This window comes from Aedes albopictus, chromosome 2 (genome assembly GCF_035046485.1).
Source record: "Aedes albopictus strain Foshan chromosome 2, AalbF5, whole genome shotgun sequence".
NCBI classification, from domain to species: Eukaryota; Metazoa; Arthropoda; class Insecta; order Diptera; family Culicidae; genus Aedes; species Aedes albopictus.
Genome location: NC_085137.1, coordinates 393,799,372 through 393,871,460, shown reverse-complemented (window position 1 = coordinate 393,871,460; position 72,089 = coordinate 393,799,372). Strand labels below are relative to the sequence as shown.

At 41.4% G+C, this 72,089-nt stretch overlaps 4 protein-coding genes across 4 annotated transcripts; all 4 read left to right on the top strand.

Moving 5' to 3' along the window:
- The first annotated feature begins 15,115 nt into the window (after positions 1-15,115).
- On the top strand, positions 15,116-51,786 carry LOC109410769 (protein lin-28 homolog). The gene is made up of 5 exons (XM_019684294.3): positions 15,116-16,000; positions 45,906-46,012; positions 46,081-46,253; positions 46,310-46,436; positions 50,356-51,786. The coding sequence occupies exons 1-5, from the start codon at positions 15,913-15,915 to the stop codon at positions 50,359-50,361; spliced, it is 501 nt and encodes a 166-aa protein (XP_019539839.2). The 5' UTR covers positions 15,116-15,912; the 3' UTR covers positions 50,362-51,786.
- A 1,411-nt stretch (positions 51,787-53,197) lies between these two features.
- Positions 53,198-55,270, top strand: LOC115256725 (uncharacterized). Its single transcript, XM_062848510.1, has one exon. It carries the CDS (start codon positions 53,198-53,200, stop codon positions 55,268-55,270), a length of 2,073 nt encoding a protein of 690 aa, XP_062704494.1.
- Positions 55,271-55,288: 18 nt separating this feature from the next.
- Positions 55,289-57,178, top strand: LOC134286827 (uncharacterized). Its single transcript, XM_062848509.1, has one exon. The coding sequence runs from the start codon at positions 55,289-55,291 to the stop codon at positions 57,176-57,178; it is 1,890 nt and encodes a 629-aa protein (XP_062704493.1).
- Positions 57,179-57,182: 4 nt separating this feature from the next.
- LOC134286826 (uncharacterized) lies at positions 57,183-57,887 on the top strand. The gene has a single exon (XM_062848508.1). It carries the CDS (start codon positions 57,183-57,185, stop codon positions 57,885-57,887), a length of 705 nt encoding a protein of 234 aa, XP_062704492.1.
- The last annotated feature ends 14,202 nt before the right edge of the window (positions 57,888-72,089 follow it).

The following is a 72,089-nucleotide window of genomic DNA, read 5'->3' as shown; positions in this document are numbered from 1 at the left end:
AGCATTTGGAACGGTGACAGAGCTGTACACCCGCCTGAAACGTGAAGCAGCAGAAATCGAATTAGGAAGCGAATTCGTCATAAACAAAGTACATGTTCGTAGGTAGAACTGAGCCAGACAGATCAAGCCCTGGCAGCCTTGGCGAGCAGTGTTCTTAAAGACTGAAATACCTTCGAAGTAGTTGAAGTCAACCTCGGAGCCTTACTGACAGCTGGCAATAATATGAGTAGTGGAATACGAAGGTGCATCATCAGTAGAAGTCGTGCCTTCTACGGGCTCCAGAAGATACTGCGGTCTAAGAAAATTTCCCCTTTGCATCAAATGCACCATGTCTTCTTCTTCTTCTTGGCGTAACGTCCTCACTGGGACAAAGCCTGCTTCTCAGCTTAGTGTTCTATGAGCACTTCCACAGTTATTAACTGAGAGCTTCCTCTGCCAATGACCATTTTGCATGTGTATATCGTGTGGCAGGCACGAAGATACTCTATGCCCAAGGAAGTCAAGGAAATTTCCTTTACGAAAAGATCCTGGACCGACCGGGAATCGAACCCGTCACCCTCAGCATGGTCATGCTGAATACCCGTGCGTTTACCGCCTCGGCTATATGGGCCCAATGCACCATGTAAAGGACGCTAATAAAACCGGTGGCCCACCTCAACGGACATAAGCCTTACACTTGATCATGGAGGACTTGAAAACCACTTGGAGTGTTTGAGCGACAAGTACTAAGGACGATCTTCGGCGCTGTGCAGAAGAACTTTATGTGGTGGCGAACGATGAACCACGAGCTCGTTGCGCTCAGCGGTGAACTCAGCATCCAGAAGGTTGCCAAAGCCGGAAGGATCGGGTGGGCAGGGCATGTTGCAAAATGCCGGATTACTACCCTGTAATGTTGGTAGCCGCTACAGAGGTGGTAACTATGCGAAGCAGAGCGAACAAAGTAGGCTGTCGAGTTTGAGAATAATCAAGCATAAATAGGACCTAAATATGTAGGACGTTCTCGACGTTAGGAAGAAGCAGCTGCAAACTGAACAATGTTATGTATAATAGTTAACTCAATATTGGTACAGATGTTGAAGTTAGTAATGAAGTACATATAAATAAATATTACGGAACTTGTTACCTGAAATAGTTATTTATGTAAGGAGTTGCAAAAAGTTGATTTTTTCAGCAAGAGTCGTACATTTATCCAACGAGGCTTGCCGTAAATCGAGTTTTACAACGAGTTCCATACAAAATTTTATGCAATGATTTTTTTCATTATATGTACAACTCATTTGAGTTGCATGATACTCATAATGCAACTCAAATCAGTTGCATTATGAACATTATGCAACTTTTTTTATTATGCAACTCATTTCAGTTGCATTATGAACCAGTTCGTAAAAGTTGGCCATTATGATACCAAAATGAGTTAAATAAAATAGAAATTATGATACTGAAATGCATAAAAAAATATCGAAGGTATATTTAAAACGTGATAAGAATGATCGTAAACACCGAGATACGAAGAGCTCTTTAACAAAATGTTCCTACGCCCATACGCAAAGAAGAGACCACGTGTACCTACATTCCCACTCACAACAAATTCAAATAAGAATCCAACCAAGACAGTTAGTTTATGAATGCTTCCTACTACCATAAGATGCGTCAGAAATCTACAAAGAGGGTCCCACTGCTCTGACTGCCAGCCACCGCGATAACAACATTTTTTGTAAATACGAGCTTGCATTCTCAGTCAGGGCACTCGAACAGTGGCATTCCTCCGAAAACTCTTGGTCTACCGACCGACGTTTGAACGAACATAGTAGGAAATGTTGTTTACCAAAAACGCTAGACTCGATAGTTAGATGTAGATATCCACAGCACACTAGCGCAACCGAATGAATGGGGAGTCGCCTCTGCCCCATATAGCTGCCAATCAATGCGTTCATGCGTGCGTCGTCGTCGTTGTTGATGGTGTGAGATTCTCCCGCGCTCGGTTGTTGGACTTTCAGCGTGCTAACAACGGGGACGACGACGATGATGATGTTGTTTTTTTGGAAACGCATCTATGAATCGTAGCACGCTGTCGTCCTTGACGACGACGGTGACGGGGTGGTATGGTTGGTAAGGGGAGGCGAACGAAAGGGAGATATTGTTGATGGAACGCACTAAATACCAAATGATGGTGTCTCGTTTCAGCATGGTATTTAGAGTATGGATCGATGATGTGTGCGTGATAGTGCGTATGAACTCTAAGCGAGGGGTAAACCGATTTTTCGAAGTTTGAAATTTGTTTCTCCTTGCGCAGTAATTTTGCCTTGAATTTTGCCCTTATTCTATAAATTAAAACAAATGTAAAATTTTAAAAGGACATTTGTATAAAAAACACAATACCTATTAATGAAACAGGTTGCAAAAAGTTGATTTTTTCAGCCCGAGTCGTGCATTTATCCATCGATGCTTGCCAAGTTTTTAAATACAAAGAGTGCCGAAAAAATCCAGCTTTGCAATGAGTTGCATACTAAATTTCATGCAATGATTTTTGCATTATACAACTCATTTGGGTTGCAAAATGTTCATAAAGCAACTCAAATGAACTGCATAATGAACATTAAGTAACTATGTTTCATTATGTAACTCATTTCAGTAGTATAATGAAACAATACCGAAAAGTAGGCCATTTTGATACCTAAAAAAGTATAAAACAGAAGTGAACTGTACTAAACTGCATAAAATTTATATTTTGCCTTGTATTGAACAATGCTACGAGATAATATCGATGACGCCTACAAAAATATAGATCGCACATGAAATACTTCACTTGCTACTAGTATAGAATTAGCGTTAAATCAAAATTCACATTAAAAAATCGCAATAATTCGTAGAGTAGAGCTATAATTCGCTATGTTGAATCCGCTGTAGATAAACAATACTTCAGGGTTCGGTATTGAAGCAATCACCCCACCTGACTTTTTCAGGGAAAATTGCCGGATTAGACTGAAGAAACTTTCAACGTATTGTAATTTCAGATGAAATTGATCAAATTAGTTCTAAGCGTCACACCGGTTTGAACGAAAAATTCATTCAATAATCCAATACATTTGCAATACCAGGATCTTGTACCATTTGGGCAGGAGTACCTATTTTTCGCACTTGGCGCTATGACTAAGTCAATTTCAATCCAATTGATTTGATTTTTTTATAGAATTAGATACTGTACGAGGGTATTACGTGCGTTACATGGGATCCTAGTGGGTCTTAAGGGGGTTTCGGAAGCAGTACTGGAAGTCTCAGACCATTTTATGCTGATTCTAGAGACTACGCGGAGGCGTTTTTGGGGGTTTCAGAGGGTCCTACATGCGTTACATAGGATCGGACGGGGTTTTATGGATGTTTCATTGCATTTTAAGGACTGTTCAATTTATAAAACGGACAACTTGCTTGTGCGATATCTTTTTTATTTTTCAATAAAATCATTATCAGTTTTTTGCATTACTTTCTATAGCTATTCTCAAATGTAGGAAAAATATAATATTGAGCAAAATGTTCTTTATTGTGTAACTGAATCGGTTTTCGTAAAACATCAATAAAAACCCATTTCTCAAAATTCGACATAACTTTCCACATACTTAATATGCACATTTTCATGAAGTTTTCAATGTATTGGAATCTTATACTATTCTACTAAAGGTAAAGCTTAATAGTTGGTCAGTAATAATGCACCAAGCAGTCTCCGGCTTGATATGGTGAGTTGCCTTATTTTCATAGAAATTATGAAAAATGTTCATTTAAGTCCTGTGCTGCAATAACATCAAGGATTCGGCTAAAAATTTATCCAGAGTATTAGAGTATTGCTCTCTGAATGATACAGAAGAAAAACTTACTTATAATTGCATTTTTCATCAAAAATTTAATTTCTAAAGATGGCCATATTAAAAAAATCATACTTTTTGCTCCATTGATGCAGATTTTCGACTCTAGCGAATCTTGTTACCATTTTTTTTTCAGCAAAGTTGATCCTATGTTATAGTACACCTTATTTAATAATAATTGGATGCAAAGTTTTCATTTCCAACATTATTGTTATGCAAAATTTGCATTAGGTTGCATTGTTATTTGTAAGAACCTTCAAAGAACGAAACCGTTTTGATTACTGTGTCTGCAATAGCGCTCAGTAACCAAACCAGCAATGCTATTAAGAAACAGTTTTCTGCATTTAAAACCACATTATTCCCACTTTCGACTGAATGCATAAAAAAATTGATTATTTAATATTTTCATGCCCTTTTTGCTTTACAATTGAAATTTATTGAAAAAATCGAATCTCACTTGAGACTTTAATATCTCAACACTTAATTTTCCAATTGAGTTTAAATTTAGCCAGAATGTTTATTACTCATGCTGCTGCAGCATGGCACATACTTTTCTGGTATTGAAAACGGTATACCATATGTGAACAGTAATTTTATATATATTTTCAATTTTCAGCAAACGAAAAATTCACCTTATTTAACACTTGGCCGATTTTCTATAAAATAAAACTATTTTTATTCGATTCAAAAATGATCACTATAATGACAGATGATGTACTGAACAACGAAGCAAGGGTGGTTAAATTTGAACTACGCGCCTTCTTTTTATAGCTTTGTAAAGTTGTCCGTTTTATAAATTGAACAGTCCTTAGGCGGGATTCATAAGCATTACGCAGGTGTTTTCTGTGTTTTCGGAAGGTCTTACATGCGTTAGACGAGGTCCGAGGGGGTTTTAGGAGGATTTGAGGAGGATTTGATGCATTTTATGAAGTTTTAAGGCATTTTCGGCGGGATTCACAGGCATTACGTCGGGGATATCGGAGAGTCTCAGGTGCGTTATATGGGGTCCAACGGGGTTTCAGGGGGAGCATTCCAGGAAGTTTCAAAGGATTATCAGAGACCCCATCACAATATTTTTTGAAACGCCCTTTGATTTAAAGGTGTTGTTGGAATTCCCTGGTTCCGGGTCATTTGGCCGAACGCCATTTGGCCGAACGCCATTTGGCCGAACGCCATTTGGCCGAATGCCATTTGGCCGAAAAAGGATGATGAACTTAAGTGATCTTGCCACTGTTGCCTATATCAGTATAGCCCGAAAGAACAGCCTTTGATTCAAAGAAGGAAAAATCTCTGACAAAAATAGTCCCAGTTTCAACGCCAACTAATCCCTTGATGGTAAAACTTGAAGGAATAGCCTATGATTAAAAGAAGGAAATATTTCTGATGATCATATTGGCAGCTAGAATGTTATCCAGAGTTTGCCCACGCCTCCAAATCCATTTGATAATAATTCGGCCAAACGACTCTTTTGGCCAAATGGCATTCGGCCAAATGGCGTTCGGCCAAACGACATTCGGCCAAACGGCATTCGGCCAAATGGCCGGACACCGAATTCCCTGATACAACCCTGACCTGAAATTCTATCAAACGCCCCTAAAACCTCTGGGAACGTCCTTAAAAAGTTCCTGAAATTACTCTGAAATGCCTTGACACGTCCCTAAAACCCCTTGTAACGGACTCTAAAGGATCCTGATATCCTCTGAGTTGCCCAAACCCCTTGAAACATTTCTGAAACCCCCTTAATACTATTGAAATGCCCGTGAATTTCCCGTAATCTCATTATGGATCAAACAGGCATGCGTCCTATAAGGTTAAGAAGGGAGGAAAATTATTATCATTAAATTAAAAAATGTGGATTTTTTGGATTTTTTTAGTACAATATCTTGCATGGAATGTTGAACACGCCTTTATTGGCTTTAAAATGTTGAATTCTCGAATTGTGCACATTGAGAATGATAAGCTAGTCCCAAGCTTTCACAACTACGATGTGTACGGTTATCTTCGCTTTTGCTTTGCTTTTGCTTTAGCTGATAGGGCAGCCTGGCCACAGTTGTCCTTCTGACTTCAGCTAGATTGAGGAGGTGAAGGTGAATCCCCGAGTGTCTGTTCACCAAGGAGGTGCGGCTCAATCAGCGTCTGCTCTGGAATCCAGCGGCTGAGTATGGAATGCTGCACCACCTGAAGCTATACCTAAGGTGACAGCCCCACAACTGTGGATAGGGAACCTAAGGTCAACTACCGCGAAATCCAAAAAACATTACAGAAACCTAATGAAAGATTACTAACTGATTCAACTGCATCGACACTTTTAGCGCAAAACAACGGACAAGAATTTGAACTATGAATGTATTAATCCTAGCCCAGCAGGTTAAACTGGCACAACTAGCCAATTAGGAATGCCTTATGAAGCTTTAGATCCTAGTACTGAACGAAGTTCGTTAGCCGAACTTTGGACAACACAGATTGGCGTCTTGTCAAATTCTGCTATACTCTGGTCTACGAGGTGAACACGCTCCCCGCCACCGTGGAGTTGGTTTGCTGCTGCGGCTGCAAGCAGGACTCCGTAGCGGACGATCCTGTGTGGACCATATTGTCACGCTTCGTATCACGTTGGAGCAAATAAAGGAATTCCAAGAATCTCTCTACCTGGTGTTCGCTGATTACGAAAAAGCTTTCGACCGTCTCAATCATGAAAACATGGCCCTCAGGCGTCCCTGAGAAAATCATCGGCCTCATTGAAGCACAGTACAGGGCATTTTCGTGCAAAGTATCGTAATCCGGGGTCAAATTGATCACATTAAAACAACTTTTGCGGATAACATTAGTGGCAATCATAATATTGCCAAAAGAATTTCTGTTAAATTAGTACCCAGTGGATCTCCATGAAACCATGTGACAGAATTTTGTTCAACAAATTTTAACTTTTAGTTAAATTACTTCAAAAATCAAAAAATTTAAGATGCCACTTGGGGCGAAATTGATCAGTGTACAATTAAGCATCGGTTAAAAAGAAAAAAATCCTTATCCACTAAATTTTGCTCTTCTAAACCCGAATAGCGCGTCAAAACTCTTACAAATAGTGGATTTGACACTTGAAATTTCAAATAAATTTTAACATTTCCCCCTTAACGCCTAAAAGTAGGCAATTTCCTTTGAAATTAGTGATTTATGTTACAATAAATGACTTTTTCGTCAAAAAAGAACTTTTTTTAAACTTATTTATATTCAGAATAGCTTCATAACTTTCCAACCAAGGCTCCACAAAAATGTTGGAACAAAAAAATTACGGGAAGTCCTAGTGGTAATCGATTGTTTAGAAGCAATGATTTCAGCTAAGTGGCAAAACTATTTTTTTTTTAAATTAAGAGATTAAACTCATCGCTAGACATCTATGAACTAGGTAAAGTAAGAAGTTTGAAATCATTGCGACGCTTAGAGGTTCCTGGTATGTAATTACAATGTAGTATCCAAGTGATCAATTTCACCCCGCTGATCAATTTGACCCCGGTTCACGGCACTGCACAACGTTGTCTTGTCCGATCCCATCTGTGTCGTTGCTGGAGTGAGGCAAGGATGTATCCTATCATCGCTACTGTTCTTCATCGTAATCGACGAGATCCTAGTAGGTACGATTGACCGTGAACCAATTCGTGGGTTGCTTTGGCAGCTCATTACCATGGAGCACCTAAATGACTTCAAACAGGCTGATGACGTTGCTCTCCTAGCACAACGGTGCTCTGATATGCAGAGCAAGCTCGATGATCTTGACTCAGCGGTAGGTCTTACCATCAACGTTGTAACCGTCAAGTGTTACAATTGCTCTCGCGAATTAGTTTGACGATTTTCACCACCATGCCAGTTTCTAAAGAAAGGTTGAGAAATTTAGAACCCTATTCGGCGCTGCAGGGTACGGATGCTTTTGGTAGTGGTGCAAAATGATAGGCATATGGCGGTCTAGCGAGCTACCAATCGGCCAAGATGCAAAGTGTACTGAAGACGCTGCAAATGGAACTGGTGGAAATTAGAATACCGTGGATGGAGCGATAGGGGTCGAGCAAGGAAAAATGTGAAGATAGGCTCTCTTAAGTTGTGACCGTGGTCGTGAACAGTTCGATTCTTTATTCCAAAAAGTTTCTTCAAAAGCTCGTTTCCCTCCAAGTTCAAAGGCGATTTGGGGCGGTCCAACTGGCCTTAGAGCCCCGATCACCAGTAACGCCATTGGTGACTGGTTAACCGCCAAGGATCGGTCAGAGCTAACCGGTCTCGCCCTGCACGATTTTTAATCGTCACGGCTAACCGTAAAAAGAGAAACCCGGTTCTCGTCGCGGATCCCCCCCGGAAGTTTCGACGATCCGACACGGCATCCGCTAACCGCCAAAAACGACGAGGTCTGTGGCCCTCAATTTCCGGGACGAACTCCCACAAACCACCGACGCCACAGCGACAACGGTCGCCGACAAATCTCGTGACGAACCTCGTCGAAACCACCTGTGCACTTCCGCCTCCACCAGCCACCTTCGATGCTCGCAGTTTTCAAGCTACCGTCATTGCTATCTCCGTCAAAGCGCACCACGTTCCACCAACCAGCAAGCCTAAGCCATCCACGATTTAGCCGTCCATCTTGTTTGAGTGCACCACAAACCCCACTAACTACAACCCTGTTACCCTCGCAAGCAATCGAAGCGCAGCTCAAGTAAACCCAGCATTTATCACACTTCCAATGGTCAACGGTGGTGATACGATCGGCTACCTACCTGCTCTCAGCCGTACGAAACTGCAAGTCAAGCGCCATCGGTGGTCATCGTCATCATCATCACCATCATCGGAGGCTCCTGTGCAACGGGAGTGATAAGGAGGCAACATAAGCCTGTTAAGAGCGGTAAGAGTTCTCTTGCCAGCGATAACATAGCATCACATCTCCGGAGGGCAGACTGGCTGAACGAGACGGACCGAACATCAGTGCAGATCAACCAGACAACCGGACAGCATGGGCGGTAGACCCACGGTCATTTTAATTCGTTAGTTTTTAAATTGGGATAGTGCGTAATGTTAAGTCCAAATTAAAGTAGTGTCTAAGTCAAATAAACCGGGTTTTGCAGTTTTTTAAAACCAATAGCCGCGAATTATAGTGCAAATGCTAAAACCTACCAATTCGAAGAAACCACCCAATTGAGGACATTATGGTGCACGGACTTTCTGTGTGATTGGAGAAAATTTCATCATCCGATGTTGGGGGCTGGAATCAACCCAACTATCCACTGCTGAGCTAAACCCAAGGTATGTAATTGGCCCCTCCCGCTTCACATCCAGTGATTAATTAAAGCGTATCTAAACTAACATCCAATCTTTAGTGATTCGCAAGGCCCGAAAACCTTCCCATAACCTCAAACGACCCTGGGACTCGAGGACCAAAAGAGGTCTTGTGTACCCACCCCGTAGGCTGCCGAGGCTCTAGACCAGCGGCCTGGGGCATAGGACGCTTCCCCTTCTGGGTGCGTCAAAATTATCCTCGAGGGCTCAGAGGCCGTACCAGAAAGGGTAACAACGTCAACAAGACCAAATCGTTGGATGTAAACATGGTCGACCCTTCCAGCTTTACGGTAACTGGGCAATCAGTGGAGAATGGTGAAAGCTTCCAATATCTTGGTAGCCAAATGTCGGCCGATGGCGGCATCAAGATCGACATAGGTGCGCGGATCAAGAAAGCGAGGGCTGCTTTTGCGAGTTTAAGAAATGTATGGAAAAACAACCAGTTCAGTCGACGCACCAAAATCCGAATTTTTATCTCGAACGTGAAACCAGTGCTGCTATACGCCACTAAAACCTGGTCCTCATCAATAGATGCCTGCGGTATATTGGATCTCCAACGTGGGACTTCATAGTAGATGTCATCAAAAGCCGATAGCAACAGAAACACGGGAGCGAAAGTGGAGGTGGGTTGGCCACACTCTACCCAGGGGTGGAAACGAAATCTGCAAGCAAGCGTTAGGTTGGAACCCAGCAGGACATCGCAGCAGAGGTAGACCTAGAGGCTCATGGCTGCGCAGCCTCAACAACGAAATCAAGCAAGTCGACAGAAATTTGACCTGGTCAAGGCGATGGATGGCAATCGCCCAGGATGGAAATCTTTAAAGTCGGCCCGCTGCCCCACCGTGAGTGCCCAGGACTGAAAGTAAGTAAGTAAGTAGTTTTAAAACTATGGCATCACATTTATCTAATTCCGTTTGTTTCGAGTTGAAAGACACTCAATGATGAGCAATGTAGAGCAAAAATCGGAAGTAAGGATTTGAATGGCATTGCAATACAAATGGACATTCACGTCATAAAAAGGGCAATATTATTTAAGTTTTGAAAAAATATTCCGAATACTTTCTGTTTCAGCGATAAAGGTAAATTATTGTATTGACGTATTTTTCGTGTTTTGTTTTTTTACATCTCATCAAAATTCCAGCATAACTTAATCATACTATTTCCTTTCTATTTACGACAGCGTCGGTGAATCGCTTACTTGCCGATCAGGCTAAGGTCATTTTAGTCGGATTGCTATCCAACATCCTGATGACGTGACCAGCCCACCGTAGCCTCCCGATTTTCGCGGTATGGACGATGGTTGGTTCTCTCAGCAGCTGATGCAGCTCGTGGTTCATTCGCCTTCTCCAAGTCACGTCTTCCATCTGCACTCTGCCGTAGATGGTACGCAACATCTTCCGTTCGAAAACTCCAAGGGCGCGTTGGTCCTCTGCCAGTAGGGTCCATGTTTCGTGCCCATAGAGGACGACCGGTCGAATCAGCGTTTTGTAGATAGTTAACTACGTGTTACCGCGAACTTTATTCGATCGTAGAGTTCTGCGGAGTCCAAAGTAAACACGATTTCCTGCCATAATGTGCCTCTGAATTTCTCTGCTGGTGTCGTTGTCGGGCGTCACCAGCGAGCCCAAGTACACGAATTCTTCAACCGCCTCGATTTCATCAACGTCGATATAAATTCGGGGTGGCGGGCGCGGTGATTTCTCCCTGAAGCCCTTTGCCATCATGTACTTTGTCTTCGACACATTAATGACTTATCCAGTTCGCATGGCTTCACCTTTTAGTCGGATGTACGTTTCCGCCATCGTCTCAAATTTGCGACTTATAATATCAATATTATCAGTGAAAACAAGCAGCTGAACGAACTTCGTGCAAATCGTTCCACTCGTGTTTATCCCCGCTCTCCTAATTACACCCTCTAAAGCAATTTTGAACAGCAAACACGAAAGACCATCACCTTGCCGTAATCCTCTGCGAGATTCGAAGGGACTCGAGAGTGTCTCTGATACTCGAACTACGCATATCACTCGATCCATCGTCGCCTTGATCAATCGTATCAGTTTATCCGGGAGCCCGTATTCGTGCATAATCTGCCATAGCTGTTCTCGATCGATTTTATCATATGCCGATTTGAATTCAATAAACAAGTGATGTGTGGGCACGTTGTATTCGCGGCATTTCTGCAACATCTGGCGGATGGCGAACATCTGGCCCGTTGGTTGTAGCGCTCCTCCTCCTCTCCTCTTCTTGGCGTTACGTCCTCACTGGGACAAAGCCTGCTTCTCAGCTTCTATGAGCACTTCCACAGTTATTAACTGAGAGCTTCCTCTGCCAATGACCATTTTTTGCATGTGTATATCGTGTGGCAGGCACGAAGATACTCTATGCCCAAGGAAGTCAAGGAAATTTCCTTTACGAAAAGATCCTGGACCGACTGGGAATCGAACCCGTCACCCTCAGCATGGTCATGCTGAATACCCGTGCGTTTACCGCCTCGGCTATATGGGCCCTATGCACGTTGTAGCGCGTTCACCCATAAATTCAGCCTGATATTGCCCCACGAACTCTCTTTTTTTCCTTCTAAACCATAGGGGGATAATCTGCAAACAGACTCTCTAATATAAAGGATAGGGTAGTGTGGGGCTGAGGCCGTCTTCTACAACAATAGTAAAAGCCAGGACTACTCTCTCCTCGTACCCACTAAACACATTCCTATGGTTGCCAAACCCTACATCTCTCCGGAACCACCAAGAAGGTATTGCTTCAGAGAGGGGCTAGTGCACATCGCACCCTCAAGCATAGCTGCGTAGCCTAGCAGCAACGAACATCCATGACTTGCTCTGGAGAGTCCATCACGGTAACATGCTGGCGCTTAGCCAATTTCCCGAGTGGTCCTCGCCACTCCCTTTGTTCTCGGAAGGCGGGCAGGGTCAACCCCGCCCGCGTCCAACTGCTTGGCAGACATCAAGAACTGATGCCCACGTGCAACCCGATCTGACCTGCCCGTAAGGAAGGGTATCACTACCCTTCAGGCCCTATCAGATGCACTCGAATGTTGCAGACAGCAGGGTCTCACCTACCCCGACCCTTGCCGGAGACTCCTTTCCAACCGCGGGCCCGGATCCAGCCCAGTAGACCGACGCCACGACAGTACCACTACCGGGACTTCCTCTCCGCGGCCACTTAATCGCTGTAAGGGTCGATCTCGACCGCAGGGCACCGGTATGACCTACGAAGCCGACTCCGAACCCCTGGACCACCTCTTGTACTGCATCTGGACTAGCCATTCTCCGAGTCCACGCGCCACCTCCGCCTGTAGCTCCCAGACGATATGGGTGATAGCCGTTGAAACGGCGTTCCAGTCAAAATCATCCCTACACATCCTCTGGACCAAATTGTTCGGAGTTGTGTCCTCCCCGCATGTGATAAGCAAAAACTAGAAAAAATAGCCTATGTTGAAATGAAGGAAATATTTCTGATGATAATAGTGGTACATAGCAAGAATGTCATAAACTTCCTCTGAATTGTTTTGATCATAATTCGGCCAAACAATCCATTCGGCTAGATGGCATTTGCCCAAATGGCGAGACACCCCCAAAACAAGACGTAGAAATAGTCATCGGAGATGCAAATGCGTAGATTGGCAGAGAAAGTTTCTTCCGATCTGTCTGTAAAAGAACAACAGGGTAGTCAGACCATGGTGAGTTCCGTATCACCCGTGCCTATCCCTGCGGATGACAAGAGATTTGATGGATTGGATCTCACAAAAAGGAACGAAGGATGACGTTTCACATCGGAGTTGCGAGAGCAAAGGTGCAACGTAATTGTGCTAACGAAAGCAAGTGCTAGCTAATTTTCAATTTACTTTCTTATTTGAGCCTATTAATCGCAAGGCAGTTAAACCAAAACGTATGAAAGTTATCTTTCCTGAAGTTGAGCAATTATTATTAATGGAGAATTTTTAAATTTATAGATCCTAAGCCTTAATAGTACGGAGTGGGTAAACGTATGCATTTATTGATCATTGAGTGAATTTCTCTTTAAGTCATGCAAAATTGAATTGATTCCTATTATAAATAACTTATCTACTAAATTTGTTCAACCTAGATAAAACTCATGCAAATTCATGCATACTGATATTAGAAGTGTTTCGGGATAATATACTAAGGACACGAAATGTAAGTCTGAAACTATGTACACCTTGATGAAACTTAACCTAAAACAAATACAATTACAGCTTGAAGCTGCATTCGCTGCTGAAAAGACGTGGCCACTTAATACCCATCCGAAACACTGTCGTTGGAACGGAAATCCTTCTTTCCGTTACCAGCGATAATGATCTGCGTCTTGTGACATTCTCTGCTTCGGGAGGGATGGCAATCAGCAGTACCTACTTCGCACATTAGAATTAACCAAAAACACACCTGGCAACTATGCATTTCAATATCCAACACTTGTCAGCCAAAGAGGTTGCTGTACAGTACCATCAGAAGCTTGACGGGAGGATAGAAGAGACCAACGGATCTGCACATGTCAATAATTTATGAGGCTTTATCCTACAACTGACTACAACAGCACAAGATCTGATAGATACCGCTCAGCAACATCAACATAATGGCTGAATCGACGAGCAGTACCAACGAATAATGAACGAAAAGAATGCCGCCAGAAGTCGAATGCTAGTAGCCGGAACCCGGCTCAACAGGGAGCGGTACAGGATGGCAAGAGCAGAAGAGATTCAAAAGAAACGAACCACTGTAATAAAAAAACGACAGCACATGTGATTGCAAAAGCGCAGGGAAATATAGACAGGAACGATATGCGGAGTTTTTATGCAACTGTCAATGACGCGCAGCAAAAGACTGCGCCAGTGCCTGCCATGTGAATGAGCGGGAATGAAATTTACCGACAAACAAAATGCACAATGCATGGTGGCAGCCAGGTGGAAGAAGCACTTCGAAGATTTAGTGAATGGTAGCAGTGAAGGAGTAGAATTAACATAATGTATGACGATCAAGCAGTGGAACCGCCAACACTGCTGTTGCTAGGTAGGACGAGACCCTGGTCGAACTTTTTAAGCACGCAAGCAAGCAGTTACATCAATTAATCCACCAGATCATTGTAAAGATTTGGCAGGATGAAGAATCGCCCACCAGTTGGCAAAAAAAGTCGGACTATGGTTTTCCGGCGAAATTGTCTAGTGACGGGCGCAACGCTGGGTGGTTCAAAATCAAGTATTTGGTATCTTCGAGTGAATTGAAGCAGGGTAATGCTCTTTCAAATTTACTGTTTAACATCGCATGCGAAGGTCAGGGTGTGAATGGCGCTATTATCACCCGGTCGTGAATGCTCATCGACTTTGCGGACGATATTGATCTCATCGCCACCTATCGTAGGGACAGTGCTGCTCTGAAGAGAGAGGCAGCGAGAATAGCCTTGAAGATTATCTCTTCCATGCCAAAGTACATGACAGCGGGTAGAGACAGAGGCAGGCGTAGTGTTTTTGGTGCTGAAGTAGACATTGATGGAAATGTGTTTAAAGTTGTTGAAGAATTTGTTTATCGTGTAATAAAAAGGCATATTGCAGCTGCGAATAGGGCCCTTTACGGATTGCGTAACTAGCTTAGGTCCCATAGCTTGCAAACGCGCTGGCTACACGCTGTTTAAGAACATCTTCGATTCGTACACGTTCCAGGAAACTGCAGGGACATTGCCCAAGACTGACGAAGATGATGCTCTACTATACGCTCGACGTTGCATCAATGTATCAACACTTACTTTGCTATTAGAAGGAATTATCAAAAATTATTGGAAATAAAGAAATAGAATTTATTAATCTTTCTAAGCATGATTTCAGCGTTCGTCGCAGAAAACTTGCTGTATAATTTCTCCAAGCATAACAACACATATTTCCCAACCACAACCATGGGAGAAAGGCATGCAGCAGGAAGGCCTGCCGTGTACCAAGTTCAAACAAACTAAATACGCACTAAAATTCCACCAAATTTGGCCGGGACCAGTGGTTGTCTCGCTCGCTCTCGAGGCGACCTTCTCGGTGTGTTGCGTTTCTGGTGCGTAGACGCACGTTGCCGAAAAACACAACCGTACAAAACACATCTATGAGCTCGTGCTGCCTCGTAGTGCTAGAGCAGAACAACCACCAACGTCCCGTCCCGCTCGCACCACCCTACACCCTGGGTTGATGTTGTTTTTCGGATAGTGGAGCATAAACATTAGAAACGGAACGCAGCATAGACCAGTCAGTCCTTCGGAAGTACGGAAAACGTGAAAACGCGGGGCAGCCAGTGCGTGAGCGCGTGCGTTCTTCGAAATACTCTAATCGAGTTCAACTCCACACTGACTGCGTTGGTTGGTCGGTTCACTGAACGGGCAGGCAGAAGACCCTCATTTGTATCGGTTCGGTAGTGCAATGCGAGAAATTTGACCGAGAGGGGATCGCTCCACAACCGAATATAATCAAAATTGGAAGCCCACTTTAAGATACACGGTTTTTGGGTGCATTCGTTTTGAGCGCGATGGATTTTCTATGGCTGCAGCACCCGTATTGCGTTGTTGTTGTTGCTGCTGTGACTTTTGGAAGTGATTCGTTTGGTGGAATTTGAAATTGTCGCGATGGATGTGAAACTTGGTTTTTGAAACGGTGAAATGCTGAAATAAGATACACACAATCAGTGCTTGACGTGACAAAGGTGAAGAAATCAACATTAGATAACAAGGCATAGCAGCAATGGCCAAGGATTCGACGTCGATCCCAAGTGAGGATTTCAACCCACCCATTCCGAGTGGTTCCAGTGGCGGTGCTTTTGAGACTGAAGGTACTTATGCAAGTCCTGTGCATCGCATTGTATCCTTATTTTGTTTCTTTTGGCTGAGGGCGGGGGTTAAGGAAGAGTGCGCGCTCTAAATCATCACATCTTAATCACGGGTCAACTTTCCGCTCGAGAGCAGGTACCAAAAAGGGAACCAGGTGTGCGTGTGTCTGCTGTGCGCAGTGTGTTAGGCAAGCATTCAACTTTCGCTACATATTTCTGTTGCCCCTTGTCATCTTTTGTCGAGGGCCAAAAAGGTAAGCCTGAGATAGAGAGAAGCCTGCTGACGAAGGGAAATGTCTTAGATGACTCGGATGTGTGGATGCTGCCGAATAAAGAGTACAAATGACAAATGTGGAAATGCCGAGGCAAAGTTGAGAGCATCAATAGGAAATGTGTTGTTTTGCTATGGGTGGTTTTATTGTTCGAGGAAAAAGAATGAGGGAACAGGTGCTGTGGCTTGTTCTGCTTAGAATCTCACAAGAATCCAATTGAAGATGCACAATATGTATTGCTGGTAAGGCAAAATATATCAATTCCGATATTTTTTTTATCTGTATCAACGAAATGTTCAACCCTAGGCTAGTTCGTCTCGAGACCCACGCTTTACTTCCCTTTCGAAGGAAGAACTCACATTTTCGTGAGTTTGTCGGGAGTGGGATTCGATCACAGGTCCTCAGCGTGATAGTCAAGTATTCTAACCATCACACCAGATCCACTCCACGAGTCCGATAAACTGTGCTGCAGTGTAGTGGTATGTTTCATGGTATCCGTTCAACTTAATGAAATTTTAAAGAACAAATAAATATTATATCATAAACCATTTGCATTTTAACCACCGAATGCATAGTTCACTCTTCGTTTTTTAGCTCATGAAAATCATGAAGTTGGAAGGATAAGTATCTACACCGTGTCCAATAAGTTCTCATACAAAATCAAATTGAATTAATTTCACATCTGTCATTAGGATTTTCAAAGTAAATTTATTTATTCAAAGGCCAACTAACACTGACCTAATACAGCATATGTTTTGGAATTAACTGTCCTTTATCTTTCTCTGCTGATCGCTTATGTGTCGTAAGTCCATTTCAGCTGCTTCGGACACGAATGCCACATAAGTGGTAAAGTGTCTTTAATAAATAATAATAATAATAATAATAATAATAATAATAATTTCAGCTGGCACACACGGCATGTCTTTGGTGTATCGCCACATTTTAATGAGTAATGGTTTTAAGTTGAAATAAATTAGGTTTCTGTCCTCACCATTGCTAGTAGCAACTATGACTAGATGAAAACATATATGAGATTCTGTATTAATGAAGCACGAAGCCGTTTTATGTTATACAAAATAAAACGTAAATTGAACAAAAATACAAATTGTTTTTCAATTTACCTGTTTTAATGAGATTGGTTGTGTTAAAGAAGCATGGCTGCATCTTATTTTTTATGATTCACACCATTCTTACTTCTAAAACATGGTTGTATCCCTGTTGTGATAAATTTTGTCCAAAATATACGCTTTTCTTTTTGTTTATTTTTAAAATAACGGTCGTTTTCAAGAAAATCAGCCCAAGTCGAGCTTACTTGTGAATTTCTTGCCATACCATCACTAAAATTGTATTGCTTTGGCGTTAGTATATCTCTTTGGTACAATACTTAGAATAAAAACTCAAAATATAACCTTATGGACCCTACTTTGCAAACGTAGAAAGAAAAAGTTGTCGAACATTTTTCTTGCTTGCCGGAGCACACGAATATCAGAAAACGGAAACGTACTGCAAGGCTTATAAAAACAAATAGAAAGTAACGTAATTCAAGCCTTACTTTACCAAACACCGTATCTAAGGGGAAGTTCGTTGTTCCCATAGCAACTCATACATAGAGGACTTTAGAAACGTGAAAAATCCGGATATTTTTACAAATCACCCCCAAAGGTGAGTGATACAAGTAGTCCTTAACGAAATTCAGCGCCTCATGTAAAAATCTCTTGTTTGTTTACATATGTTACATACGGTGTTTGGTAAAGTTGGGCTTGAATTCTAAACCGTATGCTTTATTTAATAAGTATTATGTAGCCCTCCAATACATGCATTCATTTTGAAAATATGAATCCCAGCTTTTAAATAAAATTATATTTTCTAAATTTGTATTTTGTATGAGAACTTATTTGACACGGTGTAAGCTCAATTCGCTGTGTGCCCAGAAAACTAACATTGTTTGACATCCCTGGGTATTTTAGGTATTAAATTAAACCCAGCGCTTCTATTGGTCGTAACCTGCCCATAATAGTAAATAAATAGGCCCTGAAAATCTGCCACCCTACACTGATCGATGCCGCTTGCTGAATCTTGATACTTTGGAAGACCGACGAAAACTTGCACAAGTAACTACCACTGCTTAAATCATAATGGTTCTACCCCGTTAGGCCGAAAGCCGTTAGGTCGAATGCCGTTAGGCTGAATGCCGTAAGGCCGAATGCCGTTAGGCCGAAAAGGTCGTTAGGCCGAATGGGTCATTAGGCCGAATGGGTCGTTAGGCCGAACAGGTCACTAGGACAAATGGGTTGTTAGGTTGACCGATTTGCTAGGGCAACTGGATGGTAAGAAACGGTTTAAAGTTTGAGGGAAATGGTCTTCGACTTTAAAATTTGGGTGACCACTGACCATTTAAGTTAATTGAATAACACAGTAATATTTTCTTCATGTTTCAAAGTCTCAATAGTGCTTATACCGAGCACAAGTTCAGAATTCCAGTACGCACATGATTTGCATGATTAAAATCAAATCAATCGAGTCCTCCAAAACGTAGAAAGAATAACCTATGTTTAAAAGAAGGAAAAAACTCCGATGAAAAAATTATTAGCTGTAATGCTTAAACTTGCTATAACATAACAGGTAAACTAGAAAAAAGGCTATGTTTAGAAGAAGGAAAAATCGCCGATGAAAGATTTGATGACTGTAATGAGAAAAAACAGTTAAATTAGTAAAAAAACAGTCTATGTTCAGAAGGAAAAACTCTTATGGAAAATTTTGTGGCTGTAATACTAGTCTGTACTACTTATGAATGAACTGCTAAACTAGAAAGAACAGCCAATGTTTAAAAGAAGGAAAAATCCCGAGTGAAAAAGGTAATAGCTATAATTATTTTAGTTAGTATAACAGTTTAACTTGAAAGAACAGCCTGTGTTTACAAGAAGGAAAAATCTCCAATGAAAAATTCAATTGCTGTAATGCTTATAAAGAGTATAACAGTGAATCAGAGGCGAATGAACCAGAAGGTTTAAAACCTCTATAATAAAAATAAACAAAAAATAACAGTTTAGCTAGAAAGAAGAACCTATGTTTTAAAGGAAGGAAAATATCCTATGTGAAACATAACAACTCTAATGCTTTTTTATTCTCAAAAACTGAAGCTTATTTAGAACCAAATACTAGAAAAAACAGCCAATGTTCAGAAGAAGGAAAAACCTCCGATAAAAAATGATAGTTGTAATGCTTATATGAGTAAAATAGAAAAAAAAGCCTATGTTCAGAAAATGTTCATGTTCATGTAAAATTTTGATGAAAAATTTAATGGTTGTAATACATAAACTAAGTAGATCAGTTAAACTAGAAAGAATAGCCTATGTTTTGAAGAAGGAAAAATTTCCGATGAAAAATTTAACAGCAGTTATGCTTGTTAATATTCTTAATCACTTAAACTAATTAAACACTCTTTTGTCCACTAGGACTCTACGTAAGCGATTCCAATTGACAGCTGTACTTTGTACAGCACTCAAATGTATTCTATTCTACTATATCGAACTAGTTGTGCCCTTGTGATGCTTTTACTTTTCTTTTACTTTTCTACCCTGCTTAGGTTAGGTAGAATAGGAATGTTTCTGAATGGAATATCTTTATACTGTAGTGAAGAAAGACGTGTAGTTGAAGATACCGAATCTTTCATTCTGTCATAACTTGCATGCTACATAAATCACAGCCTGCTATAGCCCGGCCATCTTGACGTAACACATCCTCCTCGATGTGATTCACCAGCTAATGTCAATTTCCATATTGCTTTTTCAAAAAATTCTAACTCCTCTCGTACACATTGAAGCTCGAGAGTAATGAGCGGTAATGATGGTATGACACATGATGGTAATGACACTAATAGAGCTCCTTTCCAAACATCAACTTTTGTCTTCGACAATCAGTTTAGGTTTTGTATATTTTGTTCCTTCATCAATCTTCTCTAAGTTGTAACTTCATTTTGCAATTATCTCCTCTCACGATTTCTTTAATTGACTCCATAGCTCCCCTTATATGATGATTAGTTTGAAAGTAATATGCTACCCCCACCTCGCTACCAGATATTCTTGTCGACTATTCGACCTAACGACCCTTTCGGCCTAACGACCCTTTCGGCCTAACGACCCTTTCGGCCTAACGACCCTTTCGGCCTAACGGCATTCGGCCTCATGGCATTCGGCCTAACGGCATTCGGCCTAACGGCCTGCTCCCGATGTCGCTTGCTGAATCTTGATACTTTGGAAGACCGACGAAAACTTGCACAAGTAACTACCACTGCTTAAATCATAATAATAGATTTTGACGAAATTCCGTGGAATTCCGCGGAATGTCTTATTTTCGAAAATAAGTTCATACTCTTAAAGTGCATATCATCTATCGGAGATCTTGCTAATCTCAAGTTACCGAGTTATCGAGAGACAAACCAGTCCTAGGTTGAAAGTCTCTGTTATTAAGGACTGTTCATTAAAGAAAGTGGACATCTGTTTTTCAATAGAAAATATGTATTTTCGAACAAATTCATATGTTTATTTTTTTATAAATGACAATCAACATACATGTGGCCGAATTCACGTGAGTTTGAACATTTACTTCGCATTTCTGAAGAACGCACGGACTTTCCTTTTGATACCTCCCATTAGATTCTGCACAACTTTCTCCGTAGCTTTTCTTTGTGCCGTTTGTGGAACACCTATATGGCCATAACTCCGGAACGGCTGGACAGATCCTAACCAATTTCAATAGGAAATAATGGGACCAGATTCCACCTCGAATGAGCTGTCGATCGTTGAAATCGGTTGATATTTACTATCTAAAAGTGAGGTGACCTTTTTGTACACATACACACACACACACACATACATACACACACAGACACGCACATACACACATACAGACATCATCTCAACTCGTCCAGCTGAGTCGATTGGTAAACGAAACTAGCCCCTCCTGCTCTATCAAAATTTCGTTTTTGGAGTGAACATATAGCCTTTCGGTACACCTTGGTGTACGAGAAAGGCAAAAACAGGAAACCGTAAAATTGAGATCTGTTGCGGAATCTGATCAGAAATGTTGCAGATCTCAAGAAGCAAAATCTACAAACAGCCAATCAAACAGAAGATGATCAGAAAATGCACACAACCGTGAAGCAGTAACATTTTAAACGTCAACGAAGCAAGGATATTACACCAAAAAAGTTACGCAACTATGGTAGGAACTCTCCGCCCATTAAGAAACCGTCAGGTAAAAATCGGAACGCTCACTGACCAACCACATCAACCAAGCAACAATCTACGGATATACAACCTCGGAAGACAGCATACACAATGCATTATCGTTCTGCATCTCTTCGACTCACAATGGAAGGGAATCTGAGCAGAAGGAGCTTAATCGTTAACTTCGCTGGGTGAGTTTGCCTGATATAACTTGCTAGTAGAGTTCAATCAATCAATCAATTGCAATCTTAACAACGATTTAAGAATTCTTCAATATCTAACAACGCTTATAGTACTCACACAGGCTGGCCACATTCAACACCTAACTCATAACAATCGTCCAATACTTCAGTTCAAAGGAATTTATGTAGCTATCGTGCAAGACAGAATTTCAAATTTTTTTAAAATCTCACCAGCCCGAAATAGTTTGTCTCCAAGAAACACTTTGCCAGCCAAAGTGCCTATATTTTTTGACCGATTACACTTTCTACTGTTTATTTCCAACAGAAATTACCAGTTGGGGAGGAGTAGGACTTCCTAAATAGTTTTTTTTTCCGATTTTTCCAACCGATTTTTTACAACTGTGAAAAACTTTGTGGAAAACAATTTTCATACTATATATTTTTTTTTCAATTACTGAGAAGATTTGCTTATGATTTCACAAAAAAAAATGTGTCTACGATGCATCGTTCTTGAGATTGATTTTTCAAAGTGGGATTTCTTCTGGAGTTTTCCGGAAAATTAGGTGACCCTGATTTTTTTCAATTAAGTTTTTGTTCATATATATGTAGGGTTAACATGTGAAAAAATGTAATTAAATTCTGAGATCTTTCGTACCAATTTGTACGATAATGAAAAAATAATCCTTATTTAATGATTTTAGCATGAAAAGCGACACTGGTCAATATAGAAGCTGAGCGTCGGTTTTGGACATATTCTCAACTATAATTTCTATTTTGACCAATCTCGTGTAACTGCCGCAATTCTGCAAAGTGACGTAAGCGACATTGATAGTGTTCGCTCATTTTTTGGTTATAATGCATACAACTCTTGCTCATCCTTTAAGTTTATTTCCACAGATGATAGATTATGACTAGATCTTGCATTCTAATACAGCAGGAATACTACAGTGTTATTTTTACACCAGATATTATATATAATATACCAAAAAATATCGAAATTTTGAATGGCGCTTACGTCACTTTGCAGAATTGCGGCAGTGTATTTCTTATGGGAGTGGCCAAAATAGAAGCACCCTGGCCAAAATAAATATATGAGAGCTTATTTCTTGAGGAAAATTCTTTCTTTTTTTCTTCCATTTCGTAATCAAAATCTATGTGAAAATCAGCTGTAATTATCATATTGTATTGGGATCTACTCGTAAGAAAAAAACAAATATTCCGGATCACAGCAGTCTGAATAACGCACTATGGTCAAAACACCTGACTGGTCAAAACTAATGCTTCTGCTCTAAATTTAAAGATTCGCAAATGGAAAACATCGAAAAAAATTATCAATGAATACGAAACAACGAGTAATTGACTTGAATAAATTTCTAGCTAACGGAAACGGATGAGCCATGCGGTGAAGAGGATTGAAGAACAAAGGCGCAATTTTCGAATTATTCGTGCATTTTTTTAAATTTATTATGGGGTATTTAATGGACTGCCATTTCTAATTATGGGAACATGTTCGACACCGGGTCAAAATGAAACAATAACTTTATTCAAGCCTCAAAACTTAACGCACGCTATTTGATCATCCTCAGCGTGATTAAGTACAATCAGCAATTCGAGTATCCAAGGATCAACTTTTGTTGAAATTAGCAAAACAAAATGACCGGTATAGTACAGGGGATGGCCAAAATGTTTGGGATAGGCAACTTTTTTTTCTCTCACAAAAATGTTCAACATGCTGTAACTTTTCATAGAGTGCATCAAAAATTCTCAAATTTTGACTGTTTGTTCACCTATTATATGTGCATGATTGGTACAAATTTGAGCTCGATTGGTTAATCTTTCGCGAAGTTAGAACCGTTCTCGTAAAACACTATTGTTTAGATTACTTATTTTTGAACTGCCATATCTCGGAAACCAGTGAACCGAATTGAATGAACTTTTGAATGTTTATCAACAATACATTAATGCTTCTTAAGCCATTAAAACATAGGTACTTTTTGAACGTTGAAAAAAGTTATCATGGATTGAAAATTTTTGGATCGTTCTCGAAAAAAAAAAATATTTTTTTACATCAATGTAATTTTTAGTGATGATATCCAAAGATTTTCTGCTTCTGTTCTCAAGTATCTCTGATAAGATGTATTAGAGCCTGTTTGGATTGAAAGAACAACACATTTCGTAACTATTGTGTGATAGTGTAAATATGACTTATTTTCCTCTATGTGGGCCAGAATGTCAAACCGTTATAACTTTATTCATCGTGAGAAAATATTACATTTTATAGCGTCGTATATATCAATATATTGTTGATAAACGTATAAAATTTTATTCAATTCGGTTCACTGGTTTCCGAGATATGATAGTTCAAAAATTGGTTGTCTAAAAAATAGTGTTTTACCCGAACGGTTCTAACTTCGCGAAAGATTAACCAATCGAGCTCCAATTTGTACCAATCATGCACATATAATAGGTGAACAAATAGTCAAAATTTGAGAATTTTTGATGCACTCTATAAAAAGTTAAAGCAAGTTGAACATATTTGTGAGAGAAGAAATAGTTGCCTATCCCAAACATTTTTGCCATCCCCTGTATATCAGAATGAACCCAAAAAAATGGCTCCAAGCGGGAGAAATGAGAAGCTAAACTTTTGATTTTTTTTTTTGGCAATCTGAGGGATGTTATCATATGGTGATGGCCGGTCGAATTGAGAAACGGCTGGGTTTGCAAATTTTGCCTCGGAAAGTGCTTATAAATTGATCTCCGGATAATTCGCGATTGTTATGAGAGTTTCTCATATTCCCATCAGGGTGCCGGAATAGGTTTTCATTTTCGCGTGATTCGACTGTAGTTTTCGGTGATATTGCTGCTGGACAGTGCTGAAAATGTCATTTCGACATATGTTAGGAAGTCAGTCGCGCTCGGAACCAGAACACCATACCGACAGCAGCATTATTTCACGCAGCTTTAATACTGCAAATTTATGAGTTTTATTATATTATATTAAATAACATTTCATTCAAACTTACAATCTAGTATTCCTTCACGAGACAGATAGGCCACCTAACCACAGTGCAGTTCCTACCGGGCTCACTGATTGAACAACGCTGCCTAATCGATTGTTTCTAGGTTGCACCGGCGCTTGTAGTTCGCAACCTTGCTTCAGTGTTGCCGGTTTCACTGAGCACCAAACGTACCACTACCTGTCCGCAACAACATATCTAAATTCAACCACATCTAGCTCATATTAGAAGCTCAACCTGAGAATATGGTATATGAAAAACCTGTGCGGCTATACTACTTCTTCTTTTTCTTTACGACTCTACGTCCCCACTGGGACTTGGCCTGCCTCGCTTCAACTTAGTGTTCTTGGAGCACTTCCACAGTTATTAATTGAAGGGCTTTCTTTGCCTGCCATTGCATAAATTTGTATATTGTGAGGCAAGGAAAATGATAAACTATGCCCAGGGAGTCGAGAAAATTTTCCCGACCGGAGCGGGAATCGAGCCCGCCGTCTCCGGATTGGCGATCCATAGCCTTAACCACTAAGCTAACTGGAACCCCGTACGGATATACTAGTTCTACAAAATTGTCAATTGATATTCACCATGAAAGTCATTGACATTTTTTGAAGGTAGTCCGTGACATAAATATAGATCGGGTTTTCCGTGACTTTCTTGTGGAGCTGGTCTAGCCACACAAGTTTTTAATACACCATATTCTCAGGTTGAGCTTCTAAAATAAGTTGGATGTGGTTGAATTCAGATATGTCAAAATGACACTTTCAGCAGTGCTGCTATAGGGTGTCCCAGAAAGTATGGGCACAACTTTGCAGCTCTGCCATTTGGAAATGGATGCATAAACAAACTTTATTTTCACACATATCCTGCCTTAATATATTAACATCAAAAACCAATTATTAAAATTTGCATTTCACACTTCGTTTGAATGCGGTAGAACATTCTCTAGAAGACCTTTTAAAGCTTCTGCACAAATTGCTATATTTTTCAAAAACATCGCTTAACAAATTGTTTTCTACGCATGAAATTAAAATCGATAAAAATTTCAAAAAATATATACGTGTATTTCTACATGCGTATCTATTATACAACCCTTTGTTTGAATTGAAAACTTATACTTTTGGATCTGAAAAATGAATTTAAACACCAAAACCGATATTTTTGAAAACCCGTTTTTCTTATAGTTGAAAACAAGCTCCTGAATATATATAACATGCCGAAAATTACATTTTTATTTTACTATAAGTAAAATAAATGCTTCAGCTTTATAAAGTGTAGATTGAATTATTTTTATTCTCGTCAAAACATGTTTCAAAACTCGAACGTCTGTTGGCATGTTGTTGGGAAGGAGTATACGAATATCTTTTGAGCACGCTGTGTAGATCTCACAAACAATGGAACGCTAAAAGCTACACTCCCGTTCAAAAGTTTGGGGTCACCCCCTCAAAAATATGTCATTTTTTTAGGCCCATATCTCCGCCAATTTGCGTCCGATTTCAAAACCCTAGGTTTCATTCAAAAGATAATAAGTTAAAGAAACTTTGAACATGATTTAAAAGAATTTTTTTCAAAAAAATTTGTATGTAAACTTAGCCCAAAGTTGCCAAATTTTCTAAAAAATGAATATAAACTTACGGCAGTGTCGCTGGAAGTTGGGTCGACCAAATTTTAAGATGAGAGCGGTAATATGACCCATTTTCTATTAGCTTTCAACTGCTTTTTACAGAACTTAGCTAAAAAATCTAGAAAAAAAGTAATTAAGTAAATTAATCCTTGATGTCATCGCCCAAAAGTTTGGGGTCACCCCTCAATATGATGTATCGGCCAAAAGTTTGGGGTCACTATCGTAAAACATGGAAAAGTGATTTGTTGATATCTTTGTCATCTTTTATTCAATTTTAATTCTTCTTGGCTTGTTTGAAACAAAATGAATGATACTTACTGCATAGACATTGAACCACACATATTTGTTGAAATTTACATACTAAAACTTATTGTAAAGTTGCCTCATTTTTTGAAGCGTGGTAAAATGTGCTAACTTAACATAACATTTTTATATACAAAAATCGTTAAATACGTTAAGTTGAAGACATCAAACGTAAGTTTAGTTAATTATCTTTGAAATGAGAAAAAATAAATAAAATTGAATTATAGATGACGAAGATATCACCAAATCACTTTTCCATGTTTTACGAAAGTGACCCCAAACTTTTGGCCGATACATCATATTGAGGGGTGACCCCAAACTTTTGGGCGATGACATCAAGGATTAATTTACTTAATAATTTTTTTTCTAGATTTTTTAGCTAAGTTTTGTAAAAAGCAGTTGAAAGCTAATAGAAAATGGGTCATATTACTTCTCTCATCTTAAAATTTGGTCGACCCAACTTCCACAGACACTGCCGTAAATTTATATTCATTTTTTAGAAAATTTGGCAACTTTGGGTTAAGTTTACATACAAAATTGTTTGAAAAAGTTTTTTTTAAATCATGTTCAAAGTTTCTTTGACTTATTATCTTTTGAATGAAACCTAGGGTTTTGAAATCGGACGCAAATTGGCGGAGATATGGGCCTAAAAAAATGACATGTTTTTGAGGGGGTGACCCCAAACTTTTGAACGGGAGTGTATATTTATCATTTTAGTACAAGTCATTGGAACTTACATTGATTGCGCTTACATTGGTCTATCCTCACTCCAAATTAATTCCTTATTTCCCAACAATAACTCAACAATAGGCTCGATCTGACTGTAATAAACTATACATTAGTTCAAACAATTTCAAGGGTTTCTCATATTTACTTGTAGGTGTCAACTATCGATTCAAGTACCCTACGAATGTACGATTATCAGCGACCACCGCGAGCTGTAATTCAATATCGACAAAAATAAGTACAATTCCATTTTCTTATTTAGCTCTAGCGGTACTCACTCAGAATAATATTGTATAATGAAGAGAAATTATAACTTTAACGAACTGGTTTATAAACTTATCCTCGTGGAACCAATATGATATTCATCACATTCATCGAACAATAGTCCCTGATTCTCTTTCCTCTTTCATTCGGCTTATGTCAACGCAAATCATTTATTGATATCGCCGGGTTCGGCCGTTATGTCGACCAAACGGGGTTCAGTCGGTTACATCAACACATGTCTTATCCAGAAATAGAAAAGGCGAATTTTTCAGTTTTCTCAAAATTCTGAAATACCCGTACGCACAGGCAAAACATATTTTTATAAAAAAAATTTCAATCAACCATCTGAGGAAACATGTTTTCGAATGTATCATGTGAAAAAAAAATCAAAAAAAAAAATGTTTCGAATTTGGATATTTGGCAAAACCGTAAAAAAGTAGTTTGTGCAGAAGTTTTAAGAGATGTTTTTTCATTCTAAACATTCTGCATACAAAAACCCTTTTTAATGTATAAACTCTTTACAGAAATCAATTAAAACACTCTGAATAAAAATAAAAAAAATATAAAAATTGTTGTTTTATAAGAAAATTATTGTACTTTCGCTATACAAAGTTGTGTCCATACTTTCTGGGACACCCTATAGATGCCCGCTAAATGCTGCTAAATGTTGCTAAATTAAACTTAACAATTTCTTCTCAAGAGTACTGGAGTTCGTAGAATTTGGTGAGTCTGATCCTGTTCATCGTTGTGGTGCCTAAAGGATGACCAAACGTATCTTTTGGACTTAACTCTCCCACTAACAATAATCAAATTTTTGTGGCACCTAGGCTTGAGAGGACGTAGAGGTGTCTACATAAGGACTGTTCAATTTATAAAACGGACATCTTGCTTGTGCGATACCTTTTTTTATTTTTCAATAAAAAGATTATCAGTTTTTTGCATAACTTCCTATAGCTATTCTCAAGTGTAGGAAAAATATAACATTGAGCAAAATGTTGTTTATTGTGTAACTGAAGCGGTTTTCGTGAAACGTCAATAAAACCCCATTTCTCAAAATTCGACATAACTTTCCACATACTTAACATGCACATTTTTACGAAGTTTTTAATGTATTGGAATCTTATACTATTCTACTAAAGGTAAAGCTCAATAGTTGATCAGTAATAATGCACAAAGTAGCCTCCAGCTTGATATAGTGAGTTGCCTTGTTTCCATAGAAATTATTAAAAAATATTAATTTAAGTCCTGTGTTGCAATAGAGCAACGAATTCGACTGAAAATTTGTCCAGAGTAGTGGAATATTTCTTTTTGAATGATACAGAAGAAAAATTAACTTTCAATTGCATTCTTCATCAAAAATTTAATTCATGAAGATGGTCATAGTAAATATATGCATAGTTTTTGCTCCATTGATGCAGATTTTCGACTCTAGCGAATCTTGTTATTATTTATTTCCAACAAAGTTGGTCCTACGTCATTGTACACCTTATTTATTAAGGATAAGGATGTAAAGTTTTTATTTCCAACATCATTGTTATGCAAAGTTTGCATTAGGTAGCATTGTTATTTGGAAGAACCTTCAAAGAACGAAACTGTTTTGATTACTGTACCTGTGATGACGCACAGTAACCAAACCAGCAATGTTGTTAAAAAGCAGTTTTCTGCATTTCAAACCACATTATTCCTTCTTTCGAATGGACGCATAAAAATAATGTTTTGTCGATATTGTCATACCCTTTTCGCTTGACAATTGAATTTTATTCAAAAAATCGAATCTCATTTGAGACTTTAATATCTCGAAAACTAATTTTCTAATTGAGTTTAAATTCTGCCAGAATGTTTATTACTCATGCTGCTACAGCATGACACATACTTTTTTGATATTAAAAACGATATATCATATGTGAACAGTAATTTTGTATATACTTTCAATTTTCGGTAATCGAAAAATTCACCAGATTCAACACCTGGCCGATTTTCTAAAAAATAAAACTATTTTTATTCGATTCAAAAATGATTACTATAATGAAAAATGATGTACTGAACAACGAAGCAAGGGTGGTTAAAATTGAACTACGCATCTTCTTTTTATAGCCTTGTAAAGTTGTCCGTTTTATAAATTGAACAGTCCTTACCTTTCTTAGGTGTCCAACTAATCTTCCTTTCCCATCACTCAGCTGTCGTACAGCTCTCAGCCGTTGGAGGATTGTATCAAACTTGTCTTAGAGTCAGAGATTAGCCCCGAATATCTGTTCTTTGGTAACATACGGGAAGGAGGCAAATCTCTTAATAGCGATTTGGGACTGTATCACCTGCGAATTTGTGCGACATGTTTGATGCTAATGCTATTGACAATCTGAGGGTTGTTATCGTATGGTTGATTAAATGCATATGCCACAAAAACTCAGTTTAATGAACACCGTGACTTAATTTCCCTCAACAGAGGAAAGGAAAAAACAGATGTTGCGTTGCGTTGCGTTGCGTTGCGTGGTAACGGAGTAATTCGTAGATTGCATACTGAAAGTTGTCATGTTTAACTTTGATACTCCTATTCTAATTGCTTATGGAATGCTATTTGGGAAGGAACAGCTATCCAATTTCTCCGTTACGAGGAAAGGAAAGGATGTGATGATATGACACCTACTTTATGAAAGGCCAGCGACTCACCGGCGCCCCATAGGTGTCAAGGAGTTGGATATTTGGAATTGGTTGATTTGGGAATCACTATAAGCGAGTGATGCAACAAGATTCAGAGTGTGTAAGTGTAGATCATGTAAATGTGTTGATGTGAGTATAAGTGTTTAGTATACTTGAACACAAACGTTGAGAGTGACGTAGCTAAGAGATTTTGACACTCCATGCGCCTCGTTGCTTCAGGGATGGGACACAGGCATTTTCACTGTGTCCTGGCTATCAAGCCTAGGCTTAAGCGCCATTGGTCGCTCTCTGAAACGAAAAGAAACACGTTTTGTGGATGGGAAGGGATAGTAGGGTATGGATGATATCTATTTATCGAGGTGCCAGCGACTCACCGACGCCCTCGTAAATAGAAAGGAGTTGGGAGGTTGATACAGGAATGGTCTGGAATTAAGTATGAGTTATGCCACTGGATTATTATAAATTTATATATGTAGTTTGATATATTAAAAAAGTCTCTTTAAATGCTTGCATTTATGTATGGTAACAAAGCGCTTACTGAATGAAGCAGAACAATTCGCAATAGGCATGTTAGCGTCACATACAGACCGCGCCCTCCTAACCCAAGCAACACACATGTTATAATAGAGTTACCACAGCGCAAGTTTTGGTTGTATAGAAGTTTATTTTACGTAATTCTAACATTGTGTTGAAATAACGTTAAATAAACTTCTATACAACCAAAACCTGCGCTGTCGTAACTTTTATATAACATGTGTGTTACTTGGGAAGCCACTTCAACAACACATTTACACACACACACACACACACACACTGGCTACTTATCTGACTTCTGGCGCGGAATGAAGCTGCTCCAGGGGGAACAGGATGACGATAAAAAGCATCCATGGATCCAATGATAGGTAATCGTCCACCATGTGAACGTCGGTCGCAGCTGCTCGCAGGAGGATCGGGTCCTCACAGCTCCTAGACCTCATACAGATAATTCAGACGCCTATTTTTTGCTGCCACAAGTCGGAAACATCACTTTACACACGCGCGCGGATGAAAGCTACAATCAAAAGTTCATCGAGCACAGAATGCACCGAAGCCGAAAATATTACGGATACAACTTTTCTACTGGCCTGATGAAACACCCACGGTTTACTCGCGGAACACACACTGGCCATTTTCTATAACGCAAGCACACACAAAAACTTGATTCCGATTTTCCGAAATTTGAAAAAAAAAACAAAACCAGCACAAAAGAAACGTGACAGCGGCGAAAATTTGCGACCGCTTACAATCACAGATTACTGTGATCTTTAGAGGGAAGGAAAAAACAGATGTTAAGGGGCTGTCCATAAACCACGTGGACAAGAGGGGGGGGGGGGGGAGGGGGTTCGGCCAATGACCATTTTGTATGGACGAATAAAAAAATGTGTATGGACTAATGACCACGCGGGGGGGGGGAGGGGCCTGGGTTGAGAAGTCCCAAAAAAATGACCACGTGGTTTATGGACAGCCCCTAAGCCAAAATCTGCATTTAAGCAGCATTTAAGGCGCACATTGTGGTACATAATTGATCGGACAAACGTCGATTTTCATATAAAATGACCAACTTTGAGATGCTGTAATTGTGGTTTGCTGTGATGGATTGAGCTCAATTTTTTACACCAATATGCTGAATTCTGATTAACACGCGTTCTGATGTTTGGAAATGTTTTGTAGCTCATTCTGGTGGAATAGATAAATAATTTTTGCCAGATTTAGAAATTTAAGACAATACTTGAAAATCAAAAAAATCTTGAAAATGATCTCGATACAATTTTTCGAAGCCCTTCTTGATTGATCCAGGTGTTCTATAGGCTTCGTTTATTACTAAAATATGGCTGCATTTAATAACGAATTGTTGTAGCCTTTTCATTCAAACTTCCTGTTGAAGTTTTCAACGTGATATCTAGAGGAGCATTGTTGTAATTCTTGTAAAAACTCTTGTTATGACGAACATGCTAGAAATGTTTTGGAGGTATTTTTAAAGTAACTCGAATGAACTTCTGAATAATTCAGAATTTCAGAGTATTTGGATGTTATTCCTGAAGGATTTTCTGATGTAAATATCCAAAGGGATGCCAACTTCAGAAACAACGTGTAATAATTTGTATGAAAACTGTCGATTTTGCCAACATTAGAGCTCAACATAAAAAAAGACTTTTCCCAGCAAACGAGCAACATGAACGATGGAGCTACCACCCGTCAGGCTTGTTGTTGAACATGTAAAATTTAATCCGCTTGCGTTTCTTCCTGTATGCCTACATCGCGCGCGCAGGAGAGAGCTCATCAAAAGGAAGGCGCGAGGGAAACCAGTATCATCCTTTCCTAACCGTAGCTTATTAGTTTAATTTTTCCTTCCTATTGTTCGCGATTGAAATTTCTTCCTCGGTTTTCTTCTTTTCATTCTTTTCGGCAACCCTTTTTTCCCCGAAGTTCGGATTCACAGATCTTACAAGCATGTGAATAAATTATGATTAGAAATACATTAGAGACATTAGAACGTCTTTTATTCGTCTGCCAAGCGTCAAATTCCCGCTAAGGGTTGAAGGGAAACCGGGTCCCGCTCCCGGTGGTAGTGACGGAAGACGTATTCCATCAAAATGTAGCAAAATTTGATTGAAGCGGTTGTGTTCGGACCTCGTAGGGTCCGTGGTTCCGAGGCAGCGGAATAGGAAGCGCGAGGGCATCCTAGTTTGACCCCTGTGTTTGGCGTCCTTTTGGGTGTGTTCTGCTTTATTCTGATGAGAATACCGTCAAACAGGGTAGCATCGGTCATATTTTTTGTGATTTTATTGAAATTTTACCTATTGTGTATGATTAGTAGGGTGATCCACACTTATATGAAACACATAAAACTCGGAAAATACCAAGTCTTACCTCTTGAATCATTTGTTTTGGACTCCCAGAAGCTACGTTCAAAATTTAAGCAAAATCGATTAGATCTAAGAGGGCGCTCATCGAGCTTGAAGTATGTATTGGAAAACTTGATCAAAAGTATGCAGAAATCTTCAGTTTTCGATTTTTGGAGCTAGTAGATGCTGTAAGGGCTCAATAATTGCAATCTTTGGTATTCTTGTAGGTGGCATAAAGTCCAAACAATCTTGTTGAAGACCGCAAAGTTATCCGACGCATAATAAAACAGTAATACCCTAGGTAAAGTGCCATCTAGTGGTAAAAAACGAAAACTTAAGATTTCTGCATAGATACGTTTGGCCATTTTTTTCCATACAAACTTCAAGCTCGTTGAGTCCTCCCTTAGACTTAATTGATTTCACTCAAGTTTTGAACGTAGTTTCTGGGAGTCCAACACAACTGTTTCAGGATATTTTATGTTTTTCGAATAAGTGTGGGCCACCATAATGATGAGTTATTTATTTTTCTCTTGAAAGTGTTAGCTGACCAATGTTATGCTGTTGCACAGTATGAAGCCTGCAACAGCAAACTCACTTCAAGGGGTTAACGTTCCTCAACTTATGAAACTTATATAATTATACGTTCGTTTTCCTTGATGATGAACAAGCTGCGTACGGATCGGAGGAAACAACAGTCTTCCTTAAAAAAGGAAGAAAAAAAATCAAACTGCGTAAGGTGAAAGCATGACAAGAGTTCTTCTTCCTGGATTTGACGAAGGCTTAAGGCCTTGAAGCGCAGTGCATAACGCACATTGTTTGTGGAATTGAAATTAGGACAAGCTCGATGTGTATGAATGATGTGCGGCAAATGAAGGCAACCAAAGAAAAAAAATGTTGCTTAGAAGAAATTGTACCACCGAGGGGAATTTCGAGAACCGCGGCGGCGCAGCAATTCCGGAGCATCGTGGAGGAGCAAGGCAGCCAGCCGGCATCACGGGCTTCACGGGTCTAATTTTGTTAATAAAGGATTATTCAAATTACGGCGGCAACAACAACGACGATGAGGAAGGACCTGCCAGGCGCTGACCGCTCTCCGAATGCGCGCCGCGCGGAGAATGTGCGTGACCGACCGACCGGGACTGACGTATTGTAACATTTCAAAGCCATATCGAGTGATGGGATTTTGCGCATAAACTGGAAGGGGGACAGCAGTTGACCGATGGTCAGTTGTGACGTGGAAGTGATTTATGTAATTGCGAATTCAGTCGAACGGTGTCTGAATGATTTGCGAGGTAGGGAATTATTTAGAACGGGCAGAGTATTATATTAGCTGTCGGAAACAACATGAATCCATCGAAAAACAAAATTTAGAATACTAGAATACATATAATGTGAAATAAAAAAAAAAAACAAATGTTCGTTTTCACGCGGGATGCTCTTGATCAAGCTGATGATACTCCGAAATTTCACAGATACAAGTCAACAAATATCTTCATTAATTCTTTGTAGAATTTTCATACGTTAAAAGATGTGTAGTGATAGGCAGTTGAAAAAGACATGTCGATACACTGTCGTGACTATCACGCCGAGGACCTGGGATCGAATCCCACTCCCGACGAACTCACAAAATGTGAGTTCTTCTTTCGGAAGGGAAGTAAAGCGTGGGGCCCGAGATGAACTAGCCCAGGGCTTAAAATCTCGTTAAAACAGATAAAAAAATAAAAATAAAAAAAATAAAATAAAAAAATAAAAAACTTTGTCGGCAATTCTTTCGGAATTTCTTAGTCATTTTTTATTTTTTTTTGGATTTCTTCGGATATTTCTTACACGATTTCTTTGAAAATTTCTTAGACAATAAAATGGGAATTTCTTGGCTATTTAATTGGAATTTGTTCAGCAGTTTCTTTGGGAATTTCTGTCTTTAGAAATGTTATATGTAAGAAACTAGCAAGTAAGGCGAAACTGGAAGCACTTCCTCAGTTTTTAGTTTTTGATTATTTTTTATTAAAAAACGTAGCAATATTTCCAAAATCGGTTTTCGTATACATGTAGAGGTATTGATCAAGGTATCTCCTGATTTTTTCTGTATGGAAAATGTTTTTCATTTTTGCAGAAGATACTTTATTCTATACATGTCTTCCGATTATGAAAATGTTGCTACGTTATTTAATGAAAAAAAAAATCAAAAACTATGAAGTAAGGGAATGCTCCCAGTTTCGCCGTAAGTCAAGATTCACAAATTATAAAAATTGGTAATTTTATTGGAAATTTCTTCGATATTTTTCTCAGTAATTTCACTGTTTCATTCGGAAATTGTTTTTGCAACGCCTTTCAAAACATTTGTGGCAATTTTATTGAAATTCCTTCTGTAATTCCTTTGTATTTTATTGTATTAATATCCCCAAGTAACAAAACTAGTTGAACAACAGTTTCTTAAGCTAAAGTTTGTTTAAGAGTCGTTTATTCCACTCTTGTACAGCAAAAATGTTTGTTGGGTCTATCATTCAGAAAACTGCTTCAGATAAGCAGGAACTCTTTTGGAATTTCTTTGAAAATTTGGTTCAAAAATTGGTTTGTGCATTGATTTTTATAATTCTAACAAAAATGTAGGAAGCTAGTCTTTCGGGAATCCCATCAGCAATTTCTTTATTTATTCCTACGGCATTTTTTTAATTTTTTGATTCAATAGCCTTCGATAATTACTTCCAAATTTATTTCAAAAATTTCATAGGCAGCATATTCGGCAATTTAACTGGAAATTCTGTTCGCCATCAAGTTGAAAATTTCACAGGCAATTATGATGAGAACACACACAATACGCGACGCGACACAAGACAACACTTATCGTTCTTACAATCGTCAAGAAAAGACTTAAAAAATTACCTTTTGTCGACCGGTTTCGGGCGAAATCTAGCCCATCTTCAGGACAATGTCCGACTGACTGCGTTGTGTTCGTACGTTGTTCGTATACGTCCAAAAGAAGAGAAATTTACTCTATCGTCAAGTCTTCTAGGTCGAAGAGACACGATGTGGACTATGGCTCACCGGCTTTACAATGTACCATTGGATAGCGTAGAATTCAAGGGAGAACAAAATCGAATTTACGCTGCAGCCGAGGTTAATGGATACAACAGAACTTTCGTTGACAAAATTTTACAAAAACACAAACGCGAAACACACCGTCAGAACATAACAACACAGGAGCCAATAGCAGGACAAAAAAAAAAGGATTAGCCTATCGTTCTACCCTGAAGTAACCAACCCAATAAAATCGAAGCTTCAACGACATGGATTGCAAGTAGTACACAAAAGCGCCAACACGTTACGTGAACTACTATGCAATCTGAATGATAAGGTTCCCCCGGATGAGCAGTCAGGAATTTATGAAATTCCGTGCAGGGACTGTCCAGCTGTCTACATAGGTCAGACACGCCGGAAATTCAAAACCAGAATCAGGGAACATAAGAATGCCGTTGACACAAACAAACAAAACAAATCCAGCGTGGCAGTTCATACAGCAAGCAGTAACCACAACATCAACTGGGAAGAAGCGAAACTGCTCAAATTTGTCAACAAATCTTCGCATTTGAATACATGGGAATCCATGTTCATCACAGGGTCGAAAAAGCAATTAATGAATGAGGATGACCCTCCCATCGCATCGTGTCTCTTCGACCTAGCAGACTTGACGATAGAGTAAATTTCTCTTCTTTTGGACGTATACGAACAACGTACGAACACAACGCAGTCAGTCGGACATTGTCCTGAAGATGGGCTAGATCTCGCCCAAAACCGGTCGACAAAAGGTAATTTTTTAAGTCTTTTCTTGACGATTGTAAGAACGATAAGTGTTGTCTTGTGTCGCGTCGCGTATTGTGTGTGTCGTGTAGTTCTTGTTGGAGGCTAGTCCACCATGGCCACGCAGGCCATAGCGAGGCTAGCTCCTCGCTATGGCCTAAATTACAATGAAAATAGAACGCTAGACATCTTCCATCAAACTAGACGGCTGCCGACTGATACCTCAATCAGCAACCGCTACACTCTTTATTCATTAAGATGGCATTTCACCGTAGCGATTCACTGCGGCGTCAGTTTATCGACCACACTGGGGATAGGAACATTTTTCACCACACCAAGAAGCCAGTTTCTCTTGTTTTGGGTGGTAGGTAGACCAAGCGCTAGTGCGTGCTCTTGCTCGTCCGCCTTGGAACGAGTGTGGCTCACTCTTTCGCGCGCATCGCTCTCCGGCGCTCTCCCGTGTTTTCACCCAGCAGTCACCAAATTATCACCATGGTGTCGCCGGGGCGAGAACTCTCCGGTGTTTCACCGCAGCGCGCACTCTGGCGCAAAAACCTCACTGGAGCGCGCGCCCGGGTGATTTTTTACACTTTCACCGAAGAGAATTTTAAATCGCTCTCGCCGCACTGTTGTGTGGCCTAGTGCTCAGGGAGCTAAGAGATTTATTTCTACTCACCAAGCATGCGCGCATCCGAATCGCAGTGGTGGCTCCACATATAAGAGAAGGGCTCCTGTTCAGATGCACAGCGTGAGTGGTGTATTTTCTATTTCTCTTTCCCTCACTGAGGATATGGACATCTCTGCTCTCGACCACCTCACGCTCGCTCGTGAGAATATTCCCGTGATTATCTCGGCACATGCCGGCTTGTGGCACAAAGCCTCTGCGCGAGCGGTTCAGCTTCTCGTAGAACTTTCGTGTGTCCTTAGCGCGGTACAGCTCTACCATCGCTTCGCGATCTCGATCGTCCTGCTGGCGCTTCTTCATCCGGAAGACTGAGTTCTGCCTGTCTGTAACGTGCCTCATTCGCTCTCGTACGGTGTTGCAGCATTCTCACCCATGCTGCATTCTTCTCGTTTTTTTTAACTGTTCACATTCGCCGCCGTACCAGTCGTTTCTGTGATTAGGAGTCGCGAAGCCTAGTGCTGTGGGTGATGAGAGGTGAGAGATGAAAGGTTAGAGGTGAGACATGTGAGGTGAAAGGATAGAGATATGAGGTGCGATATGATAGATGAGAGATGGGCGATATGAGATGAGATGAAACAGATAAGACGTACGAGATGATGGATCAGAGATGATGGTGATGGCGTTCCCAAGCAGCACCTGCAACATCATGCAGATTGTGGCTTTCTATGCTTTGGTCTAAATGAGTTGCACTAGAAGCACACGAAACTTCCATCTTGTCAGTTGAGTTGCATTTAAACTCCGAAATTCGTAAAGTTGCTGCTTTGTTTCATAGAAATCACAAATTACCACGTGTTTGACATCGATTCGTGGAGGCGGAGCTTACATATTGCTCGCAAGTGATAATACAGTCAGCTTACATTAAATGTGTTATGAAACATGCATTAAACATCTAACTCTGGTTTGTTTGTTCAGATTAGATTCCATATGCGTTACAGAAAACTTGAGCGTCTTTTTATTTTGACAGTTCTCTAACTTGTGACAAAGAAGGTGCAATAAAGTAACAAGTAACTTCAGTAGCTTTTATGATGAGTTGAGCATCGATTCTCTCACAGAGCTGTGTAGTATGTAAGGTGAGTAGATAATACTCCTGGTGTCCATGGTTCGAGTCTGGACAAAATCTTTTCCCATCTTTTTTATCATTCCTCCTCGTTTATGTTGCATAAGAATTCAGAATCTGCGCTTTTTGGGTTTCAAAGAAGAAGCAATTGTGTTCTGTCGTCCGTAATACGGACAGTGAATAAATTGCACTAAGGTTGCTGTTACTGTATTAGCAACAAGTCGTGTTGCTTGGGTTGATAATGATGGTGAGAAATGAGATGAAAAACAAGCGATAAGTGATGGTGATGATGAGAAATGTGAGAAGGGAGATGAAAGGTGAGGGCTAAAACTAATGAACAAAAGATGAGAGTTGAGAAACGATGATGATGAGAGATAAAAGATGCAAGACGAAATAGATCTAAAAGAGATGAGAGATGGTGATGATGATGAAAGATAAGAGATGATGATGATCATGATATGATGAGAGATGAGAGATGTGAGATGAGAGAGGAGAGATGACAGATAAGAAATTAGAGATGGGTGATGATGATTATGAGAGATGGGAGGTGTGAAATATGAGATGTGAGAGATGATGGATGAGAGGCAAGAAATTGAGGATGAGATACGATGATAAGAGATTGGAGATGAGATATGGTGACGACCCAAGTAGCACAACCTGTTACAATAATGAATATATTACGTGTTTCATACAAACGTCAAAGTTTCGTTCCGAATATGAAAAACTTATTTTCATTCACTTATATCACCGAAAAAGCGCAAAAACTGGCGGCTTATAAAACATCTTTGATGTTACAAAAGATGTTTTTTAATACATTCTTATAACATAAAATAAAGTTTTGAATACGTTATTAGCAACATCGTAAAGACTTGTTGCTAGTAGCAAAATCCTTATTCATCAAACGCACGCTATGCAAATAAATGTGCCACCTATTATGTGATATTTGGTGATGGCTTAAAAAAATTATGCCTCACATTTTATTTGCAATCTATTCTTGATGTTTGGTCACCATGACAAAATTTCATTTTTTTTTTAAATTCTTAATCGCTTAACCCAATTTACAGCTCTTTTGTCCACTAGGGCACTACGTGAGCGATTCCAATCGGACGCTGCACTTACGCTTTGTACAGCGCCTAAATGTATTCTATTCTAATTCTGCTACATGTATCGAACTGGTGTCTTTTGTGCTGCTTCCACTTTTCTACCCTGTCCACGGTAGAATGATGAGCACGATGATGATGCTGTGGGCTGCTGTTTCTTTTCCAGTCCAATTGAGGGTCGTCCATTATGAGTTGCGGTTCGCCGATATCCAAATTCCGGGTCCGTTAGAGCTATATGCTCCGAAGAGGGTCAGGTGTCAGCTGCTCTCGGGGGAAGAGCAACTGACGAAAAATTGCAAGTGCCGGGGCTGAGATCGAACCCATGACCATCCGCATATGAAGCGAACGTGTGGACCACTGCGCCACGGGCCCCGACTACAAAATTTCATGTGCCATTCAAAATTTTTGGTGAAACAAGCATGTTCACTCTTCATGAATTCATTCGCTTTCCATCGGATTGGAAATATGAAGAAAAATTTTTGGTATATCTCTGATTTGTGTAGGTTTTTCAAACAAATTTTCAGACATGCAACATGGTGGCTACTTGACACAGTGCCGGTACGAAGTTTTGGTAAGCTACTTTTGATTACGAAATCTTATGTGCTTATGACTGTAGAATTTTTAGACGTTATGTACAGAAAAACTTTATAATTGTATTAAATGTTTAAACTATCTCAGATAAATATGTATCGGGCGAAAAACATGCAGATCAAAGGACTATTAATAAGAATGTTTGTGTGACACTTTTTTGGCAGGCACTGTAATTTATCTGTTCTGGTAGGGAAACACTCAAAATAGAGTCAGTAGTGTGCGGTAGTTCGGCAGCAGCAAAGTTTCGCGCGCTCGCTTTGCTAGATTTTTGCGATTTTTTTTTCTCTTCTCTCTGCGGGGCTCCGACGACGGGACGAGTGTGCGCGCGCCGTGGTTCGAGTCGGTTCCGAATTTTTCGCTTCCCTTCGGCGCTAGTTTCCAATACACTTTTAGTTGATAATAAATATTTTCTTTCATTTTTTGCATTTACACAAAAGAGTGAAAAATGTTACTTCGGGTTCGCCGGTCGAGAAAAAATCTGGGCGCCGACAAGTGAGTCGCGTTCAGTGTATTTCTGTGTGGAATAGACTAAAGGTTTCTGCTCCCTTTTTGGCTAGTTCTTGCGTCGAAAAGTGGTCGGTTGTTAACGGCGGTTTGTGTATATTGATCCATTGTCAAATCATATCACCAACCATAGGTGACTCCCGGACTGACAATGTACCTTACCCTACTAACAAAAAAATCCTTCCTGAGACAAACGTGGAGATGCAACGATTCGCGGTCTTTATAACAACGTTTGTCTTACTAACATTCCCTTCCATCCTCGATGACCGTAAGGACGTGGCCGGCGCCGTTATTGACCTTATTAAAGTTGAGAGCTCTCGACCTGTGTACATTGAGAATAGTAAGCTAGTCCCAAGCCCTATTCATTGGTTCCTTGTGCAATTTCGATTGCTCTGGTCAATCACGGAGTAGCAACTACGAATTGTGCGGTCATCTATGCTCATGCTCATGCTCATGCTCATGCTCTGGTAGGGAAACACTCAAAATATTTAAAATAGTTTAAATTACTTCAATTGTACATATTTTTTTATTATCTTTATTAAAGAGACTTTCAGCCCGTGGCTGGTTCATCCCTAAATTGTACATATTTATAACATGTTTGTTGAAAACCATTAGAATTGTTTCAAATACATAGATAAAACATCATAGTATCGTATTCTGAACAAATAGTAAACAGCGCTGTAATTTTTGTTTTCAGATACTAAAGCCTGTATCCGCATTAATCGGGACGCAGAAGTACGGCTGTTGCTCTGTAATGAATCGGTAAAATAGGCCAGAAAATTGACTGAGAACTCTTGGTTGTATGTTTATTGTTTGTGCCAAATTTCATAAAAATCGATGCATTACTTTTAACTGTGGATGAAAAACAATTAGACGTGGTTTTAAGCATTTTGTACAATCATGATCATGACCAATTTTCATTCACATAATAGATGAGTCTTTTACGCTACAGTTCAAAATTTTGTGATGATAATTATGAAATTTCGTTAGCAGTTATGATACTTATAGAGACACTTTCTTGCAAAATTTCATCAACTTTGATCAATTGGTTTGAAAGCTACTGGTGTTGATATGGATGAGTGTTAGTGAAAATTATTCGTGTTTTTCATGTGCGATATTTGCCCATTCATAACTTTTGAATGCCTCTGCCAATTTTCATGAAATTTTCACTGAAGGTAGTTGATTATGTGTTTATTATGCCTGCAAAATTTGATGATAAATGGTATAGTACTTTCAGTAGTACAATCGAAACAATAAAGGGTGCTGACTAATTGCTGTCTGAGGGACTAAAAATACGTTCAGTCCCAATACATGTTTCGGCTATAAAATTGTTGATAATGCATCAATTTTTTTGAAATTTTGTCTATGCAACAGATGTAGATTGAGAGGTTTGTGTTCAAAATTTGAGCCATTTCCTTTGCCAAATTCAAATGTTACAGCGCTGAGAAGCAAAACTAGGACCTGTACAAAATTCAACGGCGCACATTCTACTCTTTCATTGCTACAACAAAAAGTACTGCACCGATTCACATGAAATTTTGTAGGTAAAATGAACACATCTCAAGATGTTATTAGGCCAAATATGAACAATTTTAATGTATCTATTGCAGAGTTACAGCTGTATTTAGGTGTCCCGATTATTGCGGATACAGGCTTTAGTTTTGAACATAGTTATAACAATAACAAAGCTAGAGTGCAGTTCATGGAGCCGATATGAGGACATTATTTTTTAACATTTTTCCGGGTCAATTTAACACTAAGTGCTTTTAAGTGTGATTTAGCCGCTAGGTAAGTACCTAAAGTGATTATTAGGTATGTAATAAGAGGACTGGCGTATAAGTGAAGTGCAAGGGTGGTTTGCTTCTTTCCAGCCATGCAGTACTAAAGTGAGTTGTACAGCCACCAACTTTTTTTTAGATAATATTCATATATGTTTAGCTTGTTTATAGCGGCATCATCAAAAGTGAAGAATGAAAAAAAATAAGTGTTTGAATGCTGTCATAGTTGCTCTCATAATTGAATTGCTAGTATTTTAAGACAGAAGATTTTTTAATAAATAATGTTCAAGTGCGAACTGGCAGAACAGCGATCTGATAAACTTCAAACTATATTAACGTATTTGATACGTCAAAATAACGTATTTGTAACATATGTGAGTAAAAATTATATAATTATGTGCTGCCGATTTTTTACATAACATCTTCAATTGAATGATGATGTGTTATCAACGTTAAATTTACGTTACTTTAACTTGTATTGAAGTTAATCATTATTTTCATTGGCTTGTTATTGCCAAACATAGATAAAACATGATTTTAACACAAGATGTGTATAAATACGATTATAGTACTGCATTACAACATCTTTTTCAAATTTTATTTTCAAAGATGTTTTCTTTGTTACTTGGGGATAATGGTAATGATGAGAGCTGAGAGTTGATGATGATGATGAGTGATGAGAAGTAGGAGGTGAGAGATGATGATGATGAGAGTTACGTGATAAGAGATTGAAGATCAGAAATGAGAGATGCGTGGTCGGAATGATGATGAGAGATGATATATAGTGATGATGATGGAAGATACGAGATGATGATTACAGATGAGAGGAGAGAGATGAGAGATGTGAGAGATGAAACTTGATAAATAAAAGATAAATGATGAGAGATGCGAGATAGGAGATAAGAGATGGTGATAATGATGATGAGAGATGAGAGATAAGAATACTAAAAGTGACATAGAAGGTGGTTGTAAATGAGTATGGTTGTGATGCTGATGATATGATATGATATGATAATATCATGTTAAGGACGAAGGCAATTGTAAGTTGTGCAACAATAAAGTGAAATGTATTTAAAGTAAACATTGTTAATGGAAATATTTAAACTTTTTAAATGATGAGAGCGTAGGACAGGGGCAGAATGTAGGGATTGAGATAGGTACTAAAAAAGGATAAACAGGGCATATAGTTTAAGCAGCGGTGATGTGCCGCAAATGAAATAAACGATCAAGATGAAATGAAACTTTAATCTTGTAAAGTATTTCACGCGAGTAGGTTGCACGATTTACATCCGTCCTTCTTGGTAAAGGATTTCGGCCAATTTGTCAATTGCAATCGATTGATCTAAGTGGCCGCAGTGTCCGTCCGGACACTACATCGATTAATCCCATGTTAGAAATCTTTGAAGGAAAGGAACTCTTGGAAAAAAAGTTTCAGAAATTTTTGGAGGACTTCATGAAACAGGAATTAAAAAAAAAAAAACCAACAGAAATCCTTTAACAAAGCACTGAGTAGCAATTTCTGAAGGAATTTTTGGGTGAATTCCCGAGAAAATATATGAAGCAATTTTAGAACAAATCCTTGCAGGAATTTCGGTAATACCCTGGAAGAATTCCTGATAGAATCCTTGGAAGAGTTTCTATAGGATTCCTTAGGGGAGTTCCCGCACAAATCCCTGAAGGAATTCTAGAAATAAGCCAAGGAAATTTTTTTATTTGTAAATTTCCTATTTTTAGAGAAGTTTCTCGCAATTCTCTGAGGAGAATTAGTGAGTTGGATAGATTCCTAGATATTTTTTTGGAGATTTTGTTAAGAATCCATGGCGATACTTCAGAACAAATTCTTCGAAAAATTCATGAGAGAATTATTGAAGGAACTGTGGAATGTATCCGGAAAGGAATTACCATTCAACGCAACGCATTCTTGATCTGTTGGCTGACAATTGAGTTTTTTTTTTTAAGAATGCCAACATTGACAAGTAGACAATTCAAAACACAGACGAATGAAACATACCGTTTGTTGTGTTCAAACTAATACAAATGAGCAACCATCGTATAACATCCCACAGGAAACAATTAAGGAATCCTTGGATATTCGTGAACGGATTTTTGAAGGATTCCCTGAAGGAAGCCTTTGAAGAATTCCCGTAAGACTAAATGAAGAATTTTTTTAAGGAATTCTATGGTAATTCCTTATGGAATTTCAGCAGAACTTTCTGAAAGAATCCTCGAATGAATCCAGGAAAGAATTGCTGGAGAACTGCTTACATACTTGGAGAAATTACTTACGATATTATTGGCGGAACTTTTTAAAGAATTCTTGAAAGAAGTACCAGAAAATCTGTGAAAAAAAAATCTAAATGAATCCTTGGAGGAATTCCTCCAAAAGCTCTTTGGAAATTCTCTGAGTAAATACTTGAAATAATCCTTGGAGAATTTTTTTTTAGTGTTTATTGAAAAAAAAAAACTTGATAGGGTACTTAGAGAGATGTTTCAAAGGATTCATTGTAGTATTTTTTTTCTGCCCTGTTGGGCAGGTTAAGCCACTGCGTCCAATAAGTTGAACTTAGCTGTTAAGTTCATTGCAGTATATGTAGTAGGCTGCGAATAACAAGACGCAACAAGCAATGTGCATAAATAAACCTCACATGATATCCGATTATCTCAACGTATCTGAAAATAAACGCATGACTGTGCAATTCTTTCAAAAAAAAAATATATAGCATAATAATATTCAAAAAAGTTTAATGATGAGATTTCTAGCAAAAACCGAACCACAGCCATTGGCGAGCAGTTTTATTGCCCCTTATCTTACTTTCCCCATCCCCACCTCAGCCAAGTACTCTCAGAACAACAATTCTATTCATAATTTTTCGCACAAAAACCGTTAGACAGGTAGCGGATCCATTTCATCGTTCTTCAAAAAAGCAAAGAGTAAAAAAAATATGTTCCACCTTTCCGACAAGCTGTAAGACGTCATCGTCGAGTTGATTGGCGGCTTTTGAAGACCGAACTGACAAGGAAACCGAGGCCGGGGCCAACAACGACGTCCAACCGGAAAGGTGTCACTTTTATCTGGGGATATCAATCGAGGATTTTCGCTCCGAAAGGAAACCTGACGTTAATCTGATAGTTTTGACCCCTGTTCCGATGGCTTTTGATGCGCTATGAGCGCGAGCAGTTATAAGATCTGATTTGTATCATTTTTTTTTGATCGCATTTTTCTTTTCTTTTCCTTACAGACGGGAAGACGCAACCGAGGCGAGGACTGTGCAAGTGGTTCAACGTGATCAAGGGATGGGGTTTCATTACGCCGGATGACGGTGGACAGGATGTGTTTGTTCATCAGGTAAGGGAGGGAAGGGTTTGACGATTTATGAAAAGCGTAGCTAATTTGAAAACTTCCGCTCGGCACAGAGTGTTCTTCAGATGGAGGGGTTTCGATCGCTGGGGCAAAACGAGCCGGTGGAGTTCGAAGCCAAACTGACTGATAAGGGGTACGAAGCGACCAAGGTGTACGGGCCGTCACAGAGTCAGTGCAAAGGGAGCGAGTTCAGGCCGCGAGCTAAGCGGAAGTACCGGAAGATGAGGTGGGTGTTCAAAAGTTCTTGGAAGAGGCCTTTATATTTATTATCTTGTCTTGTAGATGCTACAACTGTGGAGAGTTTGCAAACCATATTGCTCAAATGTGCGCCTTAGGTCCCCTGCCGAAACGGTGTCATCATTGCAAAGGCGAGGATCACTTAGTAGCGGACTGCCCGAATAAACCTGTGGTAAGTACAGCAGAAAGTAGCTTAGGAAGGCCTTGTTCCGCAAATCCTGGGGACTTGTTCCGCAAGTCCTGGGGACTTGTTCCGCAAGTCCTGGGGACTTGTTCCGCAAGTCCTGGGGACTTGTTCCGCAAGTCCTGGGGACTTGTTCCGCAAGTCCTGGGGACTTGTTCCGCAAGTCCTGGGGACTTGTTCCGCAAGTCCTGGGGACTTGTTCCGCAAGTCCTGGGGACTTGTTCCGCAAGTCCTGGGGACTTGTTCCGCAAGTCCTGGGGACTTGTTCCGCAAGTCCTGGGGACTTGTTCCGCAAGTCCTGGGGACTTGTTCCGCAAGTCCTGGGGACTTGTTCCGCAAGTCCTGGGGACTTGTTCCGCAAGTCCTGGGGACTTGTTCCGCAAGTCCTGGGGACTTGTTCCGCAAGTCCTGGGGACTTGTTCCGCAAGTCCTGGGGACTTGTTCCGCAAGTCCTGGGGACTTGTTCCGCAAGTCCTGGGGACTTGTTCCGCAAGTCCTGGGGACTTGTTCCGCAAGTCCTGGGGACTTGTTCCGCAAGTCCTGGGGACTTGTTCCGCAAGTCCTGGGGACTTGTTCCGCAAGTCCTGGGGACTTGTTCCGCAAGTCCTGGGGACTTGTTCCGCAAGTCCTGGGGACTTGTTCCGCAAGTCCTGGGGACTTGTTCCGCAAGTCCTGGGGACTTGTTCCGCAAGTCCTGGGGACTTGTTCCGCAAGTCCTGGGGACTTGTTCCGCAAGTCCTGGGGACTTGTTCCGCAAGTCCTGGGGACTTGTTCCGCAAGTCCTGGGGACTTGTTCCGCAAGTCCTGGGGACTTGTTCCGCAAGTCCTGGGGACTTGTTCCGCAAGTCCTGGGGACTTGTTCCGCAAGTCCTGGGGACTTGTTCCGCAAGTCCTGGGGACTTGTTCCGCAAGTCCTGGGGACTTGTTCCGCAAGTCCTGGGGACTTGTTCCGCAAGTCCTGGGGACTTGTTCCGCAAGTCCTGGGGACTTGTTCCGCAAGTCCTGGGGACTTGTTCCGCAAGTCCTGGGGACTTGTTCCGCAAGTCCTGGGGACTTGTTCCGCAAGTCCTGGGGACTTGTTCCGCAAGTCCTGGGGACTTGTTCCGCAAGTCCTGGGGACTTGTTCCGCAAGTCCTGGGGACTTGTTCCGCAAGTCCTGGGGACTTGTTCCGCAAGTCCTGGGGACTTGTTCCGCAAGTCCTGGGGACTTGTTCCGCAAGTCCTGGGGACTTGTTCCGCAAGTCCTGGGGACTTGTTCCGCAAGTCCTGGGGACTTGTTCCGCAAGTCCTGGGGACTTGTTCCGCAAGTCCTGGGGACTTGTTCCGCAAGTCCTGGGGACTTGTTCCGCAAGTCCTGGGGACTTGTTCCGCAAGTCCTGGGGACTTGTTCCGCAAGTCCTGGGGACTTGTTCCGCAAGTCCTGGGGACATGTTCCGCAAGTCCTGGGGACTTGTTCCGCAAGTCCTGGGGACTTGTTCCGCAAGTCCTGGGGACTTGTTCCGCAAGTCCTGGGGACTTGTTCCGCAAGTCCTGGGGACTTGTTCCGCAAGTCCTGGGGACTTGTTCCGCAAGTCCTGGGGACTTGTTCCGCAAGTCCTGGGGACTTGTTCCGCATGTCCTGGGGACTTGTTCCGCAAGTCCTGGGGACTTGTTCCGCAAGTCCTGGGGACTTGTTCCGCAAGTCCTGGGGACTTGTTCCGCAAGTCCTGGGGACTTGTTCCGCAAGTCCTGGGGACTTGTTCCGCAAGTCCTGGGGACTTGTTCCGCAAGTCCTGGGGACTTGTTCCGCAAGTCCTGGGGACTTGTTCCGCAAGTCCTGGGGACTTGTTCCGCAAGTCCTGGGGACTTGTTCCGCAAGTCCTGGGGACTTGTTCCGCAAGTCCTGGGGACTTGTTCCGCAAGTCCTGGGGACTTGTTCCGCAAGTCCTGGGGACTTGTTCCGCAAGTCCTGGGGACTTGTTCCGCAAGTCCTGGGGACTTGTTCCGCAAGTCCTGGGGACTTGTTCCGCAAGTCCTGGGGACTTGTTCCGCAAGTCCTGGGGACTTGTTCCGCAAGTCCTGGGGACTTGTTCCGCAAGTCCTGGGGACTTGTTCCGCAAGTCCTGGGGACTTGTTCCGCAAGTCCTGGGGACTTGTTCCGCAAGTCCTGGGGACTTGTTCCGCAAGTCCTGGGGACTTGTTCCGCAAGTCCTGGGGACTTGTTCCGCAAGTCCTGGGGACTTGTTCCGCAAGTCCTGGGGACTTGTTCCGCAAGTCTTAGGGACTTGTACCGCAAGTCTTGGGGACTTGTACCGCAAGTCCTGGGGACTTGTACCGCAAGTCCTGGGGACTTGTACCGCAAGTCCTGGGGACTTGTACCGCAAGTCCTGGGGACTTGTACCGCAAGTCCTGGGGACTTGTACCGCAAGTCCTGGGGACTTGTACCGCAAGTCCTGGGGACTTGTACCGCAAGTCCTGGGGACTTGTACCGCAAGTCCTGGGGACTTGTACCGCAAGTCCTGGGGACTTGTTCCGCAAGTCCTGGGGACTTGTTCCGCAAGTCCTGGGAACTTGTTCCGCAAGTCCTGGGGACTTGTTCCGCAAGTCCTGGGGACTTGTTTCGCAAGTCCTGGGGACTTGTTCCGCAAGTCCTGGGGACTTGTTCCGCAAGTCCTGGGGACTTGTTCCGCAAGTCCTGGGGACTTGTTCCGCAAGTCCTGGGGACTTGTTCCGCAAGTCCTGGGGACTTGTTCCGCAAGTCCTGGGGACTTGTTCCGCAAGTCCTGGGGACTTGTTCCGCAAGTCCTGGGGACTTGTTCCGCAAGTCCTGGGGACTTGTTCCGCAAGTCCTGGGGACTTGTTCCGCAAGTCCTGGGGACTTGTTCCGCAAGTCCTGGGGACTTGTTCCGCAAGTCCTGGGGACTTGTTCCGCAAGTCCTGGGGACTTGTTCCGCAAGTCCTGGGGACTTGTTCCGCAAGTCCTGGGGACTTGTTCCGCAAGTCCTGGGGACTTGTTCCGCAAGTCCTGGAGACTTGTTCCGCAAGTCCTGGGGACTTGTTCCGCAAGTCCTGGGGACTTGTTCCGCAAGTCCTGGGGACTTGTTCCGCAAGTCCTGGGGACTTGTTCCGCAAGTCCTGGGGACTTGTTCCGCAAGTCTTGGGGACTTGTACCGCAAGTCCTGGGGACTTGTACCGCAAGTCCTGGGGACTTGTACCGCAAGTCCTGGGGACTTGTACCGCAAGTCCTGGGGACTTGTACCGCAAGTCCTGGGGACTTGTACCGCAAGTCCTGGGGACTTGTACCGCAAGTCCTGGGGACTTGTACCGCAAGTCCTGGGGACTTGTACCGCAAGTCCTGGGGACTTGTACCGCAAGTCCTGGGGACTTGTATCGCAAGTCCTGGGGACTTGTACCGCAAGTCCTGGGGACTTGTTCCGCAAGTCCTGGGGACTTGTTCCGCAAGTCCTGGGAACTTGTTCCGCAAGTCCTGGGGACTTGTTCCGCAAGTCCTGGGGACTTGTTCCGCAAGTCCTGGGGACTTGTTCCGCAAGTCTTGCTCCGCAAGAGCTCAGGGCAAGTTTGCAAGTCACCAGAACTTGTGTTTTCCTAATTCCCTGTACTAATTCGCAAGTCTGTTAGAGCTGGCATGTAGTTCCTTGACCCTATCACCTTTCTAGAAATAGAATAATAGCTTTTTCGGACATGATATGTTATTTGATTTTCATAAAACATTGATGATTATTTAAAAATATCAAAATGATTTCAAATCGATTCACGAGACTTTTGGAGTTTTTAACTGTCATAATAAAAAACATGTTCTAAACTTGAACATGTTTAAATTAAATGAAACAAATGCTGGCATAAATATATTCGTGATTGGTCTGGAACTAATTGGTATTTTTTTTTATTATCTCCACATCTCATCCAGACGTAACAGCAGTTGTACCAAACACTGACGGCGCCAACAGGATAACGAAATGAGGCAAACGGAAGCAATAAGGATAACGAACGAAACGAAGAACTTAAGCGTTTTTCCCTAAAACGCTTACCGGTTTGCGCCATCGCTACAATCAACCCACCATCTACCTCATCAACAGTACACTACGCATAAGCAAACGTTACCGCAGCAGTACAAACGAAAACCAACGATTCCTCATGAAGAAGAAATATTACCATACTTTCACCTCGGAAAAAAAGAAAAAAAAATGTTCCATACCATGTAGAACGCAAGCTAGGACTAAGGGCAGTATAAACGAGTAGGCTCGTACCAACACTGACTAGAGAGAGGGCTGTTGTCCTTTTTTGACCCACCCTTTTCTCGCGTGTCTTCTTCGCCAAATGACTTTTTTTTGTAGTTTGTACAAACCCATCATACGTATAGGATAATGTTAAGGCACCATCGGCGGCGCGCGTGTGGAGTTTATTCCAATATTAGATGTAGATTGTGTGAAGTGGATTTGTACTCAACCAGGGAGGATAATTGAGTGGGATGCGAGTGAGAGTGAGTGCGTTCGTGTAAATACAGTATGTGCAATCAATGCAAGTTTAAGCGAGAAGAAACAATAGAAACCGTTATCGCACAGCGGTTAAAATCAGATCATATACATTCACCCTTTTTTATTTATGATGGATTGAGTTTGGAAACATTCATATCGAAGCATTCTGAGAGAAATGAAATATAAAATCCTGTAATTGCCCACCCTTCATCGAAAGTTACTAGAACATACATTCTGGTAAGGTTTAATTTGCTACCATAGGAGCGTACCTTTTTTCGTAGTCACTATTTAGCTAAGAAGCGGAGAGTTTGATTTAATAAAAATTTTATTAGCTTTATTCGTTTTCGGGAAGTAGAAGACTTTTATTTGATGACAATCCATTTATACGCGTTGATCCATTGCTTATAGTTTCTTTGAATATCGAAATGTGCCATTGCTTTTCAATAGACCTTGTTATGTGTATCGATAGTTCATTATTCATAACCACTTATCACTTTCTTTGAATTATGTTTCCAGACACCAGATACATATAAATTTGCCACCCCAAATAGGACGTAGTATCATTTCAGCAGTCTCTTCAATTTATCATAACGCAATGGCCATCCATCTATAATGCCTCCATCCAATAATACATCTTTCCATACAGGAACTCCTTCCACAGTCCGAATAACTAAGGCCTTCTCTTCAAGTGGAAATTGATGATGTTCTACATGTAGTATCCGGTGAATAAGTAACATCTAATTTAGAGCACAAGGAATATCAACGCGTACTGGTTACTTATATGGCATCAACCCAAAAACTATCATGCGTCTCCATTTGCTTTCATTGTTGCTGCTGTGAATAGTTCCATGCATTCTCCAGGTATTGCACTACAAGCTAACGCTGAAATCAATATTACAACTAGTTTTAAATATGGAGTGGCTACTGGGTGGACATTCGGGTTATCCGGAACATCCGTTAAAATTGACCAACTCATTACTCATATTTGTTCCAGAAATCTAAGAATAAAACCACTGCTGCGATTAGTTTGAAACTTAGAGTAGCCACTATATGGGCCTTTGAGGTATCCGAATCCTCCGCAAATGTGGCCAATTCATGAAAATTGTTCCAGATCATCGCGATTTTTTGAAACTCATTTAATGAAGCAATGTAGGGTTGAACCTTTTGTTTATCCGGAATATTCGTAAATGTGCTCAAATAAAACCAGAATATTTTTCTATTGTGAGAATTTTGTAAATCAGGGTGGCCACTGGCTGGACCTTATGATTATCTAAACATCCGTAAAAGTAGTACATTCATGAAAATTGTGCTGCAGCAACACGATGTTTTCCAATCTCATTTGTTTTAGTCATCTAAGGAAGGAACCAATGTTTCGTCTGATTTATAAGTGACCACAGTGGCATATATATCAAAAGGTGGAACCTGGTGGAACATCCACTTTGTTGAGTGTGATAGTTTGTAAATCCAAATACATGTGTAGCTAGGTAGATTTTGTTGTGTAGAGTCTCTCAATTTGTGCAATAATTGTCCTTGTCTCTCCATGTATCTTTGTATTGTACCTAGTTTACCGATAATACTCGAACTCGAAGACGATTAGGGCTAGCTAGGCGACAACCATCAAATAAACAGCTAATTGGCTTTTGACCACCGCACAATACGGTCGTTTCACTAAGCCCGTGTAATTTATAGCCGTCCGAGTGTCCCGAAGTTCCCCGTTTTCCGTGGCCACAGTCCTCGCCGCGTGTGCAGCTATTTCGAAGAGTGAACATATAAAAGTGATCCTTCGAACCGGATTTGTCCCGGTTGTGACCCGTGGATCTGTGCTGGACGATTGAAAGTTTGGTGAAGTGACCACAGAAAACGTGGAACTCGGTCGGGTGTGCATGGGCATTGTGTGATTGTGAAATGGACGCTGGACATTGTGTGCGCTTTGTGAACGTGAACTATTGAATGCGAACAATTACCAATTGAAATTGGACACTGAAAAAGAAATTGAGCTTGTGCATGAGAAGAATTTGCATGATTGTGAAGAAAGAGTGGTCTGCGGGCAAAAAGAAAGCGTACAGAGAGTGGGGAATCGTGCTGTGAAGGTCTAAAGCCTGCGGTGTTGTGCGCCATTGAAGAATACCAGCTGGATCGCCGCGTGGTTTGATCGCTGATGCATGTATGCCCTTCATGCTTTTCAGGTCGGTCCTAGTTGGAATTGGTAAGCGTTATAAATCATAAGATCGTGCAAGTGGGTGCGTTGTTTCCGGGAGTGAAGCCTAGCCAGCAATGGCCGCCGAGAAGAAAATTCTCTTGTCCTCCTATTCTCGCATGATGGACAGCATTAAGTCCCGTGCGGAAAAATTGCTCATTTTTGTGCGTTCTTTTGATTCCGAGAAGCAAGACAAGTCTCTTCTCGAAGACAAGCTACAGTCAGTAAATGAAATGCGTTCCTATTTCCATGAGACAGATGTGAAGTTGTACGGGTTGCTCAAGGAAGATGAGGTCAAAGATTGGCAAATGACTAGTGAGGGGATAGAAGACACGCTCGACGAAATCCGCCATCTTATCCGTAGCAAACTCCGTGACATAGATCCCCCAAAGCCAGTGTCAGCCCAAGTTTCCAGTGCAACTAGCCAAGGTTCCCATCCCAAATTGCCAGACATTCCCCTTCCCCGGTTCAATGGCCAACTCGAAGATTGGATTAGCTTCAAGAACCAGTTCAATGCCCTTGTGAAGCGTCGTGAAGGTCTTTCGGAAAGTGAGAAGTTATTCTACCTCAAAGCCGCCATACAAGATGGTGCCGCGCGCCATGTTCAGTCATCCGAGGATTCCTTCGCGTCCCTTTGGAAGGCTCTTTGTTCGGAGTTTGAGAACAAAAGGATCCTAGTCGACAAGCATATTGCCCAATTGTTCCATGTAAAACCCATTCTCCGCGAATCTGGTTCAGCCTTGCGAAATTTGCTAAATGACGTCACGCGTAACATTCGAGCCTTAGCCAACCTCGAATTAAAACTCGAACCTCTTTTGGAGCAGTTTCTGATCCACTTGGTCTGCACTCGCCTTGATGCTCGCACTCGGAAGGATTTTGAGCTGCAATTGACCGACAACGCCCTGCCATCCTGGGATAAGTTGTTGGACTTCCTACAATCTCGCTGCCGATGTCTGGAGAACATCGAACAAGATGGAAAAGATACTGCGCCCAATCAGTCCTCGCGTCTACGACCAGAACGCTCTGGGTCTCATGTGGTGAGAACCTTACCCGAAAAATCATACACCCAAAATCCCAGCTTCGGTAACGTCACCTGTTTCGTTTGCAAAGGTACACACTTTTTGAATCGATGCGACCAATTTCTGAACCTAGCTCCAAACGATCGCTTTGCCAAGATCAAGAGCCTAGGTATTTGCTTGAACTGCTTCAGCAATAAGCACTACGTGCACGAATGCAAGGGTAGCTCGTGTCGTAAATGTGGTCGTCGACACCATACGTTGTTGCATGAATCCGATTCGAACTCGTCGTCTTCTGTAAGAGATGTTCACCAACCACCAGATTCGCACCCCATACAACGATCTTCAACTGCTCCTACCCCCTCGTCGATCAACTCGGCGATTAGTCCTGTCTCTCCGTCGACTACACGATCACGCCAATACGTACTCTACACAGCTGTCGGGCTTGTAGAAGATGCTCATGGGAACTCAATTGAGTGTCGAATTTTACTCGATTGTGGTTCGATGCATAATTTGATCGCAGCACGACTTGTCAATGTATTGAAGCTACCGAAAACGAATGCGAATGTCAACATTCTTGGTGTCACTGGCTCACCTCAATTGATCAAAGACAAGGTCAGAGCAACGATTCGCTCCACCTTGACCAAGGCCTCGTTCAATTTGGAATTTTTGGTCATGAAAAAGGTCACAACCGACCTGCCAATGAAGTCGTTCCAAATAGATTCCGATCAGATTCCAACAGATGTAGCACTGGCAGACCCTTCGCTCAATCGATCGCGACGAATCGATATGCTGTTAGGAATCCAAGTGTTCAATGAGCTATTCACAGGTCAATCGTTTTCGTTGACAGATGATCACACGTTCTGGTGTAAAGAGACCATTTTTGGATGGGTAGTTGGTGGTGCAGTTTACGAGCAGGGAGCAGAGCAATCTTCCTCGAACATGTGCGGAGTCGTGACGAACGAAGCGTTGAGCGAACAGATGAGCAGGTTCTGGGAAACGGAAGCCATTCCCGAGCCTCGAAAGTTGACCGAAGATGAACTAGCTGCAGAACGAAGTTTCCAAGAGAAATGTCGGAGACTACCAGATGGGCGATACGAAGTTGGACTGCCACTCAAGAACAGCATCGATTAATTGGGTGAGAGCGAGACGATGGCACTGCGCAGATTTGTACTAGTTGAGCGACGATTGATACACAACCCGAACGTCTACGAGCAGTACCGAGCATTCATGGCAGACTATCACGATCAAGGGCATATGGTCAAGACAAACCAGATGGTCGAGGGGGCGTACTTCATGCCCCATCATGCGCTGTTCAACCCGGCGAGCACCACTACTAAGACGAAAGTCGTTTTTGATGCGTCGGCGACGACAACGACGGGAACGTCACTGAACGATCACCTTTTCGTCGGTCCCGTGGTCCAGCGAAAGCTAGCAGATACAGTCCTGCGATTCCGAATCCCGAAAATTGCGTTCACTGCGGACATCACCCAAATGTTTCGGCAGATCGTCATAAGACCGCAAGATCGCAAATGGCAACAGATTTTTTGGCGTTCGCAACAGGACGTTCCTTTGGAGGTGTACCAGTTGGCTACAGTCACTTACGGCACGGCATGTGCACCCTTCCTTGCGACACGTGTACTAAAGCAGCTGTGCGAAGACGAGAGCGAGCGTTTCCCCTTGGCATCGAAGGCGGGAACCGAAGACTACTACATGGACGACCTGTTGAGTGGGGTGAATACAGTGGAAGAAGCGATGGAGATGCAATCCGAGTTCGTCGAAATGATGTCATCCGGAGGCTTTGTGCTACACAAGTGGGCCTCCAATCACCCTGCATTGTTGCAATCCGTTCCGAATTCCGACGCCGAGCAAGTCGCATTTTTCGAGGACGAGAAGACCACACGAACACTAGGGTTAACCTGGCAGCCCCGCAACGATGTGTTCCTCACGAAAGTACACGAGATTCAGTTCCATACCGGCCAACCAACGAAGCGAACTGTGTATTCGGACATTGCGAAACTGTACGACCCACTAGGCCTGCTGGGTCCGCTGATCTTTGCTGCGAAAGTGAAGCTGCAGAAACTGTGGCACCTCGAAGTGGACTGGGACGAAGCTTTGAGCACCGAAGAGACCGAATCTTGGGAATGTTTCCGCAACCAAATATTTCAGATGGGCGAAATCTCGATTCCACGCTGTGTACTCCCCTACAATTCAGACAACAGCATAGAATTACACAGCATAGAATTGCACGGCTTTTGCGATGCATCCGACCTGGGCTACGGTGCATGCGCCTACATTCGATCGGTCGATTCGAATAACGATTGTTCGGTATTATTGCTAACTTCTAAGTCTCGAATCGCACCCCTCAAAAACGCAAAACTGACTACCGCACGTCTCGAACTTTGCGGTGCTCTTGTACTTGCACGATTGATGTCTAACATTACGCAAAACTTGAGCATTACCTTTTCCAGAATCACTCTCTGGTCCGATTCCACGACCGCTTTAGCTTGGATTAGGACCGACCCAAGCAGACTGAAAACCTTCGTCTGCAATCGCGTTATAGACATCCGAAACCTGACACACGACATGGAATGGAGGTACGTCAATACCCTCAACAACCCTGCTGATGTCCTATCCCGAGGTCTATTACCAAGCGAAATCAAGGACTGCGAACAATGGTGGACTGGACCACTGTTCCTGCGAGAAACCGACACCTTTTGGCCGAACCAACCACAAAACACACCCGCAGAGCAGCTCCCGGAAACGAAAAACACCACAATTAGCCTCACAGTCACAGACCCTCCTGTAGAGTTCCGGTTGTTCGAGATCGAAAGTGAGTTCCGGAAAATGCAACGAAAAATGGCATGGGTGCTACGGTTCATCGACAACGTTCGTAAGGGACACCAGAAAGATCATCGATACAGAGAGCTGACCGTTCCAGAACTTCATCAAGCAACAGTGGCCCTGACCAGCATTGCGCAGAGAGAAGCCATCCCAGACGACATCCAACGCCTACGCTCTGGAAAGCAAGAACAAGCTTAGGGAAATGTACGACATGTTCCAGTCACAACAACTTAAAACCAAGCTGGACGACTTTTGTGCCAAATCAGCAATCGAATGGCACCTGATCCCACCTTCCGCCCCACACTTTGGAGGTTTGTGGGAGGCCGGCGTACGCTCTGCCAAATACCACTTGAAGCGCATCACTGGAACCGCCAACATGAACTTCGAGGAATACACCACCGTCCTCGCCCGCATAGAAGCCCTGCTGAATTCGCGGCCAATAACCGCACTATCTGAAGATCCCAGTGACATCAGCCCGGTAACTCCTGGCCACTTCCTGGTGAGTCGTCCGTTGACCGACATTGCTGAACCCGACCAAACGGAGCGCAAAGAGACTACGCTTTCCCGCTGGCAACGACAGTCCCAAATGGTGCAACATTTCTGGGCCCGATGGTCGAATGATTACATTACGACAATGCAGAACCGCAACAAATGGCACAAACCGTTCCCTGTGAAGCCTGGACAGTTGGTGATCATCCGAGAAGACAACCAGCCACCGATGAACTGGAAACTGGGGAGGATCGAACAAGTGTTCCCTGGACTGGACGGACTGGTACGAGTGGCCGATGTACGATCTGGTGGCAAACTAGTTCGAAGACCAATTGCAAAGCTGTGCCTACTGCCGGTGGACGACAACGTAGTGCAGCCTGACGACGACCTCCACGAAGACGAGAACGACAGCGAATGATGAGATTGAAATTTTCCAATTTCAATGGGGGCAGCATGTTGAGTGTGATAGTTTGTAAATCCAAATACATGTGTAGCTAGGTAGATTTTGTTGTGTAGAGTCTCTCAATTTGTGCAATACATAGTTAGTTGTCCTTGTCTCTCCATGTATCTTTGTATTGTACCTACACGGAGCCGCCAAACTACCCAAAATTGAGTTCTTTTGACGCAATCCCATAGTTCGGCCCAATAAGCCAAATTTGAGTAAATCGATTAAACTCACACTAGGTAAATTCAACCCAAGACCCCCCTCATTCAACCCAAATTTGAGTAAACCTGCATTTACCCAAAATTGGCTTATTGGGCTCAAGGACCCCCGTTGGGTAGATGCATCTCTGTTTGTTTTTGACAACATCGATGAGGGAAAGAGGGAAAACAACCTAATTTTGGGTAACTAGTTTATTCGATATACTCAGCTTTGAGTAAAATCTACGCAAAAATTAGGTAGTTTGATTTCTCCGTGTAGTTTACCGATAATACTCGAACTCGAAGACGATTACGGCTAACTAGGCGACAACCATCAAATAAACAGCTAATTGGCTTTTGACCACCGCACAATAAGGTCGTTTCACTAAGCCCGTATAATTTATAGCCGTCCGAGTGTCCTGAAGTTCCCCGTTTTCCGTGGCCACAGTCCTCGCCGCGTGTGCAGCTATTTCGAAGAGTGAACACACTTATTGTTGATTTTCCAGTACATGTAAAGGAATAAAATCAATAGGGGGATTCACTTAACAGCGTAAACTGATTAAACTGATTAAACGTCGCGATCACCAAGGCAATCTTTGGTTATTTCATTCGCAAAATCATGAAACATTTCAAATAAGCAGAAAATCATGGCTTACGCAGCAATTTAATCTGTTTGGTGAGTACTCCTAATAATGGACACATTCTACCGTGAAGTTACAACGTTTTGACGCATTCGTAGCCAGATTTTCCACTATAACACATAAAAAACGATTGTTAACCTCAAAATATTTTTTCATATTCGGATTCCTTGTAAAATTTCTGATGTATTTGACCTATTAAACAATTTGTTATCATCAGAAAAACGTATTTAAAATGCGTATTTGTAGCGTGACGTTACAACGCGCTAGAATCTGACCCTCTCTACCACGCAACCAACATCTTAAAACATCTGCTCGGATTTTTTATGTTATTCTGAATTTTCTTCCCACCATTGGAATTAATTGGTTTGTTCTTCAATTCAAGGAAATAAAACATATGAATTTCGGATTTGTTTTTGGATAATCGACTTTTACATTTCGTGACGTTACAACGCCCGTTCAGTTACAAACAGGGTTCTGCTCGCGTTGTAACGTCACGAAAATGCACATCATGATAAAATCAGAATAATCAGCCAAATCTGTCCGAATTTGTGAATATATTACTGCATTATCTTTACTGCTTCAAGGGGAACCTTATGCTGTTGAAAATCCGTTGTGTGATAAATGGCTCAGAGGGCCAAGTTATTGCTATCAGCATTATGAATACTCCTTCATGAAGGTTAATGACACCGGCACCAATCTTCGGCTTAGTACCAACCATATTCTTCTAATTTTACCCAAAAGATTAGATCCCTGAGATCCATTACTTCGCACCGCCAGATATTTATATTTTTCAACATAGAACTCATCACGCCGTCGAGATTAACATTTATTCAATAATCTATGCTATTTTATTTTATTTTTATTTTATTTTTAAAAAATCTTAATTACTCAGAGAGTTGGTTTCTTTCGCAGAGTTATTTGATAAGTCAAAGACTTACAACTGATTTGCCATTGAACATGAGATTTCGCCACTGGGCTACGCTAATTAAAAGTTTATAATGGTTTGCGAATCATTAGAATTTCTCAAAAAAGTTTTCTACAAGTTTTGACTAGTTGAGAAACTAACAGTCAAAATGCTAACATTTTAAATTACTTTTTAAAAAGTTACAACTTTTCTTTTTTAAATAAATATAATGTACCTGATTTTTTCAAAATTTCAACTACCACTAGGCAAGTGAACCTTAAACCAAACAACTTTGAAACGGAAGATCCTTGAAAAGTTAAACAACTCTCCAAGTAATCAGGGTCCTGCGATATATGAGTCGGTGATTCTTGTGATATCAAAGACAGACGTTACACTGTGCTATACACGCATCGACCCAAAACATCTTTCCTTCATCAATCAGCGTTAGCAATAAAAAAACACTCAGAATGGTACGTCACAACAGAATCATAACAGAATAGGTCAGGTCCGCATGGGTACGAACGATGGCCTCGGTGCAACATGCGTAAGCAGTTTGCATCGAGGCACTCGAGTACGCAGTGCGCCACATGTTTTGCTGATTGCACTTTTACTCGTGGGTGGTCGTCCGTTTGGACGATGCGCTAAGGCTCATGTTCTACCAAATAAGTTATTGCCAAAATATTGTCACCGCCGCCCCAGGCGTATATCTATCTATCTCTTTTAGGCATATGTACTTACATTGTAATAATCGAGTGAAAAACTAAATAAAAGGAACTTCGGTTCCAGTACCAGGACAGTCTTGTTCTGACTCCAAAGCTATGCGTTTCAATACACTTCGGTGTACACTGAAATCTCCCTTTAGCAACCTGATGCTCAGGCACTGCTAACTTCATAGGAATGGCTTAAGGTCGGGGACAAAGAAGTATCAGAAGTTTTTGATTTGAATGCATAGTCCCCGGACGGACTATGTGACATAATTTCCATCCCATATATTTCAAGATCATTATTATTTAGACAGTTGGTGTCCTCGACAAAGTTGTTTGGCTGGTCAAGAACTTTCAATTGATTTCAATATGATTTCAAATCCTTCCATTAGGAGGCGCTAGAGGGCATACACATTTTTAGTTTCGTTTATATCAGGATACTGAATTACTAGAAATATTGTTGCTTCGGTAAAGTTATTTGGTAGATCAAGGACTTTCAGTTAAATTACCGTTTGGATTTTATTTCTGCCGCACCGTGGCGCTTAGTTGCAAATTTTCAAAAGCATACCATTTTTTTATTTATCATGAAACATTCTACAAGCCGTGGCACGGTAAAGGCTGGATATGCTGCGCCATTCAGATCCCATTGTGATCCACTAGCCTCTGCCCAGCAACTCCTATCCCTACCTCCACGCGGTACCAGCCGGAAACTATGAGCAACCTTAGGTAAGATCGGGTAACCAACCTCGGTGGGAACTTTGGTCGTAGGCTGACAGGGAAGGGAGGGGGGGGGGGGGTTTGCTTCGGCAAACCTGAGCGTCTGTTCTCCAGGAGGAGCGGCTCACAACAGCGTCTGATCCCCATGTTAGGGGCGGCTGATCTACGTCCGAGTGCCAGGGAAGGACTCCAAGCTCAACTGTGCACTATGGTCCTCCGGAAAGTAGGGGCTAGCCGTGAAAAAAACATTGTAACGGAAAATCAGCAACAGAATAATACGAACCGAGACCAACGGCAACGACCCCAGCGAACAAAAAGGACTTGCGATTGGAAACTCGGTACGTGGAACTGCCGATCTCTCAACTTCATTGGGAGCACCCGCATACTCGCCGATCTACTGAAGGACCGCGGGTTCGGCATCGTAGCGCTGCAGGAGGTGTGTTGGACAGGATCCATGGTGCAAACGTTTAGAGGTACTCATACCATCTACCAGAGCTGCGGCAACACACGCGAGCTGGGAACAGCTTTCATAGTGACGGGTGACATGCAGAGGCGCGTGATCGGTTGGTGGCCGATCGACGAAAGAATGTGCAGGTTGAGGATCAAGGGCCGATTCTTCATCTTCAGCATAATAAACGTGCACAGCCCACACTCCGGAAGTACTGATGATGACAAGGACGCATTTTACGCGCAGCTCGAATGCGAGCACGATCGCTGCCCAAGCCACGACGTCAATATCATCATAGGAGATTTGAACGCTCGGGTGGGCCAGGAGGAGGAATTCAGACCGACGATAGGTAAGTTCAGCGCCCACCAGCAGACGCCGACACGAATGCCTACTATGGTAAAGTGTCGTAAATAAATAATAATAATAATAATAATAAACCAGCAGACGAACGAAAACGGCCTACGACTCATTGATTTCGCTGCCTCCAAAAATATGGCCATACGTAGCACCTTTTCCTAACACAGCCTCCCTTATAGTTACACCTGGAGATCACCACAGCAGACGGAATCTCAAATCGATCACGTTCTGATTGACGGACGGCACTTCTCCGACATTATCGACGTCAGGACCTATCGTGGCGCCAATATCGACTCCGACCACTATCTGGTGATGTTCAAACTGCGCTCAAAACTCTCCGTCATCAACAATGTACCGTACCGGCGACCGCCACGGTACAACCTAGAGCGACTGAAGCAACCGGATGTCGCCTCAGCATACGCGCAGGATCTCGAGGCCGCGTTGCCAGACGAGGGCGAGCTCGATGAGGCCCCTCTAGAGGACTGCTGGAGTACAGTGAAAGCAGCCATCAACGACGCAGCAGAGAGCACCATCGGGTACGTGGAACGGAATCGACGGAACGAATGGTTCGACGAAGAGTGCAGAACGGTTTTGGAGGACAAGAATGCAGCGAGGGCGGTAATGCTGCAGCAAGGGACTCGACAGAACGTGGAACGTTATAAACAGAATCGGAAACAGCGGACCCGCCTTTTTCGGGAGAAAAAGCGCCGCCTGGAAGAAGCGGAGTGTGAAGAAATGGAACTGCTGTGCCGTTCCCAAGAAACACGGAAGTTCTATCAGAAGCTCCAAGCATCCCGCAACGGCTTCGTGCCGTGAGCCGAAATATGCAGGGATAAAGACGGACGCCTCTTGACGGACGGCCGTGAGGTGATCGAAAGGTGGAAGCAGCACTTCGATCAGCACCTGAACGGCGTGGAGAACGTAGGCACGGGAGCCCACGGCAACGGAGGAAACGACGACGCCAATGCAGCGGTGGACGGAAATGAACCATCTCCCACGCTGAGGGAAGTTAAGGATGCCATTCACCAGCTCAAAACCAACAAAGCAGCTGGTAAGGATGGTATCGCAGCTGAACTCATCATGATCGGCCCAGAAAAGTTGGCCACCTGTCTGCATCGGCTGATAGTCAGGATTTGGAAAACCGAACAGCTACCGGGGGAGTGAAAGGAAGGGGTAGTCTACCCCATTCACAAGAAAGGCGACCATTTGGAATTTGAGAACTACAGGGCGATCACTATTTTGAATGCTGCCTACAAAGTGCTATTCCAGATCATCTTCCGTCGTCTGTCACCTAAAACGAATGAGTTCGTGGGAAGTTATCAAGCCGGCTTCATCGACGGCTGGTCGACAATGGACCAGATCTTTACCGTACGGCAAATCCTCCAGAAATGCCGTGAATACCAGGTCCCAACACATTACCTGTTCATCGACTTCAAAGCGGCATACGACAGTATCGACCGTGCAGAGCAATGGAGAATCATGGACGAAAACGGCTTTCCTGGGAAGCTGACTAGACTGATTAAAGCAACGATGGACGGTGTGCAAAACTGTTTCGGGTTTCGGGTGAACTATCCAGTTCATTCGAATCTCGCCGGGGACTGCGACAAGGTGACGGACTCTCATGTCTACTCTGGAAGGTGTGATGCGACGAGCCAGGCTCAACAGCCGCGGAACAATTTTCACAAAATCCGGTCAATTTGTGTGCTTTGCGGACGGCATGGATATTATCGCTAGAACATTTGGAACGGTGGCAGAGCTGTACACTTGCCTGAAACGCGAAGCAGCAAAGGTCGGACTGGTGATGAATGCCTCAAAAACAAAGTACATGCTGGTAGGCGGAGGAATTCGTCTACCTCGGATACTTACTGACGGCTGACAACAACGTGAGCCGTGAAATTCGGAGGCGCATCATCAGTGGAAGTCGGGCCTACTACGGGCTCCAGAAGAAACGATTCACCCACGCACCAAATGCACCATGTACAAAACGCTAATAAGACCGGTGGTTCTCTACGGACACGAGACATGGACCATGCTCGAGGAGGACCTGCAAGCACTTGGAGTTTTCGAGCGACGCGTGCTAAGGACGATCTTCGGCGGCGTGCAGGAGAACGGTGTGTGGCGGAGAAGGATGAACCACGAGCTCGCTGCACTTTACGGCGAACCCAGCATCCAGAAGGTGGCCAAAGCCGGAAGGATACGGTGGGCAGGGCATGTTGCAAGAATGCCGGACAACAACTCTGCAAAGCTGGTGTTTGCAACTGATCCGGTTGACACAAAAAGGCGTGGAGCGCAGAGAGCACGATGGGCGGACCAGGTGGAGCGTGACTTGGCGAGCATCGGGCGCGACCGAGGATGGAGAGCGACAGCCACGAACCGTGTATTATGGAGAAATAGAGAGGATGGCCAAAATGTTTGGGATAGACAACTTTTTTTTCTCTCACAAAAAAGTTCAACATGCTATAACTATCCATAGAGTGCATCAAAAAATCTCAAATTTTGACTGTTTGTCAAGCTATTATATGTGCATCATTATCTCCAGTTTTCCTTTTTGGGCGTTGGAGGGTGAAATAAAAACCGAAAACTACCATTTGTGAAGTGTTCTCGAATAATAACCTTTGACGGATAAAGGAAGCATGAAAAAGGAGAGCTGTGTTTATAAATAAACACAACAGCATCATCATTTAAACATAGTTTTCTTCGAAATATTCCAACTAGGGTGTATTTTACTTTTCCACTTAGTTTTCTTAATGCACTTCCATAGGAATTTACTTAGACATTTTTTGCAAATTGATAATTTATGTATGTATTCATATTCGTACCAACTCCAACTCCACAAACTCTAGAAATATTTATTATGAAACCGTCCTTAATCGGCTGAAAGTCGAACCCTGACACCCTCAAAGTGCTTTGACTGAATATTCGTTTTTATCACCTCGGCGATGCGAATCTCTGAGAGAGCCTGAGATAATTTTAAGAAGATTTAATTAAGATCCTTTACATATACTTGAAAACAAGCCTAAGCATCAAAAATATCAAACAGATCCTTCGCAAATTGGATTACATTTCGAGGATTTGAATTCCTTGCCCAAACACGAAACTGACCCATCTTCTAGTAATCCACTTATTCATCATTTTTGTCCTGTAAGCAAGCAGCCGTATGCAATCAACGACTACAACGAACGACCACGACGGGGCGACAACAGACCAACGACGACGCTGAGTTGCAATAATGAATGGGACACTAGTTTTTCCCACCCAGCAGCATCATCACCGTTTCGATTTTCCGGGATTCTCTTCTGTCCCGCATGCGGCGATGCTTGTCACATTCGCAAAGAGGAATCCGAAAAGAAAATTGCGTTAGTAGTGCCGAGCGAAAAATTCGGCCGCACCCTCAGTTAACCTACATAGAAATAACGCTCCCAGCTCGGATCCAACCAGCCAGCAAGATCAAACACATGAGGCTGGGTGGGGTCCAGCAGTGCGCGGAGGAATCGGTCGTAGTCCGGAAGCAAGAAGAAAGTATTTCTCCCGTGTTGTCATCGCTGCTATCGCTTCTCTAGTTCTGTGCCTATGCCACCACAACTTGGTTGATGTTGTCGTTGGCTCCAGCTTCGCTAGAGATGACGACGATGACTGTTTGTTTGGTTATGGATGATGGTGATGGTGGTCGACGATGGGAAATGAGAGGAAAATGCCGATACGTTACCGAAGAGATCAGCTCTCGGCGATGCGTTCGTGAGAGATGATGGGAGAGAATTGAAATTCTGTGGATAAAGAAACGTGAAAATAATGGTAGATAATAGCCTGCTGGGAAATCTTCAAGTCTTGGCAGTGTTGATTCTCGTGCTTACAGGGTTGCCAGATGGAATAACATTGCTGTGTACCTTAGATTCATGGAATCAGCCTTTGGAGCGTCCCTGAAGCCCCCTGAGACTCCCATGAAGCGCCCGTGACCTTTTTGAAAAGCCCTTTAGATTTATTAGTATCTCCTGAAACCTCCTGAGATTCTCTGGAACTTCCCTGGAACGCCCTGGTATCTCCTGAAATCCCTTGCGCTCCTAGAAACGCCCCTGCCCCTAAAATCTTGAACGCCTCTGAAGCCTCTTAGAACACCCTTTTTTTGAACTCTCTGGAAACCTAGAAATCTTGTCGTCTACGTATCAAATACCCAGGAACAAGACCTGTTCATGCGGACTGCTTCCTTATTAAAGCCTTAACCTTAATTTATGCAAAAAATCCCCTTTTTATGCCTTTCTTAATTTTTGAACCTTTTTCATTTATGCACCTCCAGCCATGTACTTTGGTACCGGCATTAGCCAAATCGGCATCTGGAACTAGATTCAGTGCTGTCATGGTAAAACCACATCTGGTAACTCAAAGTATCCAAAATTAAGTGCCCCCTAGACTGGTACGTCCCCAAGGAGATGACTTCACTATTACGCCCAATTGAAAATTATTCCAGGAAAACCCTTCCAAGCATTCATGAAATGTGTCTGTAGTTATCGCGAAAGGAACATTCTTGCTTAAATTCCTTTCATGAGTTAAGCAGGAATTCTTCGGAACATTTATAGAAAAATTTCCAGGATCACCTCTAGGGACACCGCCAAAAATTCCTTCAGGTATTCTTTCGGGATTGAGCATACATTTTCTGGAATGTTTACCAAGTTAATAAAATAATTTTAGCAAGAGTTACTCTAAAAGTTCCTCTCAAAATCCCTTTAGAATATATCTCTCTCCGTGGATTTCTTCGAACATTTTGCCAGGGATTCCTCCATAGATTCTATCAGGAATTTTCCTTGGAACTTCGTCAAGAGTTTCTCAAGAAATTATTCAAAACATTCATCTTTCATCACTGGTCCACGAGTTTCCTAAGATTCCTTCGAAATTCCTCCTGGGATTTCTTCAGGGTTTCGAAGGGAAACTCTTTTAAGAATTGTTAAATACTTTCTGGCTTATATATTCTCAAACATTTATGAATTCTTTAAGAAATATGGTCAAATATTTTACCAGAAGTTTTTACTTAGGATTTCTTCCACAATTCTTCTAAAAATTTCACTACAATTTTTTCTACGGATTTTTTCAAAGGTCTCTCCAGGAAATCTTTCAAACGATTCTTCTAAAGACGCAATTCCAGGAGACATTTTCCCAATGATTAGGAGATTCTTTAAGAAGTCTCTTTAGGTTTTTCCTTTAAAAATTCAGATTTGTTCTGTTCAGAAACTTTGCAGAATTTATTTTTTGAAATAATTCACAGGTTCCATCATGTATTACCTCATTCATTCAGTGATTTTCTATGACATTTATTTGAAAGAATCCCTCTAAAAATTTCTTGATGTTCCTTCGAAGCTTTCTCCAATAGTTCCTGCGAGAGTGCTTTGGATTTTTTTCAGACCTCCCTTCAGAAGTTCTTCAAGATTTTGTTTTTCAAAGATTCAACTTTTCTGCAAACATAACTCCAGAATCTCTTCTTTAGCATTGTTTGAGAATTTTTTTTAGGATTTTTTTGCTACCTGCAGATAATTTTCCTGTTCTACCAAGTATTATTTAAAACATCCTTGAAGAAATCTTTTTTTTTTTTATTTATTTAGTGGTTTAGTCGAATTGTGTACAAATTCCTTCAGAAATTGTACGCGATTTTTTTTTCAGAGAATTACTACAGAGCTACCTCCAGGAGTTCTTCCAAGGGTTCCGACAGAAAATCTCCAATGATCCCCCAGAAATTTGTGGACCTTTTTTTTACAGGGATGCTGGTTGTTTGTTCGCTATTTCTTCAGAAGTTTTTAAGGGATCCTTCCAGAAATGTATCAACGGATTTTTCCAGGAATCCTCCCAAAACATTCTCAATCATTTTTTCCTTCGAGTTATTTGCAAAGAAGATTCTCCTTGATTTTTTCTGAGAATTAGGGGGGGGGGGGTATCTTAAGGTGTTTTTTTTTCAGGCACTCTCCTAGACATTCATCCCAATATTTGTCCAGAGATAACTTCAGCAATTGCTTCAGAATTTTTTTTCCAGGATTCCTCCGAAAAATCAAGAGTTCCATCGGTGAGTTTCCAAGAGCATTCCCAGGAACTTATTTTTAAACGGTTTGTTGAGTCAACTCTTGGGAAATTTTAAGTTACAATTTCAAAGGATTGCTTAAAAAATCTTCAGAACATTTTTATGAAGTTTTAAAAAAAATCGCAATATTTCTTATTGAAGCGCAGAACCAATTCATAAAAAATAGTCCTTGTAGAAATTTCTGTATGAATCACTGATGGTAGTTTTAAAAAAAAAACCTATTCTGAAGCAAGCTCTGGAGATAAAAATTTCTCATCAAACAAATTTTAAAAGGAATTCCTGTAGCAACCTCTAAAAAAAAAATACCCTGAAGCAATTTCTGAAGAAATCCTCAGTTGAATCCTTGTAGAAATCTTGGGAAGTACTTTTGATAGAATTTCTGGAGGAAAATCTGCAAAAATGCCAGAAAAACTTCCCAAGAAATCACTGGATGAATTTCTGAAGAATTGCCTGGGAAAATATTTTGTAAAACTTCTCGGGAAACCTTTTGTGAAGTTCCAAGAAAAAAAAATTAAGAAAATCTCAGGACGAATTTCTGGAATAATATGCTGTAAGCATACCTACCTAAAAATACGCATAGATAAGCGTCAAGGAAATATTCTTGGAAGAATTCTCGCAGGATTTTTTGGATAAATTCTTGGAGCATTTTATAAACAAATATCTGGTGAACTTTCTGGACAAACACCTGAACGAAATTCTGAACGAATATCTGGAAAATTGGAAGAATTTATCTTTCAAAAAAACTTCTAGATAAAGCTTTGCAGAGAATACTAAAAGAGGAAAAATTCCTTTAAAAAAATGTCGCCTGAAAATTTTCTGAATAAAAGCTTGGTGGATTTCAAGGCCGATTTTCTGAAGTGATTTCCGAAAGAGTCCATGAATTCATTTGACAGAAATCCATAGAAGAATCATTGAACAAATTCATGGAAGAAAATATCATTAGAATGTTTGAAGGAATCTCCAGAGAAAATTCTAAAAAAAAATCCGTGAATGGATTTCTAACGAAATCTTTGTAAATGTATCAAAAGGTGTCTGTGCAGCATTTTTTAAGAAACCTTTGGAGAAATTTCTGGGGAAACGTTTGCTTTTCATAATGAAATGAATTGTTGAAAGCATTTCTGAAAAAAAGTCTATCGATGATTTCTTGAAAGTGTTCTCGTGCATATTCCTGAGAGTAATATATGGTGGGTAATTCTCGCTGAGACCGGCCCACTATTTACACCTTGTCTTCAAAAATGTTTAAGGTGCCGATTTTTTGAAAGCCCTCGCTAAAAAAGTAAGAAAAATGCATTTGGTTACTCAAATTGATGGACCCCCCGTTAGTTAGAGCCACAACAGTTTTTACAGACCCCTCGATTTTGGTCAAATGGTGGCTCACTTAAACCGTTATAACTCGAAAGTTTCTCCAAAAACCACCTCAAAACGAATTGTTGTTAAAAAGAGGAAAGATAGAGCTACTATTTACAATAATAAAAAGTTGGGTCGGCCATATTGATTTTGGCCGCCATTTTGGATGTTTATACCAAAACATTTTTTGCACCATGAGGGCAACCACCGATTTTAAAAATTTTTGCATCAATTGAAAGCTGAGACATTTATACATAACATATCAAAAAATTAGAGATGTCTTTTTCTTCTTTCAAAAGTTATCTGCCGTTTTGTAAAGCATGCCACTTTTCCGCACTGGGCCCGGTGCCAGTCATTTACATAAATGCAGCGTTATTTCGCAGTGTTCACGAACATGAATTTAAATTCTGAGTCCACTAATGGAAAACTGACGGTTTAAGCTTTTCAAAACACTATAAAAGTTATGAAAACAATGCCCGCATCATTGAGAAACAGTCAAAAACGGAAACGAACCTCCGACTTGCGCAAATTTTGCGGCAGGTGCCTTTGTGTATACATGCAGGCGTAAACTCGGATGCTGTTGCATGTCGTTGCCGGTGCGCATGGAAATGTATGGAGAAAACGTGGCTTAATTTACAAAACTGCAGATAACTTTTGATAGGAAAAAAAGACATCTCTAATTTTTTGATATGTTATGTATAAATGCCTCAGCTTTCAATTGATGCAAAAATTTTGAAAATCGGTGGTTGCCCTCATGGTGCAAAAAATGTTTTGATATAAAAATCCAAGATGGCGGCCAAAATCAATATGGCCGACCCAACTTTTTATTATTGTAAATAGTAACTCTATCTTTCCTCTTTTCAACAACAATTCGTTTTGAGGTGGTTTCTGGAGAAACTTTCGAGTTATAATGGTTTAAATGAGCCACCATTTGACCAAAATAGAGGGGTCTGCAAAAACTGTTGTGGTTCTAACTAACGGGGGGTCCATCAATTTGAGTAACCAAATGCATTTTTCTTACTTTTTTAGCGAGAGCTTTCAGAAAATCGGCACCTTAAACATTTTTGAAGACAAGGTGTAAATAGTGGGCCGGTCTCAGCGAGAATTACCCTGGTATATTTTTTTTCAAGAATATCCATGGAAGCCAAAGACATTCAGAATAAAATATCTAGAGGAAATTTTGAAGCAATTTTCGAAGCAAAATTAAGCAAATTAACTTTGAATAGAAAATTGCAGAAGACTTTTCGAAAGAAAATTCCAAACGAATCTAAGAGGATTTCTTAGTGAAATCTCCGGTAATTTTTGGCAGAATTTCTTAAAATTTGCCAGGTAGATTTTTTGAAAGAATCGCAGGAGGATCCTAGAATAGTTTTGAAGTTATCACTGGAGGAAACCCTTGAGTCATTCCTGTGAGAATTCTTGATGATAATACCTGGAAAAATGTTTGAAGAATTTCCTGCAGGTATAATTCTTAACTAATAGAATTTTTTAAAAGATCCTGAAATTTATTCAAAAAGAAATGACTGGAGAAATTTCAGGAGGAATTCCTAGAAAATTCCTAGTGCATTTTATAGAGAAATCCCTGGGAAAATTCCGAAAGAGTGAATTCCTGAGTGAATTCCTGAAGGATTCCCTGGAGAAATGTCTGAAAGCACATTTAGCATATAAGTACTTATATGTTAAGAGTAAGTCACAGTGACTTCTACGCAACCAATACCTGCGCTGTCGTGACTTTTTTGTATCATGTGTGTTGCTGGGAAGAATCATTGGAAGACTTATGTTTTCGCTATTTGTAAAAAATCTTAATGGAATCCCTGAGTAAAGTTCTGAATAAACTACTGGAGGGTTTTCTGAAAGAATCCTTGGATAATTTCCTGGTTTCTGTATGTATCTTCCTTAAATAATCTTACAATACTATTCGCTGGAGGAACTCCTCCAGAAGTTCTTGAAGCAATACAAAATAAATCCTGTAGCAAATCTTGAGTATATCCCTGGAGAAGATGATTGAAGGATTTCTGACGATTCTGAAGAAACTTCTTTTTTTGAAGCGAAACTGAGAGAAATTTCTGGAGAAACCGCTTCAGGAATTTCTGAAGCAACAGCTGGAAAAAATCCGAAGCGATCCATGGAGGAGTTTCTAAAAGTATACCTTGAGGCAGTTCCTGGGTAATTCTGGGAGGAATCCCTAGAGAAATTTCTGAAGGAATCTCTGGAGGAATCCCTGAAGTAATTCCTAGAACAATCTCTAGAGAGAATCCTGGAGAAACTTCTGAACAAATTTCTGGTGTAATCCCTGGAGGAATTCCTGGAGAAATTCTTGGTTAAATTTTTAGAGCAATATCCAGAAGAATTCCGGGAGAATTTTCTGAAAAAATCCCTTACGTAGTTCCAGAAATTTCCTGGAGAATCCTTGGAGATATTTCTGGAGGATTTCCTGAAGGAATCTGTAAAGGATTTTCTGGGAGAATCCCTGGAGAAACTCATGGAGAAAGCCCTGGAGGAATCCATGAAGCAATCAGCCGCTTGAGAAATATATGGAGGTATTCTTTGAGGAATCCCTGAAAAATTCTTGGAGAATCTCTGAAGAAATCCATAGAGGATTTCCTGGAGGAATTGCTGACAAATATTCTGAAAGATGTCCCGGAGCAATTCCTGAAAATTCCTGAAGGATTTCCTAAAGCTATTCCTAGGGTAATTCCAGGAGGAGTTCCTACAGAAATTCCAGGAGAAAATCCTTAAGGAATTCATAGAGGTATTCCTGTGGGAATTTCTGGAGGAATTGCTGAATGAATTCCTGGAGAA

Excerpts from the sequence above, each read along its gene's own strand:
- LOC115256725 (XM_062848510.1), top strand. The coding sequence starts at position 53,198 with ATGGCCGCCGAGAAGAAAATTCTCTTGTCCTCCTATTCTCGCATGATG.
- LOC134286827 (XM_062848509.1), top strand. The coding sequence starts at position 55,289 with ATGGCACTGCGCAGATTTGTACTAGTTGAGCGACGATTGATACACAAC.
- LOC109410769 (XM_019684294.3), top strand. The coding sequence starts at position 15,913 with ATGGCCAAGGATTCGACGTCGATCCCAAGTGAGGATTTCAACCCACCC. Across the intron at positions 16,001-45,905 it reads CGGTGCTTTTGAGACTGAAG|ACGGGAAGACGCAACCGAGG; the intron begins GTACTTATGCAA and ends TTTTCCTTACAG. Across the intron at positions 46,254-46,309 it reads CGGAAGTACCGGAAGATGAG|ATGCTACAACTGTGGAGAGT; the intron begins GTGGGTGTTCAA and ends CTTGTCTTGTAG.
- LOC134286826 (XM_062848508.1), top strand. The coding sequence starts at position 57,183 with ATGTACGACATGTTCCAGTCACAACAACTTAAAACCAAGCTGGACGAC.